This window comes from Ostrinia furnacalis, unplaced genomic scaffold, assembly GCF_004193835.3.
Source record: "Ostrinia furnacalis isolate ACB-3 unplaced genomic scaffold, ASM419383v2 OfSCF1409, whole genome shotgun sequence".
Classification (NCBI taxonomy): domain Eukaryota; kingdom Metazoa; phylum Arthropoda; class Insecta; order Lepidoptera; family Crambidae; genus Ostrinia; species Ostrinia furnacalis.
The window spans coordinates 175,651-245,989 of record NW_021131648.1 but is presented as its reverse complement, the minus strand read 5'-3'; the positions used below and the strand labels follow the sequence as shown (position 1 = coordinate 245,989).

Genomic DNA, 70,339 nt, shown 5'->3' with positions numbered 1-70,339 from the left:
TTGATATTCTGCTCCTATATTGGTCGAAGCGTGATAGTATACGAGTATAGCCTTCCTTGATAAATGAGTTATCCAATTCAAAAACATTTTCCAAAGATTAGCATGTTCCACCAAACAAACGAACAAACTCTTCAGCTCTCTAATATTTACTCGTAGTATATTGATAGCGTATTAAATTAATTATATTATTAACAGTCCATTTTCCATTCTTTCATTTAGAGATTTGGATTGTAAGGCAAGTCAAGGTATTGGGATAAATTAATGAGAAGTTTAGTTTTTTATCAATTTTGACGGCCAGTCCAGGAAATGAGTTTTGAAACTAATTTTCTTCAAACATACTTATTCCTTTCATCTTTTAAAGGTATTTAATTTTAAAGCAAAATAATTAGCTGTCTTGTTACGTTTTGTTTATCACTTTATGCACAAGGCTGTCTCGGGCTACATTCTCACTGCTCATCATTTCAGCCACAGGACGTCCACTGCTAAACATAGGCCTTCCCCTATGATTTCCATATCGCGCGGTTGGTAGCGGCCTGCATCCAGCACCTTCCTGATACCCTTATGAGGTCGTCGGTCCACGTTGTGGGTGTACGTCCCTAGCACGCTGCGTTTTCTCACTGTTCGAAATATAAGTATGTTTGAGGAGAATAACTCAAGCTAAATAATATGGCATCTTATAAAGCTGGGTTGCACCATCTTTCATCAACTTTGACAAACGTCAAAAATCTGTCAAATTTCACACAATAAACACCGGTTATCGTTAAAGTTACGGTCAAAGTTGGGCGATGCAACTCAGCCTAAGTAAAGTGCTAATTTGTGTTAATCACTAATCAAGCGACAAAAATATACTAATTACATGAATCAAAAGTAAACTTTCTTCGTAAGAGATACAAAAAACACCGAAGAACCGTATCTCATAAGAAAGTTGCTAATGTATTTATCCCGTATTTCCCGAGGGGTCCCCCATTGATGAAATTACGTAAACACCTAGGATATTGGCCCGTGATTAGGTATGTAGGTGTCGATAATTTGTTGCTATCGATAAATCTAATATCGATGCCATTTTGAGGTGTTAAGTCGAAATGACAACAGACTGATGTTGTTTTTTGCAAATAGCCTGTATAGCCTGACCAGGAACATAAAAANTTTTCTTTTTTACATACAAAGGTTCTAATTTGGCGTCAACTGAGCTCATAACTTTCAGAGTTGCAGCCACAAGCGTTTGGAATGGTTTAATCGAGAGGCTGAGTTGCACCACCTAACTTTGACCGTAACTATAACCAGTGTTTAGTGTATGGAGGTTGACAGATTTTTGACGTTTGTCAAAGTTAAAGTAAGATGGTGCAACCCACCTTTATTGTTAATGGCGTTAGGTTCGTTCTATTTTTCGTGTGGACTTTGATAGTGCCGGCACATGATAGAAGCCTACGTGCCTCTGTCCTATGTGGTCTTAAAATTTAAGGGACACTATCTTGATATAGCTCTCTTTTGTCCAGTTCCCTTTCATTTGCTTTCAATACATTTGTGTAAGCTACTCGGAATTTGAAATTTACTTTTCCCAGTAATATATTAATTAAACGTTCTGTTGTTTTCGTAACTATTAAATAATTAAACTATCGATATTCATTACAATCAACACATCTCTATCTCGACAGAGGGGACGAAGTAAACAATAGTTTCATGGAACTTCTGAAATGTTATTCAGATTTGTTACGTAAATAACCACTTTCTATGTTTATTTTTGAAATGGCTACCAAGAAATGTCAAGAATCATCTTCAGTAGCTTTAAATGTCATTTTTTCTTGAGGTTGCTGTAATCTGACCACTAAATGTTCAACTTTTAGCAGAAGAAATAAGGCTCACAATCAATAAAACAGTCAGAAACGATGATACGCAAAAGTCGGCCATTGCGGGTCTATCTAATTGAATCGAGTCCAAATCAGTAGATTGAGTTTCATAGCCCTCAGATCGACAGAATGGCGTTTATGCCAAGAATGGTAAAGAAATTGATTTATTNCGCTAGTTATTATTATAGTCATTGAAGAGAGTGCAAAATAAATATTTCTTGTTTATAGGCATACCTACGTTACGAGTAGTATTAATTTTCATGACTTTTAAATAAGGGACATGGCAATTAGATATTATAAGAAGTGATTTCGTGCTGAAAACGTCTGTCAACTCAGTCTAGACTCATATGTAAGCAGATGTAGAAGGTAGGTGCTATTAAACAACAGAAAGAAGTTTGATGTTCTTCAACTGTATATTATTTCCTAGCTTTGATTTATATTGAGTAAATCACACAAATATAGATACCTAAATCATTGAAATGTTCAAGAGCAGTACGATTTTCTTAACACCACCTGTCTGTTCTATGTCATCATGTAACAAAAGTAACAACACTATCGCGGCAATTTAGTTAAAGCCCCAACTGAGAAATTCGAACGCAGTCATTGTCCGAAGCGACTAGAACCACAGACATACCCACCCAAACCCCGTGATATTTCATTCAATAACAATGACAAAACAATCAGTTAGGTGTCCGGATAATAAATATGCATAAGGGAGCCAACAAATACAACGCAACATTTTGTAGCGCCCCGAGTTGATTAATGTATCCCGTGATGACTCCCTCTTGAATATGCACGATTTATTTTGGCACTTGTTTGGCTTTTTAGTCCAGTCAATAAAGCATTATAGATGGAAATCCATGGAACACAATTTTTGACTTCGGGACTTTATTTAGACTAGTTAGGAGGTGAACATAGCAAAAGTCCCCGCCCTTAGCCCTTGAGCCGGCGGGGAGAGGGGGGTTTAAAGGTACCACTTTTCGGTTTTTCGCTTAATCCTCGAAAACTATGCGTCCTAGTGACATGACTACTATGAACCAAAAAAAGCTTATTTAATTTGCTACAGGTGAGATAGTCAAGTTTTTCTATATCTTGTATAGTTTTCGCGGCATCTGCTCTAGAAGGTCTGTAATATTGGAAATTTTATTTTTGTCTTACATGTTTCCATTAGAAGAAAATCGACTAAATCAACATTGAGCTAATATTCTAGACATGCGGGAGCATTTTAAGCCTAGTTCCAGGGAGGGGACTGCACCGTGCGTATATTTAGACGAACCAATTGAAGCCACTTTTGACTCCTCATCACTCAAAAAGTACTGTGCATTAAGACTTCAAATTTGGTTCATGTGTTGAGACTTGCAAGATAAACATCAGCTTCAAATTTCATAAATATACCTCAAACGGTTCTTTAGGTATTGACGTCAAAGATCCTATCCATATAGTGGATCAAGTGCTTGGGTGAGAAGGACCTATATTCTTCTGGTGTCGGATAAGCCGACCCCAGGAGACCCATTCTAGTTCTAGCTAGCGCGTCACATTCGCAGAGTAGGTGTTTCATGGACTCCGCATGTTCTCCACATGCTCGACAGCTGTCATCCGTAGTTAGGCCCATTTTGTGGAGCATGTGGTTTGTAGTGTAGTGTCCTGTTAGCGCACCCGTGATCACTCGGGCTTGCCTTCTGTTTCCATTGAGTATGAGCTTTTCCCATGATCTTGTGTTTTCAGCTTTGCTTCGCACATGATTATAGCATAGGTTTCAGCTTGAAACACTGTTGCAAACCTCCCTAAGCTTTCACTGTGCTCAGATTGTTTGGAGTAGACGCCCGCTCCTGTTCCTGAGTTCATCTTGGAGCCGTCAGTATACCAGATCAGGCTGTCTTGTTGACGTTTTAGTCCTCTTTTCCAGTCTTCCCTTGTTGGTATAGACACTTTGAAATCCTTGCTAAACATGTACCTAGGCTGCATTGTATCACAACCCATGTCCATTATTGCATCTAATTGAGGATCGCTCCCCATCCTTGTGTGCTTGGTGCAAGGTTTGGATGTACTCCAAAGTCCCGCCCCCTTCAGTCTGTGCAGCGCCTTCCTTGCATCTACTTCTAGCGCCAAGTGCAGTGGGGGCAATCCCAGAATAATCTCCAATGCTGCAGTTGGCGTAGTTCTAAACGCACTCGTTATTGCTAGGCATGCAGTTCTTTGCAATTTGCCCAGTGCCGTTCTGCACGTCTGTAACCTAATTCTAGGCCACCAGACAATGCTGCCATAAAGTATTATTGGTCTCACCATAGTTATATAGATCCACCTCATCACTCTGGGACTAAGTCCCCATGTCTTCCCGTATGCACCACGACACATTAGGAATGAGCGTTAGGAATAAATTTGAATCGAAATAAAATTGTCGCCGTTGTTCAAACATTTCGTTTGCGAATAAAAACAAATATCTCGACAACACAACCCCGAACACAACATTTCGCCGCTAAAGCGCCGCGCGAGCTGCCCGCTTGTTTCGAGAACGGGTCTGCGTTGCCCGCCCCGCTCCAGCGCCGCCGCCGCTCCCGCCCCGCTGCCCGCTAAACTCGAGGCTGAGGCCTTAAGGTAGCAGGAAGGCGCTGGACGCAGGCCGCTACTGCCGCTACCAACCGGGCAACATGGAAAGCATTGGGGTAGCCTATGTTCAGCAGTGGACGTCCTATGGTTGAGATGATGATGATGATGATGAAAGATCTAGGAATTTATTAAAGTTATTTAAAATGCCATAAAATTAAGTTAAAGTACCGTCGCGTCGTCTGCCCAATTTATCCCTAAATTGTCATTCTCTTTAACTTTTTTATTGCGCTATTTTAAAGAATATAAAATTTTTCATTACTAGATTATAGGGTAAACCAGAGAGTGATTGCCCACTGGTAGTGATTGCCCGCTTTAAGAATAATATTGTCAGGTGCTGACTTTGAATCACTCTAGNTGCTCTTGTGCTTTTTTGACGCAACACAAGTAAATCTATGGCAACTGTCGGGATTTGAACCATCGCTCGGCCTTCGGCCTCGCCTTTCTGTCTGTCACTGGGCTCTAGTCCTTTTTTGACGCATCAAAAATTAATCTATGGCGACTCTCGGGCTTGTAACTATCGCTCGGCCTTCGGCCTCGCCTTTTTCTACGTTAGCTAAGCCCCCCTGCATACAATTTGTATGGATAATTTAGTCCCTTTACGAAAACGGGTGAACGCTTGGCGGCCATCTTGGATTTCCAAAATTTTGCATTTTTGCCTTAATCTGGACCATTTTCCGCGCCGAACCCCATTTTTACTTTTTTTCTCACATACAGGTTACAACACTGATGTGTCAGAGATAAACACAATAATTTTAAACGTCAAGTCAATTTGACAAATCTCACAAATGTTTTTTTTGTTCATGTTCATCGTCCGTCGTTCAGTTTTTGACGTATTTTGTTTGTAAATTACTGAAGTTCATTTATTAGAACCGTTTGAAGATGGATGAAACCGATAGTAATGTTTCGGATTGCTCAGAATCGGAAAAAACCATACCCAAAAAGAAAACTAAAGTAGTAAAACATCGCATCACTAAATATAATACAAATTGGCAGAATGATTATAATTGGTTGTGTATTGTGACATCGGATGAGAATAAAGCTTACTGTAAACTGTGTAAAAAAGAGTTTAGTATTTCTCATGGTGGTTTAAACGACGTAGTGAAGCATTCAAAAACAAGTAGTCACTCGAAGATCGAAGCAATAAAAACCACCGGTTATAGGGGCATTTTTTGGAGAAATTTATAAAATAACCAAAAAAACACGAATTTTTAAGCAGATTTTTTTCAAAAAGTATCATTTTTTATTATTTTTTGGCATTTTTTGTGTATTTTATGTATTTTTTTAGTATCGCCTGTTATTTAGCATTATTACTGTTTTTATTTTATCAGGATATACCGCTTAGTTTAAAAGTTATTACGTTTTCTTTACAATAAGTAATTTGAAGAAAAAAAAATCTATACAAAATTTTAAAAAAATCTCAAAAATTTTTTGACCTCTTTTTTCTCGATAAAAATAGGTCTAGTTTCATCTATTTTCATATGTACACTTTAACGTGACTCACACTGTATAGTTATGGTCAGACAATGATATCTCGTCCGAAACATACCAGTTAGTGATTTTCCGGACTGCCTTCTTACATGCAAGGTCAATCACCTCTGCCCTCCGGGCATTGAAGAATATAGGTTTGTTACCCTTGTTAATAATATGTGTTTCAACACTCACCAGAAAATCCAGTAACCTCTCCNAGGCAGTCTTCAAGGCATTGGTAATTCGATCAGCGTCAAACTCTATTTCAAGCACAGAGTTGAGTTTGCATTTTGGTTCACTAAGTTCCGTCCTTAGGTCCCGTTTGAAGTCTTCCCAATCAGTGTTCCTGGGATTCCTTCTTTTAATTGCGTCTTTTCTTATAGGAGCATTATACTTAAAGCATATATAGTTATGGTCAGACAATGATATCTCGTCCGAAACATACCAGTTAGTGATTTTCCGGACTGCCTTCTTACATGCAAGCGTCAGGTCAATCACCTCTGCCCTCCGGGCATTGAAGAATGTAGGTTTGTTACCCTTGTTAATAACATGTGTTTCAGAACTCACCAGAAAATCCAGTAACCTCTCTCCTCTGGCGTTGTTGTTTGAGCTGCCCCACACAACATGATGAGCATTCGCATCGCAGCCAATGATGGTTTCCAGATCTTCTTGGTTGCCGTGTTGTATCAGATCCTGCATTTGCCTTGACACAGGATCTGCCTTTTCATATGGGAGATATGCCGATGCCACTATCACTCCTCGCAAATCCCCCTCCCTTTGGATCTTCACTGCTGTGAGATCCCTGTAAGAAAACCTGGATAGAGGAATCGCACTTATCCCATTTCTGACATAAATGCAAGTCCTCGTATCATTAGTAGAACAATTATATATTAACATTCCACCTGTGCCGCCGAGTCCTTTCACCTCACCTTTGTACAGGTAGGGCTCTTGGATTAAGGCGATATCATATCTTTTGACCTTGAGCTCTCGTGCCATGATGGCAGTCGCCGCTTTGCAGTGATGCAGATTAATTTGAACGCACCTTAAACCCCCGAAGAGAGCTGCAGACGTCAAATTCTGTCCCCGAGCTCGGTCTCCTCATCCGCGGAGATATCATACTCCAGCGGCGAGGACCGTCCCAGGTCCAGGTCAGCTATGGCTTCCAGCGAGCCTATGGATGCGGGAGACGGAGCGGCAGCAGGTTCATCTACCACCAGCTCCTCCTCCCCACCCCCAGTCCCTCCGGATAGCCCTTCACCCGCACTAGGTCCCGCTATCGGTTCCAAGGCCACCACCAATTGGTAGGTACTTAAACATACCTACTTACCTACTTGAAAGAAACAAAACAAAATTGATTAAAATATTTTGGGATTTTACTAATTTGTATTTCAATCCGTTCACGTGACATTATCACCTAAAATAAATTAAAAATGCATTAATATGTCATTATAAATCAATAAATAAATATTGTTTGAGATATAGAGAAGGCTTTGGGATTAATTATCTTATTTTATTGTCTGATGTTGATGTCAATTTATGTCTAAATTATTTCACTGGATTTGTTATTTCCTAATTATTTTTATTTTCTAACGATATTGACCGGCAATATCCTGGTTTCAACAATGAATTTTATTAAATTTTACGACGCACTATTTTTCAATTAACACGAGTGTAATAAAATGTGTTAATTAATTAATTTTTCGTTATCTTTTCAGGTAATGAGAGCTGATCATTCCAGTGCGATGGTTCTGGTAATCAACGGTAGTGAAACGTATTAGTGAGTCACGCGATAATTTAAACAATAGTTCTTTTCCTATGCAATAATCGTTCTACGAGGTATAGAAATAACTTCAAAATATATTTTTGGTACGTCTTTGGAGTTTTCTAAGAACAATAGGATATACATTTTATAGATAAACCATTTGAATGTTTTTTTAAATTTTAATTTTAGTAGGTGGTCAGGCCTTCATTATAGAGGCTCTATTTTTTTATAAAACTCTTTTTATTTGTTTAAAATTTCGTTTTAAATGCGACTCTAACTGCTAAATATTTTATTTCTAATAAAGTATGTTTTTTAAAGAGCATTGAATTCTTAGGGATAACTAAAATATAACGTTTACACTATAATACGGGATTTTTCAGCATAAACGTTTACGAATTAGTTTTAAAGGTTAAATAACCAAAGCAGGAGGTTTCCAAGGTTACAATTGACTCGTTACATACAGAAATCAACATCCGCCATTTTTGTATATTTTTTTATTATTTAAACACTAATCATCTAAAATGACCTCGATAACCAAAGTTCAATGCGAACTCACGTGACCTGAAAATGGAAACTAAATCGTTATATAATTGAAAACATAATATGCGCATATAATACATAAATATATGCTCGATTTGGCTCATTAAATGCTTTAATAAGCTATAGGTATTGTTTATGTATGATCCTAAACATACTTCTTATAACTGGTTCTTACCAGTTATAAATAAATAATCTTAGTGGATTAAATTATTTAATGAGTTTATAATAATAATTAGATGACCCTTTAATAAGCGTTAGCTACAGAGCCGTAACTAGAGTTAAATGTAATAGGGCAGCGTTAATCATTTAGAATAAGTAGCAAAAAGGTGTGTCGATATTAGTTATTAAGGTAGCTGTACCTTATATGCTGATATAGTCTCATTATTACTTCTTCCTTACTATGCACTGGCATAAAATATTAAAATTATCCTGTAGGTTAAAGAAACTTAGGGGCCATTCATTTATTACGTAAGACGATTTAGAAATTAGAGATTTCGAGGTATTTTCGCTTTGAATCATTCTGCAATTTGGCGTCGAAACAAAACCTCTCCTTCAGAATGTCGAGAGCACAATAGACTTCACACTTTTGCAAAATAGCACTAATTACAAGTAAATAGGTGTCACAGTTTTTCGTTTCATGAGCTATCGTCTGTAAAAACACATAATGTAGGATTGTAGTTATATTTTTTTCTTAGCTATGATTCACAATGATACCGATATTCTCTTTCATAATCATTGTAAGCTTGTGCTCAAAAATGTGCATACCTTTCTGTAGTACTGCGTACTATGTTAAGCAGTCCAATAGGACTCTATTCAAAATAGGCTGTCACTTGGTGTCGTGTAGCTCAATCAATCATCGTGATAAATTATCACTAATATTGCTATTGTTCGATAGTATCCCTGAGTCACCTTGAAGGTATTAAAAGTATTATACGTTTAAAAGTAAAGGTTAATGCAATATGAAAAGTAATAGTGTTTTCAACTAAAAAGTGCTTACTTTAAAAGTAATATATTATTTCTTTTTGATAAGTGTTTACAAGTATGACGTAGGATCAAAGTTCAAGTCTTAAGTATGTTTTATTCAATACCTTTGTATGTTTAACCTTCAAATATAAATATTATTTATCTTGAAACTTGATTTCAAATGATCTTCTTAATCTTTTTACAAGATTCTTGCCATTTACAACATACTAATTAGATTATATTACACACTTATTGAATCGATTTCTCTTTTTATAACTCGTTAGGTTATAAATGTAGGCATTCATTGTATTAAAACACACGTATATTGAACATTATTTCTAGTCTTGACTCACTTTGACTAGAATCACTTGATTAATGAATTGAATGGATTGACTGTCTAGCAAGATAGACAGCAGTAAAACAAGTAATTCACACCTACATAAATTGTTGGTAGTAATAAATATAAAAGGCTTTGAAGAAAGATTGACACTTGAGATTGTCGTTAAAAAATAAAAATTGCATTTTATCGGTTAATGACATTCTGCTGCTGTTTATAACTAATTACAAATCGCCTAGATCTGGCATTCATTCTACATTGGACTTATGCCCGTATTCACAAACTATGAGGTCTCACAGTGCGCGTGGACGCACAGGGTGACACACGAACCAATAACAGAGCTCTGTTCAACGTTCGTTCGATTTGCTGCTTCACTTAAGCAAGCATCGTTTGTGAATACGGACGTTAGTCCCATACAATCATCATCATCATCATCTCAGCCACGGTATCAGCCATAGGACGTCCACTGCTGAACATAGGCCTCCCCATGTTACCCGGTTCTACCAACCGGGTAACATGGGGAGGCCTATGTTCAATCATCATCTCAGCCACGGTCTCAGCCATAGGACGTCCACTTCGAACATAGGCCTCCCCATGTTACCCGGTTGGTAGAACCGGGTAACATGGGGAGGCCTATGTTACNTTCACTCGCACTAGGTCCCGCTATTGGTTCCAAGGCCTGCTCCTCTGTCCGCGGGCAGTCTTCCGGGACCGCCACCGCATCCCCACGCTGTTCAGCCGATAAGATAAGATAATGAAAATGTATAGTATGGTACTCTTGTCATTTATGGAATGAATGAATATTCCCTGAGGGCTGAGTGTGAGTGTAAGCGCGTTTAAAAATGTGTTGGAAATTTAGTTCTTGAAAGTTTACGTTAGGGGCGCTGTACAATCTGTCATACATTTATTGAAATTTTTATCTACACTAATATTATAAAGAGGAAAACTTTGTTTGTTTGGTTGTAATGAATAGGCTCAAAAACTACTGGACCGTTTTTAAAAATTCTTTCACCATTCGAAAGCTACATTATCCACGAGTAACATAGGCTAAATTTTATTTTGGAAAAACATAGGGTACAGGGGTCCACGCGCGCGAAGCCGCTGGCGGAAAGCTAGTTTTATACATATAAACTCACACTCAGCCCTCAGAACTTACAGTCCAGTGACTAAATTGGTTGCAGTGGTCACTTTGAAGTAACTTTAAATCCGCATTAGGTATTTGGAGCAAGGGATGGAAATAAAAAGTTAAACTCATTTAAATTCATTTAACATTTTTTATTTGTGCTAGTTTTGACCTAATTTCTGCTGGGAATTTGTCTACAAAATTACTTGCGCAATTCAAACAGTATGTTTTTAAATAAAATAAACTGCATTCTTTACTTATACAGACAGCATTATTGCATATGGCACAGTCTGCACCTAGAACCAGAATTTCTCCTTTGCCATTTGGACTGAATGGGTCTTTCATTACATAACCGGGGTATTTGAGCACAATATTCCGGGAGAATGGTGGGCTTGTCCCCTTGTAATGTACCTTCTCTTCAAGATTGCATGATGCACATTTAAAATCATAAATTAACTGTACAGCCTCTTCTTTGGATTTTGGTTCTTCCATTTTTACTGAAAAAGAAAAAATATATGTAAGTAATCTTAATTTCAATTCCTAGAATCTTAGATTTTTTGTAGCTAAGTTACATTAATATTATTGAATTTCATTGTCTTTGATTGTATACAATGTTTACTATTTACCTATGTGAATAAAAAATCTCACAGGTTTTATTCTTGTTCAACTTTAGTGGCAACTTTTTCTCTAGGAGCTTCAATAGGCCACCAAGAAGGCTTAAAAACTTCAGCTGTATATTTGCCAATATTGAGTGTTTTAGCATCAAGCACCTCTTTGATTCTAACTAAGCCTATACCATAATCATGTACAAAACCTCTCAGTTTCCCTAAATTAGATTTTGGATTACTGCTACTAGAGACAGTGCTATCTTTAGTCAAGTCATTTTCTACTTTCTGACTAAATTTTAGAGGCATTATCCTTTTTCGAACAACACCTGTGTGGTGGACTCGAGCTGTTAACTCTTGACCAATGTAACAACCCTTATGAAAGCTGACTCCGTGCAGGTAATCACAATTTACTTCAAGGGGAAAACATGTACCAGGAGGGAGATCGGTTGATCCTTCACTGACGCCCAATTTATATCTTAAATATTGATACTCAGTGTCAGTGTTTTCAACAGCAATGTCCTTGGATAGTTTTCCAGCTATTTGGGCACCATCCATGTCAGTAGTTGATAACACTCTAAATCCAAGGTCGGCTAGTCGAGGGTCTTTATATACGTTTATGTTACTCTCAGTGTTAATATTTGTATCAATTACATCATCACTCTTTGTGATCAAGGCCCATAATCTGAGTTTCTGATTAATATCTTCAATGTCGACCTTTCTCTTCAACTTGAAGATTTTTAAATGCTTCTGTAGCATAGGAAGGACTTCTTCATCGCATTCTATCAGAAATGACTCTGCGCCCTCCCATTTGTGTATCAGAGTGTCGTATAGAACCCTACCTTTGTTATTCAAGAACATGGCATACATTGATTTAGATCCCTCTTCAAAATGCCGCATATCGTTGGTAATAAGTCCTTGCAGAAAAACAGGTGCATCATTGCCCTGGATTTTCAACAATTTTCTATTCTTCAACGGGAATAATCTCGCCGAAGGCAGATCACTGTGAGAGTGGCGCAACAGCTGATACACGACATTTCGCTTTAATAAAAGATTTACCTGGCGATAAGATATCATAGCTAGGACTTCCACGCACACGAAGGTTAATTTTGCTTATTATGGCAATTTTTATTAAAATATTTCATCAACAGAAATTCATCATCACCAACCAAACCAAATGTTTTGACATTGGCTGTCAGTGTCAGTTCAGTCAGCTGTCAGTTTTTTCTTCAAAGTTCGATCCTGGTTTGGAATTACGTGTATTGGCCGTACATTTTTAAGTTTTTAGACTGGACGATCACGTTGTTCATTTCCAAAGGCATGAAACTTTTATTTGCCTATGGGCGCGGGTAGTGTGGTTGGGTTGGGCTTATGTCGGCGACACTAAGCGGAAATCATAAGCTATGCTATACCTATTAAAGTAATTTTATCTATTTTAAAATCTAACTATGGATTTCCGCAAAGTAACGCTTGATATTAATTATGATAAAGGTAGCATATAAATTATTAAATTAATTACCTACTTCTTAAGTACAGTCGCAGAATGAAAAGGTTCGTCACCTTAGTGTCGGTTTTCGCTTGCACTATAGTCNCAGCCACGGTCTCAGCCATAGGACGTCCACTTCGAACATAGGCCTCCCCATGTTACCCGGTTGGTAGAACCGGGTAACATGGGGAGGCCTATGTTACGGCCTGAGTCCAGCGCTTTCCTGCTACCTTAATGATGTCGTCGGTCCACCTTGTGGGTGGTAGTCCCATACAAACGAGAGATCGTTATTGACTGGAAGATTGTCTTATAAAATGATACACATATTACGAACTTTGCTTATAAGCATGAGCCTATAGGTGTATGATCAATCAATCAATGTGTCGTAATAACAAATCAGCTTTTAGGCTAACACGGGAACACCATTTGCGTGCTCTGTGATCGATCTTCAGTAGAAGTTTCATTAAGTTTGGAGAAGATAATAGAACCTTTGTTAACTTGACGTTGAGATTGTTTAAAGATGTTCATATGAACTTTACGATGTTTATTTAAACTAACTTCAGCCCGTGATTTGCTTTTCATTTCATAAAAATACATATTTAGAAAGAAAGCTTTTCGTGAGCTTTCGTAGCCTTTAGGATAAGAAAGTTTTATTTTCTACAATAGTTAATGTAGTTGTTGTCATTTGTCTCTATTGGAATTCGAACAGACTACTTTAAGAACAATACCGGTACATACCACTCAGGATTGCAAGGACTTGAAAAAAAGCATAACATTGTGAACAAAATCTATGACACTGGCTGTATGGCTTTGCCTTTTTCTGCAAAAAGAAAAAAAAAACAAACAAATCATGACCAAAATTTACTCGGCCCAAACCGTGGGCAGTACCAGTTAAAAAAGTTTAGATAGCAAACAATCCCTACAATATTCGGATACATTTGCTGACTGCGCAAAAAACACTTTTATCATAATTTTTCAGGAACTCAAAAGAACATCTCATTACCGTTGTAAAAAGTACTTTGGAACAAAACAATACCGCCTTTTTAGGGGCGAAGGTGCGAACCCGGTTTTAACTGAAAAAATAAATTACTCTTGCAAAGTTTCAAATGTGCATTGTCAGCCAGTATAAAGGAGGGTAGAACAGTAACCCTTTCAGTGCGCGAGAGATGTTTTGTAAAACGATTGTAATATAAAAAGCAGATGTGGTTTGTGCCCTTTGACCTAAGGTCTTGAAAAGTTTTGGTTATTGAATTATCGAATTGTTTGTTCGTTTGTTTAAGTTTCTGAAGTTAAAGCTTTTTTGAATCACGGATCTATTATTTTACCCGGTTTCTTATAACAAACCTGAGGCAGTAAATTTTTGAATTTACCAATTTTGCATTAAACTGCTGCAATACCAGATAGGGATGTGAATAGGCACTTTCAGGGCTGGTATGTACCATCCTAGACTGCATCTGACAGTCATCCTGACTGTTCGCCATTGATACAAAAGGCGAACTTAATGCCATAAGGTTTACCAGACTACTAAAACCTTATGGCATTAAGTACCAATTTAAATGGCATTAAAGTTTAAATAAATAAATAAACCTACTGACTTCACCTGCCCCGTGGCAACGAACAATGCGAACTTACCGTAACGGGAAAATTTCGGGTAAAGGGCAATTACGATGTTAATTAAACGAAATTATTCAAGTGTAAATAAATAAATTAGACAGGATTTGTTTGGGAAGCCTTTCTGCTGGCAGACAGATTCCTGCTCGAGCTCAAAGGAGCACGAGGTAATTGCCGTGTGATTTAGCAAAAGGAGTCCGTATAGAAATTTGAATTTCGGAACCAGAAGTAACAAACGTTGTGGTGGAGAAGTAAATTAACCCAAAAAGTTACACTTACCTAGGTTATAGGCACTTACAGGGCAGATATGTACCATTCTAGACTGCATCTCAAATAACATCAGTACCTTTAAACCCCCCTCCCCCCGCCTGCTCAAGGGCTAAGGGCGGGGACTTTTGCTATGTTCACCTCCTAACTAGGATAAATAAAGTCCCGAAGTCAGAAATTATGTTCCACGGATTTCTCTCTACACCGTCGTTAAGGCGTTCATTGACTGGACTAATAAGAAAACAAATTCATTTGGTTTTTATAAAAATCACTGCTTTTTTAAACTTGGAATGAAGTAGAACAGAGCTGTATAAAACAAATGCCTACCAATCGTTGACGCAATCGAACAAAAATGGTTGCGGTTGAGTAACGTTAGTTAACAGATGTATCAATAGTTGTAATGCGCGTGCGACACACCGACCGAATGGAACACTTTCTTTGCTACTGCTTGGGTTGTGGCTCAAGTTACAGGAATTAGCGATTTGTTAGACCTAGATAAAAGTCAAACATAAACATATTTGTCTGTGTTTTTCCAGAACAAATGAAAAAGTAACTAACTTATTTTCGATAGAGACAGATTTTTAAAAATGCGCAAAAAGTTGCTCTACCAGATTTTTGGACACTTTTTCATGTTCGAACTTCTCGTTTAATTCACCTCACGAGTAAAAGTCCATTGTAAATGGTCCATTACAAAAAAGTGCAAAAGGTAAGTACACGTAAAATGTTAAATTTTACTGTTTCGGGGTACTTTGTGCCAGTGTGAGAAAAAATAGAGCAAAAATCTCCCTCAAAAGGTTGCAGTAAGTAAGGATGCAAGCTCGGAAATTTTGTAATTCAGTTTTCTTTTTTAACATTATAAATGTAATTTTTTCCTGCTTACTCATAGAGTATGTAAAACAATTTCTTTGTTATTAATTAAGTCCGATTTCAAAAAGCATTTCACTTCCATCTTGCACCACACTCCTCGGTCATTATCTGGCTAGCGCCGCACGATCGAGTTGCACAAGGTGAAAGAAGATAGTTTGAACGCTACGGACGTACAAACGACCAGTTTTTATATATCCAAGGTGTAATTGATGCCTTTGGTAGTTAATGCAGAGGTTTGGAGTCTGGTAGATTAGAAAATTAGAGTTTTGATTTGACAAGTTGTTTGGATGACGTGCGAGTTAACATTTTGAAATAGGCACCGTTATTTTGTTTTTTGACTTTACTAAATAGGTGCAGTCAACGTCAAATAGTTCGTGACACCCAAAGTGGCCAAATAGTTGACAACCACCTTATTCCAATTGTTACAAAGACGTGGTGCGAACTTTTTGGCGAGGTAGCTATTGATTTTCTTGCTTAGCTATTTTCAAGCATATTTGCACAATTTTTGGGATACTTTTTCTTGACTTCAAGAAACACTGTGTGATCTCTAGCATAGTCTAGTTTTCAGTGACGCTAAAAAAAGACACCTATTTTTCAATCGTAAATAATTAAAAAAAGACATATTATTATTGTCATTGTTGTGACTTGTGTGTGTCTGTGCAATACACAGAAAATATGTCAGCAACACGGAAAAGTTGTCCGGGATACTGCAAAAATTACGATTACATACATTTCACGCTCACACAACAGACAGTATTCAGGAAACAGTATATCATACACTGATCATTACTACTCCATCCATTCATCAAATACCTATTTCCTTATAATGAAGGAACGATTTCCCACTGCAATTTAGCATCTGTACACATGAATACAAGGTTGCATTTCAATTGGAGGGTAGCTGTTCAATTTCGCGTAGCAGTTCAACGTTGAAACCATCAATCGTACGCACGTTGAGATTGTAGACTAATGAAAGCTTGTTGCTTTGTTTGACTTATTTCACGTACAATAATAAATATTCAGTCTTTATCTTACATGGACAAAAGTTGGTAAAGCCTGGACAATCTGTCAAACTTTAAGTATTGAAATTGGACTGGAAAATGTAAGCGTTTTTAAACTTTGACAGAAAACACTGTCTGTGACGTCACATACGAGTAACACACGTGCTCATTATGACACTGCGTTTTGATTCGATAATATGACGTCACAAATCAATAATGAATTTATACGTATTTTCGGTGATATTGAAAAAAATACTTATTAATACTCATAAATACCGCAAATTTAACACGGATCTAAACGCGACATTTTTTATGAAGAAAATACATAGTTCTTACTGCTTGACATTTCGGCAAGTACGTTAGCTGTTTTGTTACAGCCGTGGTCACAAAAAAATCGTATTGAATCTCTATTTTATTAATTAATGCAAGTGTAGTGATGCGCGCATATTGAAATTGACAAGTAGTAGCGCTCCACTTTTCACTGTCACCGGCGGAATCCACTTTTTATATCCATAGCGACCGTGTTAGTCGCTAATAAATATGCAACGGGCAAGGCGAATCGCCATGCAACGCATTTCGGGTTGGTTAATTTAATGCTCATGCCATTTTTATATAACAGACGTCACGTTTGCGTTACGTTTGCATGTAATTTTGAGGCTTCCGGCGACTGGGACCGCAATTAACTGGGACCGCGGTCCCAGTCGCCGGATCCGTAAAAATTAAATAATATTCTTCCGGCAACTGGGACCACTCATAGATAACTTAGAAAAATATAATATTCAGGCCAAAATCGGTACAGTCATACGAAAAAAAATTCTAAATTATTTATATGAATATCATTGACTCATTCTAGATATGATTTTATACTATGCGCTTAGCAATAAGTAGATTAAGTTAGGCCATTTTTACATACATTAATAGAAATATTAATATTGGACTGAATACTGTAAAGCATTTTCTACCAGTAAATTATTATTTACTGAATTTCATTTATGTACTACAACATATTTTAATGCTTATTATTTTTCCCCTTAGAATCTACTATAAATCCACTATAAATCTACTATAAGTACATAAATCAAACGACTGAATTTTTATTAAATCAGTATAACCAAGCTATGGCGTATAATCGTCAATTTAAAGGTCAGGTAGCTGTTTTTCGATAAAAATTTTATATTAATATTAAAGGATTTTTCTTCAATTATTACACCTAAAAAATGTTCGTTTGACTGTACATGTTTTGATTTCAGTTATCATTTACGAGTGGTCCCAGTTGCCGGAAGAATATTATTTAATTTTACGGATCCGGCGACTGGGACCGCGGTCCCAGTTAATTGCGGTCCCAGTCGCCGGAAGCCTCTTTGATTATTAGCTAGTTTGTTACCATAAACTATTCATTATGGGCTTTTAAATTGGTTGTAAAGACAATAAAACCAATTGTAGGTACTAAGAACAATAAAGTAAATATCAATGCTCTATTATACGTAAAAGTAAAAGTGCGTGGATTATTATTAGATTTCTTCTAGTATAATCAGCGTCAAATAGTTCATGACATCCAGAGTAGCCAAAATGTTCGCGACACTTCTTTGTGTTGTCAACTTTTTGGCCACTTTGGGTGTCACAAACTATTTGACTCTGAATGTACTACCTCACTAATGTTAATGTATTACCTCACACCTGCTTGACACCTCACAAGAAACACCCTGTATAAAAAACAACTTCCCGTGATTCATAGCTACTACATTTTTACTTTAAAAGCTAAGTATGGAACTAGTCGCAGTGTTGAATTAGTTGAGTAATCTACATATGCGCTCTATTACGTCAGCGCGCATTTACCTACGCGCGTAAACGTAATAGTTAGTTAGGTTTGCGACTGAGTTTTTATTTCTTGTTTATGCAAATCGTTTATGCGACAAATGATTTGCTTATCTTTAGGATTTATCGGAAAAAATGTAGGGTGGGAAAATGTAGGGATGGTTGACAAATTGCTGATTTATGTTTTGTTGTTATTAATGTCAAGTCCATAGACATCGACCCTTCCTGGGTTCTGTCATGGTAAATTAAAGTAAAAGTAGTTTACATGGGTTTTTCTAATCAATTAAGAATTTGCTTGAATTTTCCATTGTTGGATGTTTGGGGATATCTTTCTCTTCCATTATGTTTTGAAAATGATGGTGATTATCCTGCTTTCGCCTCCGAGATTTAATTTACCATGTAGTACCCCTGTACGACAACCCAATCCGCACACAATATTCAGCGCAGTAGTAGTAAAAAACAAAAGNGCGTCACTTTCGTGGCATCGAAAAATTCAAAACGTTAAAGTTTCCAAACGAGACTCACTATTTGACTGATTTACTGAGAATACACTCTTCACATCAAGCGCTACAATTTTTGTTTACAAAAAGTTGAAATAAGTTAAAAATAAAATTTGCCACGAAGGTGACGGTGAGAACCGTGGCGATGAGAAATACCCTTTTACAAAAGTCTACATTCAAAATGTTGTTCAAAGCTCAGTTAAGGAATAATACAACTACAGTACTTAATTACTATTTAAATTTACTTCGGGTGAGTTTATTTATAAAACAATAAAATCTTATTTGTATTAAACACAATGTTGAAAGTTGTTTCTCATCAACTTACATGATATCATGTGAATATTATAGTGGTTGGGTTGGGCGCTGAGTAATTTAAATCGCGTCTGAGTTCGGACCTGCCTATGTAGGGCACGGGGGCCAGGGACGAGGGGCGGGAGCCAGCGCGAGAGTGCGCGATTGAGACGGCTTCGTGCCCAGTGCAGTGAGAGGCGCGCGAAGAGTAGCACGAGAAGAGTAGAGCCATGGCGCGCTACGCGCGCCATGGCTCTGCGCGCTTTGTTTATCGTGTCGGCGCTTATCGCCGCCGGCGACGCCGTGTACAACCGCGAGCGCGACCGCCTCCGCGCCGACCCGCGCTTGCTGGACCGCGCCTGCGAGCTCANCAGTGGGATGGGACGACACAACGCCCGCCAACAATGTACAGGACGCGCCGGGGCAGACGCAAGCCACCAAGCGGTTCATGCTGTCTTCCAACGTCGACGTGAGTTGAACTCGCTTCAGTCCCACTCGAGACAGGTCTCGAGTCGCAGCCCAGNTCTAGCGAGAGGAAAAAACCACTGAAGAACATTGATGATAAGGGGGCGTCCATAAATTACGTGAGACAATTTTGGCCATTTTTCAACCCCCCCGCCCCCCTTGGTGAGATTTGGTGAGATTTTGCCTGAGCCCCTCCCCCACCCCCCTAATCTCACGTGATATTTAATAAAATGCCTATTTTGCAATGTCTATGCCTCGAGTCTATTAGATTTATATGAAAAAATCAGTAACCCAGTGTCGTGCCACGCGCAGTGCAGGGTTCCGTAGCTTCCCGTCGTTTAGTAAGACAAGCAATTGCTTCAACCTAGGACCAGTTTTTTGATTCATAGTTAAAATAACTAATTGTTAAATTTTGCTATAATGGTTAAATATTAATCCTTCAAGGCCCGCGAATCTAGACACAATAGATAATCAATTGTTATGACATCCATTAATGCCGTCTGGGACTCAAGCGGTTAATAAAATGTAAACTAATAGTTAAAAAATGTACTAAAAGTCAAGTTAAACATTGTTATAATTTTTTTTTCTTCTGTTATTTAACCACTTGTCATTTGACATTGTCAAATTTGACTATTGGTTACTTTAACTACGAATTCATAATATTTTCATACGTATGTAATATCATTTTTTAGGGTTCCGTAGTCCTGACAAGGAACCCTTATAGATTCGATATGTCTGTCCATCTGTCCGAGGTTTCGCTTGAAAACTATTGGCACTGGGGAGCTGTTTTGTGAAGGTATATTAATAACGCCGACAAAATGGTAAAAAAAGCTCCCCTGCATGTAAAGTGGGGATGATTTTTTTCAAGGAAAACTAACGGTTAAGATACATTACTTAGTTTAAGAGTAATAGTCATTATAATAATAATAAAATAATAATAAATCATTTATTTGCTCAGAAACATGGTAACAAAATGGTCGATAGAAAATGTCAAGTCCAACATGTTTTGTCCAGGGTAGGCATGCAAATTTTACAAAATTAGAATCTACATAATATTAATTGCAAATTTTACAAAATTAGAATCTACATAATATTAATAACAATAATAAATTAATTAAAAAATTGAAGTCATTATAGGTACACAAATCAATCACTCAGAAATTCTTTGACAGTATAAAAACATTTATCAACTAACCATTCATAAAGACATTTTTTAAATTTTGACATTTGACTCATGTATTATACAATTTCTTAACCAGTAAAAATTCCTTACAAGAAAATATGAAAATTGACTTTAGATGATGTAATTGCTTGCTTCTGAAATATATTGTGGTAACGACAGACAACTACGGAACCCTACACTGCGCGTGGCACGACACGCACTTGGCCAATTTTTTACGCAATAGCGATGCCGATAACGTTTTTTTTTTAATTTCGAATTTTCTTAATTTCGACATTTCTGCATCTATAGAGTTCACAAATGCATGAGGCATTTTTAGTTTAATTTGATAAGACGGTTTAGAATAAATTGTCATTATCATCATTAAAAAATCATTTTTCTTTTTACTTCAATAACCCAGTTTTCTGGCAATTTTACTCTATTTCTTGCGGGAAAAATCACGTGATATTTTCCGAGACCCCCCCTCTCCCCCACGTGAGATTAAGTGAGGTTTTCGTGGACCCCCTCCCCCCCCTAAAAGTCTCACGTAATTTATGGACGCCCCCTAATGACTACGACTTAGGTTGTACACCCTTGACATGAATTTTAAATTTTACTGTCTTTAAATTTAAATCATAATTGTCATTTTTATGAATAAAGATATGAAGAAAAATTGGGTGCATTTTTTTATATCATTTTTTCGAAAACTTATCGATACATCTATGTGAACCGTATGAAACATACCCATCACTAGTCACATTCGTTTGACAGCCGTCATTCTAATCAAGCTATATTTAGAGATGGGTTTCCACCCGGGTAAAAACCCACATGAGGGTAAAAACCCAATAAAAACCCGTTTCATTCCACCCGTGGGTGTTTACACCGGGTGAAAACAAATAATTTTATAATTATTTCAATTGGTATCTTTTCTTTATTTTTATTGAATTTTTCTCATTTAAGTTTATTGATTAATAAGTAATAAATCAAATTTAACACTAATATGCATTTATATCGTGGCCAAATCGTAAAATTGATCACGTTATGATGATGTGACCAATTATTTTATAAAATGGTGTTATTTCAAGAATCGTTGAACCGATTTAGAAGAAATTTAGTAGTAACACAATAATTTGTGATCATGGCAAGGACATGGAGGGGGGGAGGGGGGGGGGATGCCAAAGATGCCAAACTCTCTCTTTGATGACATTACGGTATAAAGTTACAAATAACAACACCAACTACAAAGTACTTCTGCTTAAAAACTTGAAATCGAACCGCCCTTCCGCCACTGTAACGCATTGTAACGTTTTTCAAGACCTCCTCACCCCCCAGATTGCATTACATAACACTAGAACGCCCCCTTAGCAACAAATACCACTTCTCACTTTAAAAAAACGCTATTTTTGTTTTCACCCACCAGAATGGGTGATAATGGGTAAAAACCGGGTTTTTACCCAAATCACCCAGTTTAAACCCAATCGGGTGAAATGGGTTTTTACCCACTACCCATCTCTAGCTATATTGGATAGACTATAGGTATTGTAAGAGTCAAACCTGCCAACATAACAGTGCAAGAAACAGTGCTGCTAACATTTAAATAAATATGACGTTTGCTAACAAATAAGGTTTTGCTTGTTTATTTTTCTATCCCATCAGTGCAATGCAATGATGACATTGACCAATTGACAATAGTTTTTTTTATTTAATAGAAATAATAATGGCAGGTTGAACCAACAAGAAGGTTTTAGTTTATCAATCATAATCTTCTTGACAAGATAAATAGTCAAACAATTTTGATCTGAATAATTTTGAACTTTACTGACGAACAGTTAAAGATTATTTTCTCTAACTCGAGATTATTCTGTAACATAGTTTCAAAAGGTAATATTATGTGCTCGCGATTCGTTGAAGGAATCAATTTGAAAACTGACGAACCTTTTCATTCCGTGACTGTACATGAGTTTATTTACACCAAAGGTAAATAAAGTGTGCCGCATTAAGTATAACGTCATCATAATTATTGTTCAATACTGTAACTTAGGTATTGAAAATGGACTCCACTCTAATCCAGTGCGAATGAATCGTATGTTAACCTTTCGTAAATTCAGTGGATTCTGGCATAATAAAACTCTTATAAGTTAGAAAAGACATTTAATGCGCACTAAACATGCTAAAACAATACTTAAAAATAATGATCATCAACGATGCATGATTAATATACTTAAGCTTTAAGCTTAGATTAATAAAACCTAGATAGATAGTCAGTGCACGAAAGGTGAGGCAGCTTTTAGTAAGCCAGAATGGCTTACCCGTAAACGTCACATGAACTGTCAAAGTGAAAAATTGGTAAACACGTCCGACGAATTTTAATTAAATAAGACGGTTTGGGCTGTGAAAGGGTGTCTAAATACATCAGAAAAAGGAAAGAAAGTGACCAGTGTTACATTTCATAAGTAAGTACTACAATTCGACGCGTATTTTGCTTGAATTTGGCTTTCAAAAATTAAATACGGGAATGATACCAGTAACAAGAAAATTTATTTCCCAATTGTTCGCCCTACAAATACACTTCCTTTTTTTATGAAATCGAGACTTTTAAGTCGATTTATCTTATTGTAATTAAGTAGGTTCTTTGAATTCAATAAATAAGTAAGTACATGATGCGTTTTGTTTTTGTTAATTATAAAATAATTAAAAACGTATTAAAAATTTCCCTACTTTCGGGAAAATCGCCTTCACTGTCTACACTCCCCAACAAAATTGACACTAATGACATAAGATTTTTGCCTCACTCTTGACGAAGCGTTTGTATGAAGACTATCCATCTAGGTTTTATTAATCTAAGCTTAAGCTAAATCTTTTTCAAATTAATTCCCACCAAATTCGACTCAATCAAGATATTAATACAAAACTTATTTGAAAAGCTAGTAGATACTATCTAGCTACATAAGTAAGTATAATTGAGTAATTTCACAACAGGCGCACAAACGCGCTTGTGATCATCAGTGTGCAGTCTCTGCCTAAGAACTGTTCTTTCTCAACAGCTATCATCGGCTCAATAATCCTATTGCTGTCCTTTGAGCTCTGACAGCCTTTTTTGTTCTTTTATGAATTTTTGTCCTTTAAACATATTGAGCATTTGCATTAACACACTGAAATCTGAGCTAGAGAACCGACGAATTCTCAATTTTATGTCTTATTTTACGTACCCAGCGTTAAAAATGTAATTATAGCTCCTTTCATCTTCTTTCACGATTAACGTGATTTACTATTGATACATATGACATGTTTGCTAGATTTTTGGTACAGTAAATGCTCTGCAAGAATAATTATTGCACAGTCCAAAAGCTATTGAAGTATTTCGCGTCGCTCTTGAGGTGCGTAGGTCATTTCGATTAAGTCGTGGTTGTCATGGGCTCGGCCTTTCCTGACCGGGGTGACCATGAGCGAGGTTGGGGCGGAGTCCTGGCCCGGCCCAACGGAGGCGGTGGCCAGTTCGGTGGTGGCTGTTGGCTCGGAGTATACGGAGACGTTGTCACGTACACCGGGCGAGCTGGGCGCACTACGTTGGGACTGTCGGGAGCGGCGACCTTTCTTCAGGTGAGGTGTTAATTTCTGGAAATTGCAATGTGGTAGGTAGTTAAGTATAAGAAATATGTTAGATTGCATGACATATTTTATGGAAATACTGCTTCAGCTAGTCAGCCATGAATACCTACACTCAGTAGGTACTATACGTCATTAATTCGATACTGTTCTACTAAGTTAACGAATTTTAAAAGTCAAGTAGGTACCTACCTACTAATCTGAGTGTTGTATTGTTAAATCTTTATAGGCGTCACCTTTGAGTAAGTAGTACCATGTTGTACTGAAGAAACTCCTGGTTTTAAGATTACAAATCAATTAATTTAAATGGCATTATTTAATTAATTTGAAGAAAATATTACTCAGAGCGCCGTAAATCACACCACTAACGCCAATTTATTTAAAAAAATGTGACTATCTTACTCCTTGAGGATCCTTCAGGTACGCCCCAGTGCGGCGCACGACGAAGTCCGGCGCGGCCAGACAGCGCGCTAGCATCAGCGCCGCTGCGCACGCCCAAGCGGCCCATGCGCCCGCGCTCGCTGCCCGCGTCGCCGCCGCGCGCCCGCCGAAGCCCCACGAGGTCGACCAGCTCAGCTTCAGAAATGGGTCCACTGATGAGCAACTGCGCAAGTAAAAGTTATTTCATTTTCACCATAATATAGTACGTAATCACTACACTTGAAGTTTAGCATGTGATCTAGGTTTTGTTCTAGGTTGGATTGCAATTTTTATCGCCATATCAAGAAGAACGGATCACAATAGACAGTACGAGTATTAATAGCAGTATTTTTTTATACAAATGTAGGTACGGTAAGTACCTAGTACTACTATTATCCGATTAAATTGCATTATGAACTAAGATATTCTTTGAAATAAATAAGTAGGCAATGCACATAGAATTATTGAACATGAAAATTGAAAAGAAAAATAAAAAAAAAATTTGACCCTTTCAATGGCCCCATACAAAAGACATCAACGATTTTTTTTATTGAATTTTTATTTTTCATTCGTTCTTCTCATATGCGTGAATAATTCGATAATGTAGAACTAGTACAATAAACCACTATTCGTCCAAGATGTAGGAGCGTTTTCGGCGAGCAAGGTTTTTCAATGTATCTGGGGGATACTGAATAAAAGGACCTTATCTTCTATAGCTAGACCTACGTTTGTCTAGAAACAATCAGACCATAGCTAAACGTATACTGACGTAGTGGAGTTGGTGAGGTTGGCGAACGCTCCGCAGAAGGCGTGTAGGCCGCCGTTGGTACGCGCGAAGCTGTGGCCCGTGAGGCCCACCATCACCAGCGCGAACAGCAGCGCCGGCGTCAGGATGCGCCACGGCTGCTGTAGCCTGGGAATCATCAAATCAAATCAAAATTATCTTTATTTGTTTAGACTAATTAAATTAGTACTTACAAATCGTCAAATGCTCTTAAGGAGCCTAATACATGTCTTATTCTCGCGCTTCGAGACAAACATTTGGCAAGTGCAGAGAAGAAGCGCCGCAACAAACTCAGTCATCACTGTCTGCTGGTTTAAAAATATAAAAAAAATCAGGTCAATTACTCCTCCCCATTGGCGTATCTAGGGTTATTTTTAGGGGGGGGGGGGGATACCATGTCAATGCTTGGCCTTGAGGTCCAACCCCGGTGGGAACATGTGTGATGATGTTATTTCAAATGGATGCTTAAAGTATAATGGAGAAACTACTTAATTATGGTGTATTATCTGTCGCTAGTGTAAACTTTGAGTTTGGGACAAGTAATTTTGGTGAGATAGTTGGAGGAACGATTGACAGCATATGAGTAAGTAGTTAGCACGTGAATACTTGTATAATATCAGCTACTTAGTAATTCGTCAAACAACAAAAAATACATGTGGGAATATTTTTGTGCTAGAGAGAGGCCGTGGGAGTTACAATGGTAATATTGTTCACCACTGTCGGAAATCAAAGATTAATTCTATAATCACCAAATGATTCTATAGAATTTTCAATTAGTTAACTATTTTTTGATTAAAAAAAATTTTCGTTAAGTGTGATTCGCGAAAACTATATTTGGGACGTGTATAAGTGCTCTGGAAAGGGTCTATGTACTGAATAAAATATTTTAATTTGATGGTAATAGAGTCAGTTGTAAAAGAAACCTTAATACAATCATTGATAAGAGCCATTTTACTTACCCAGATCTAGCGTGGCCGCCGCCAGGACACATGGTGAAGAGCGTGACCCAGACCAGAGCGCAGATGGTGGACATGACCGGCATGTACTCCGCAAACTGGCAGTCGCTGTCGAACGCGAACAGAGACCGGGTCAGATCCAGCACCAGCTGGTGAGTTACATTCCCTGTACGAGTTTTACATCAATTTATCAATAAATATTAATTATCTACAAAGATATTGCTTATGAGAGCAGTTCAAAATCTTTTAGTGTTTTGTTCCTATTGCTAGTTATTGAGGAATCACAGTAGCGGATCTATACTCTACATGCGCATATAAGTAACTCAACTCTTCTGGCCAACATGGGGAATGTAGGCCAAGTCCTCTATATTTCCCTCCGATAAATTAGAGAGCGTGGTGCTTCTGAAATAGACTAATAAATGTCTATTTGATATCTGTGAAGCACAGCGCATATAGTGGACATGACCGGCATGTACTCCGCGAACTGGCAGTCGCTGTCCAACGCGAACAGAGACCGGGTCAGATCCAGCACCAACTGGTGAGTTACATTCCCTGTACGAGTTTTACATCAATTTATCAATCAATATTAATTATCTTAAGATATTGCTTATGAGAGCAGTTCAAAATCTTTTAGTGTTTTGTTCTTATTGCTAGTTATTTAGGAATCACAGTAGCGGATCTATACTCTACATGCGCATATAAGTAACTCAACTCTTCTGGCCAACATGGGGAATGTAGGCCAAGTCCTCTATATTTCACTCCGATAAATTAGAGAGCGTGGTGCTTCTGAAATAGACTAATAAATGTCTATTTGATATCTGTGAAGCACAGCGCATATGGTGGACATGACCGGCATGTACTCCGCGAACTGGCAGTCGCTGTCCAACGCGAACAGAGACCGGGACAGATCCAGCACCAACTGGTGAGTTACATTCCCTGTACGAGTTTTACGTCAATTTATCAATAAATCTCTCTGGACATCGCTTGTCACTTTTTGGGACACCCTGTATTTAGTCTTATGTAAACTCGTCGAAAATGATTTTAAGCCAGATAATGCAGGTTACAGTATAAATTTGGAAAAGCGTTAGTAAAAAAATCCAATCAACGATACTTTAGTAGGTCAAAAACATCGAAATCACACGAAAAGAATTAAAACAAACTTCTTTTCTTTCTAATTTTGGTGGTCCTTTTCTGATACGGTAATAGTCTAACAGTGAAACTGGTGACTGAAGAGTTGCCAGGAAAGTATCGTACATGTCCTAGAGGAAAAAAAATAATTAATTTAGTCGCGTAGTTCCAATAAGAGGCATATTTTTATATACAAGATGAGTACATCGAAGAGCATAGATTTTGGTTTTGAAATTTCATACAGACGTATAATTTTGATTCAGGTTGTTTTCAGTATTTTGGGATAAAAATGATTCAGGTTTCGTTATTAAAAAATGGATTTTGTGTACATTTAGTCATTTCCTTTACCGACGAAGTTCTATCAAATAGTGTGTGCTTACTCGGTGATAACGCTTGTAGCAGCGGCTTTATGGCAACTTACCGGTTACGACAGTCACGTTCATGGCATCCATTGTTGTTTCCAAACTATCCATTGTTTCGTTATCAGGAATTTCTCTTTTTGTTACACTTTTCTCCATCGACTTTCCATCGGTTGAGGTAACATCCTCTTCTAAACCGTTTTGCACCTCATCAACCATTGTGTAGTTGACATTGGTTTCCACTTCATCCGTGTAGTTTGACCGGGGTACGACGTGAAATTCTAGCTTCCTCGGGTACAATACGCAGTGGCCATTCACTAGTTCCATGGTCTTATGCAGGAGTATGTAGTTGGTTGCTCCAAATATGGCAGCCAGGACGTAAAGTATTATGTGCCATGCTGAAAACAATGTTATACAATATTAAAAATTATTCTTAAATTAAGTACGTTGTCGTACTAGACGATTTTATTACAGGTCTCAAAGTAAAAATATCAGTTTCAAAGTAAGGTCTCATTCTACCAAGATCCTATATTATAAAATTTCAATAGTATCCCTTTGTCAGATCTAATTCCAAGCCAAAAGTCACAAGGTCTTGCAACTTTAAAACGGTTATGACTTTGGTAAGAAAGTACATTTTCATTTGTTTATTCTCAAATTACTGTAAACTGAAATCTTTTTTTAGGAAATGAAGCCCTAAATCGTAATGCTGAAATCAGTCATCGCGGTTTACGCAAACCATCGCTTAATCTTCGGTTATAAATAATGTTTTCACAAGTTTCGGCTGGTTGCCCCCATTCCGCGGAAGTGTGTCGTCATCACACCAAAGAATGAACCAATATTTTTAGCTCCATGATGAATCCTGAATCTCTGATGCAAAGATAGTCAGGCAGTTTTTCTTACTAATAAAATATAAGGAAGTACTCCATACACGATAGGTAAATATTATATATATTTACAAAATGGCATTCATTGTTTTATGTAGGTATCTACAAACCTAATCGGAAATCAATCATGATACTTAGATTGTTATCAACAAAACTATCGCAGCTGGCCAGACTCATTAGCTTACTAAATAAGTAGTTTATAGCGTTCAATAATTTATACATTATAATGTGTACATTTACAGTCAGCATAAAATGATTTACTCAAATCATCAATTATTCAGTCCCAAAGTAAGTTTGATAAATGACTGTTGGCTGACTGACAACAATACTCGTAGTTTCTATCTATCGGCTATCCTATCAGCTTGACACAGTCTAAAAATTCCTACGTGTTTTGCCTTGGAACTCGTCATCAGGTCATAAAATTTCAACTCTGTCTACACTATGAATGCGTTTACAGTAGTCGATAGGTATTTTCAATCAATAACATTATTTGCGATTCGACTTGGCCGTTTTTTATCACAAACGAATTGTTAACCAACGATGCGAGTGCGCACCGGCTCTGTTATCATTCGCAGGATGCATGAGGTCACTATCGTACACCTAGTGCTGATAACACAGCGTATGTTAAACAAGAGTTTCAGCAAAAAAAAATATCTGTTTGTCTCTAATCAATATCAATAGTCGATGAAGCACACGATGTCGTGCCCTGCGTGCCCAAATATATAACTGCACGCAGGAAGATTATGAAGGCTACTGACAACGCCACTCTTGTGGCGGAGTTTTGGGCTGACGCTGTGTAGGTTTGTTGTCGACACGACCAAGAAGAAGAAGAAGATCAATAGTGCATCACACCTATTGATATACCGGAAATCATCCAATTCCTCGTATACATTCACTCATAAACCCACAAACACGGTCCTACGGTAAGGACCTATTTCTTTATCATTTTGTGTGCTCACTCTATTTAAAAGAGAACCTACGATTATTTACACTTATTCATCAAGCTTCCTAATCGTCTAGTCACTTAACTCTTCTAACTTTCAGGACCATTTTTCTCTACCATTTTTGTAGAAATCTCTATATCCTGGCTATACAGGAGTTGCAGTAGTGGGAAATGTATGGCGGGATTAGTTTCTTTAACTCTACCATTTTAGAATCACCATAACGGGCAATGTTATCGTATTATAAATAGTTATCAAATCTACAAATCATACAGCTACACGTGTGAAAAGATATATTTACATTTCGCTGCTTAGCCAGATGCTAATTGCGTTTGAACAGTTTCAAATATGTCACACACGTAAGTCTCTTGAGAATGCTAATATAATTAGTGGGTAATCCCGAGAGATTGTCTCATTCACTGTAGTTAATACGCATGATCTTGATCCTTAGATCATGAAAAGATATTTTTAGGCGAACCTATATCAGTAATAGTTCTAGGAAAAATGACATTAACTTATTTTCAGTGAAAATCGGGAAATACAGGAAAACCTTTTCCTTTTTCAGACTCTTGTGTTTGTTTAGGTCTTAACGGGTTTCCTAATAAACTTGATGCAAATAAAAAGGACCATCAGTATCAAGAGCTAGTAGTAGTACCTACTACCTACTTAAGGATGTACGTACTTTTCCAGGTTCTGAGATGCCTGGCCGCCCGCTCTTCCAGCTCGCAGTAGTCGTAAAGAAGCACCGTCATGATTCACTCCATTTTCCCCTGAAACAAATCAATCAGTTTGGAACATACCAATGCTTATGGGATATAAACCTCACGAAAGTTAAGCGACGTTAATAAATAACTAAATTCGATCGATAAAGAATATGAAATAGCTTCAAATACATAATTTAACCGACGGAATTCAGCAGTCAAGTCACTAGGCAAATGAAAGGTTTGGATCTAACTCAGACATTAGCCTTTTTAATGAAATGCGCCTAATAACATCATTTCGATCAAATGAAATAGCAATAGATTAACGTAGTAACCATAATATCTATGATGATTAGATAGATCAATTAATGATGAGTTTGCTACCATTTCCTTTAGTAATTAGTAAGCTACGCAGCTACGGCCACAGGTAAAATAGGCAAAAAAATTGTGCATGGGTAGTCATTAGACATCTATAAGACTCATACCTCCTGTTATCTACATGCAGTGTTGAAAAATGTTTTGATTAATGTAATAGTAGTGTGACGCGCCCCGCGACGCATCGACAACCCTAGCACCGAGCGCAGAGANCAGCCCAGCAGTGGGATGGGACGACACAACGCCCGCCAACAATGTGCAAGACGCGCCGGTACAGACGCAAGCCACCAAGCGGTTCATGCTGTCTTCCAACGTCGACGTGAGTTGAACTCGCTTCAGTCCCACTCGAGACAGGTCTCGAGTCGCAGCCCAGCAGTGGGATGGGACGACACAACGCCCGCCAACAATGTGCAAGACGCGCCGGTACAGACGCAAGCCACCAAGCGGTTCATGCTGTCTTCCAACGTCGACGTGAGTTGAACTCGCTTCAGTCCCACTACGTTCTATCGTTGATAGCCAACCGGTTCTCGTCCTTACCGAGTAGTGCATGAGATACTCATCCCGAACCTGCGGTAGCAATCCTGCTGCCACCCTTCCTAAACTTCACACCCCCTCACCTCGTAGGTCCAACGCCTTTCCCTAGTGGTCGTACTCACTATCGAGGCTTCGGTCTCTGGCTTGAGCTAACGAACCACATCCTGCCCCCCTAGTTATAAGTATCCAGACTAACACTCGATAAACCTCGCACAGGGCGCCGCCCCTCTCGCGGATACGAAAGCTAGCTAACGGGACGCGAACCGGGCGCGTCATTATTCCTCTTGTTGTAATTAGTAAATTGTGATACAACTTGTAAGGTACTCGTAAACTTGCTCATTATTAAACGATAGCGATTTAGAGTCAGTGAAACTAGAATAAGTGAACCATTGTGGAACCTGAATTATAAGTGCCATTGTGTTATTGATTGTGCGTTTCCTTGGTCAAATATCCCTGTAGGCATCCTGGATAGGTACACATCCCTCATCGCAGAAGGCGAACTGGGACTTAGTACTAAACAGCGGGGTGTCAGACTGAGCTAGCTTAGACGCCCCGTTGCAGTAGTAGTAATAATTATTTTTGTAAGTTAAAAGCAATTAACGATAAGAATAATGTCACTTTAAGTGAATCTGTTTTTATCTTAAATAAATAAAATCCATATTTGTTTTAGCACCAGGGGTAAAGTCTTTACTTGTGAATTGTCTTTCTAGAGTAGGCAGAAGTACCTACCTACTTTGCATTCGTGTGGCCGCTTCCTAACCATCATAAATTACTATCCATTGGGGGCTAGGCTGATTGGCATTGGTAGATGAAATATATTTATTACAGAAATAACAATACCACGAAACTGGGGCAAGTACAGGAAGGTCGTTCACAGGAGTCTCTCGATATTGATTACCGACAAGTGCGTGGCTGAATGCCCAAGAGGCTCTGAATAATTCGGATAATGCGTACGCACATTAATCGTTAAACTTGGGGTGCTATTTATACACCCTTTTACATCAAAATAACTCAGTTCCACTGTCGAGAATGTTAACTACGTGCGAAACCCAAACCGTTAGGTAGGTGTTTTATGAATCAACTAAGCGTTTAATTTAAAGTCATGCTTCGAGGCCTTGGATTAATTCAGAAAACTTATGGAATTAAAAAAGCAAAGACCAAATTATAATACATTTTATGGTTTTTAAATATTTCATGCATTCACAAAAGTATAGGTACTTACTGACTGACTCTATCAATGTGGTGCCGCGTATCCTTTTCAGATTTAGGATGAATATTAGTTACATACCTACTTTAGTTTTTTTAACTAAAAAATGCAAATGGACGATGCGACGTAACTACAAGTATGAATGAGAGTTCCGCTCAATTGGAACTTTAACATCACATAATACGGAATAGAACGGCAACAAACTATTTGACGACCGTTTCTGAAAATGACATCATAGCACTGATGTAATTATGTACCTATTTATTGACATCATTTACGATTGCGACAAATGACGGCCTGTGAGGACGAGCCTACATCTTTGAAGGCCATGAGTGTAATATTTTTTGTCTAGTGTCAAGATATGTTGTCCTGAAGCAAGAGCTAAATTATTCTCAAAGCAGGAAAATTTGGATATTTTTTGTTTTATGAGGGTCTCTTTTAAGAATGAAGTTCTGAAAGTGTTAAAGATATTAGCAGTTACAGGTGTAGTAAACGTCCTCTTTGCGTGTTCCGATTTGTGAATATTTGATTTACATTAGCTTGGATCCTGGCTGACTGCCAAAAATCTAATTTTATATGCCTTCACTTTTACCTAAGCAACCACCACCACCACTATTAGCCCTAATTTTGAATACTCAGATATACAGGGTGATTTCGGGACCTTTGTCTAGCTAAGCAGTGGACGTAATTTGGCTGAAACGAACGAAGTAACTAACTACCTGAGAATATTTGAAAAATATATTACAAATACGTTTCTGATAGCTAACTTTTACCTTTTAAATAACTGTTCTCGAGGTTGTCTGGAAGAGATCGCTTTATTTTGATAAGACCGCCTAAACTGTGCTGTTTTTTGTGTAATTTATTCGTTTTCTTTAGTGTGCACTTACAGTAAAGTGTGTATCATCTAACAAACCAAAAGCAATGCAGTGATACTTTACTGTTGACATATTCTACACTGTTATCACATTTCGATAGCAATCACCAAAGATAAGGCACTGCATCAGACATGAAAATGAATTCTTGTGTTATTGTTACTATCAAAACTATCAATGCATTTATTTATCATCGGATAGAGACGGGTCGATTAGCTACTTGTATCATGAGACGTAATCTCGTTAGCGATGACGTAAGGCGCTCATTTTATATTCGCTTTTTATAGTCGAACGCGACCGCGTGTTGAATAAATCCTACTTGTGTATGCATTGTTTAGCAGTCGGTTCTGGTTGCATTGAAGCATGTATTTTGTACTTTGAACACGTTAACAATGATTTCGGGATTCCACTTTTAACAGTGAGTTGTTTTACGTTTAACTATGCGACATCTATGTAAATCACAAGTTAAGATAGCTTGATTGCCATGCTTTTTAATCGTGGTCCATTATGACTGAATTTATTATTTTTTATACCACCATAGGTCCCGCTTATTAAAAATCGTCCCCTAGAGTACCTAGAGATAAAACGTATCATTAATTATTACGACATGAGTAAATTACAACAGGAAAATAACATTTAACATACAGGATAAAAGTTATGTTATTAGTCACAACAATGTTAAAAAATATATAGTAGTCACGGGAAGTCTTTCCATGGTTCGGCATTTAATTTTAATATTTAAAAAAATATCCCTAGTACTTATTACTAGCAATATTTTTATGAACTCTTCAGTTTGCATTTTCCATAACTTTTTATAATGAAAAGTTGGAAAGTCCTGAAAAGTTCAGACGAACCCAGAGAAATCATGTAATCTACGATGACCAACACAGCCAAAGTGCTTTTGACTTTTATCTAGTAAGTAATCATTTATTACGTAAAAAGCGAGGACTGTATGATAGAGGTAGACTTTTAAAGACATATACTTGCATTAGTTACAGATGGTAATAAATCGGCAGGCAAGGAAGGTCAAGCGGCGCCCGCAGAGGCGGCGATCCGAGGTCGAGAGGATATCGAACCAAGGACGAACAGCCTGGCCACAAAATAAACCAGGCAGCAAGATAAAATTTATAGCTGATTGATCATTTATTTAGTCAAAATATGTCTAACTTCGACGTTCAATCAGCTACTGTGATTAGGTATACCTAGGCTGATTGAACGACGAAGTAACTAAAGTTATTACGAGGTCATTACATTTTTGTGGAAGAAATATACCGAAATCCCACGTAATGGATTTACCTTTTGAAAATACCTGGTCTATCCCTAGCACTATCGCCACTGCGCTCTCTCTATTTGGACTATTTCGAACAAGTAGTTGTAAGTCTCTATTTCATTCTATAGGATGTTCTTTACAAAGTAAACTTGAAAAGAGGTCAACATTTCAGCATGCGTATGTCAAAGGTTTTGCTGGCTGGAAAAACGCCAAGCCAGGAGCCGTCGCGACGGGTCAACATTTTAAGGATTCGCAGGAGTGTTAGTTAATACTGCGTATTATTTCATTATAAGTCTACTAGCTTTCCGCGCGTGAATTTTTTTCTGTCAAGAACTGGGATAAAGATTGTCATACTTATGTCCCTTTCATAATTATCCAAAATTTCATCAAAATAGGTTCGGTGTGAAAGCGACACAGGGATGAAACGCAATAATTATAATAACAAAAATAAATAATAGCCACAGCACAGACTCTAAGTACCTGCACCTACTTCCTAAAAATATCTGTCTGTAGCCAATTACAACCAATTGAATTAACTTCCTCATATAAAATAGTTTTGCCCGCGTCTTTAGACCTCATGTTGAAATACTTAGTTTTTGAACAATTTTCAGCATTTTTACTGCCTGGAACATCCTGCGTAAATTAATCTATTCTTCTCCTTCTTCTTATGTCGTGTGAGCTGCAACTCACCTACCTTAGTAGCTTACCAAACTCTACATTTCAAATAGCTGGTGGCCTTAGACCTAAACATCGATTTGTAGAGAACATTGAAGCTCAAAAATGCTTATTGTATTTTGTAGGATGCTGATTTTTAAGACGCAATAAAAAATAACCGGAATTTACGTTAAGTAGGTACATGTAACATAATTAGACGTACCTTTTATATAACAAATTAGTATCCAGTTGAATATCGTGGCATAGATATCGCCTAACTACTGGTAACCATTCACATTTTCATTGATAACATTCAATTTTTTGCTGTACACACAAGGAAAGTAATGTTTGATAACACCGCACGTCTATTCCACAACGCTTGTCGCGATGACTGATCCACCTCGGATACAATTTCGGTCCGCGCATTTTAATTCGGACTCTGTGCGGTAGGAAAATTGGCGTGCTAGAATGAGACAGAAGGAAAACACGCTATAATTCCATAGAAAGAACAAAGATGGGTATAGAGTAGAGCCGTCTCTATCGCAGCTTTGAGCTTTCCGCGGTTTTGTTTACGTGACGTAACCGCATGATGTCATGGTAACGCCGCCGCCATCTTGCTATTTCCATTTGGTTTTAGCGGGCTTTCGATTTCATGGCGTAGAAAATATTTAGCTACTATAAACGCAAAAAGAACACGTATGTAGAGATAGATTATAATATAAGTTTTAAACTCTGATACATATTTTAATTTTGAAGGAACCACTCGGAGCTTTTATAAGCATCTCTCTCTATCAACTTTACTACGAGCTTTACGAAACTTACAAAAGGACAGTGAAGACAGATTTTTTTATATTATACTAACTTCTAGTTTGGCCCGGTTACTAAGCTTCGTGGTTTTTAGATTTAGGTATTACAGATCCAGGAGCACTGAGGAACGCTTAGAAGGGACTACGCCTGAAGCACCCTGAAGGGAGAGATGGCGCTGATGGAAGCGGTAATTTAGCTTACTAAAAATAGAATAGAAATAGAAACGTTTTTAATTTCATATAATAAACCCGCAATACTGCAGTGAATAAGTGATACAATTTCAAAATAAAAACGTAATTTTTAAATAAAAATGAATTTTATTTTCATATAAAATTACACATAATATTTGGACCCAGTGAAAATGTGGGTGGATTAAAAGTTATTACAGCCATGTTTTATTACGGAGTAAAAACCTAGTAGGTTTATATTATTTCATAATATGAACAAAGGCAGAACAAATAACATTATGTTTATAATCTATATCTATGCTATCATATAATGTTTTAGCTCAAAATAACATAATAAAATATCCATGATAGGCCAAAACTTACTTTCACAGTAGGTAATTATTTGATTTCCAAATTAGATACATATTTTAACAATAATAAATCTTTTAATATTATTTCGAAAATATTATCTAGTGTTAACATTATCACAAAACGGTTGCTGTTCTGTGAATCCACTCAGCCTTTTAGATAAAGCATGATCTACAACGAATACATTGACGACAAGCGAATGTAATTAAAAAAACGTCAATTAACTCATATAATAATACTACATACTTACTTAGTAACCTAACTTTTAATACTAAATTAGTATCTTATTATGTAAGAGTAGGTATTCCACTAAATTCAAATTCACAGTCCACAATATCTCGTTCGCTCGAAAGATGGTTCGGAATACGTCTCAGAATACCTGCAAAGCAGCCCTTAGAAGCAGTCTTATCCGTTTAAAGTGGAGCCGTCGATCAGCAGAATACGTAAGGCCTGACGCAGATGGGGCATCTGTCGGAGGCGGCCAGGCACCTCCTCAGGCAGTCGGCGTGGAAGAAGTGCGCGCAGGGAGTGACGCGTGCCGATTGCATGCCGGCCAGGCACACGGCGCACACGTCTTCCAGCGTGGCCAGCTCCTCCTGCGTCGCGCGACGGAACCGCGCCAGCGAGCCGCGTGCCTCGCTCAACTTCACCAGCGCTTCCCCCAGCCGGTGTCTCCCGTGCACGAACACGCAGAAGTACATCACTAGCGCGGCCAGTCGCCAGCGCTCGCACCACGCCAGCGCCGGCACCAGCGGCACCGCTAACGCTGTAGTTATCCCCCGCGCCCACACCCCGAAGTACATCACCTCCATGCCTTCTAATCTCTCAAACTTCATAGCGGTGAGCCCAATCGGCCACAGCTCGAGGAACGTCCTCTCCGAAAGCAGGTAGTATATTCCCGTGATTGCGGTGTACAAGAAGGTGGGGCTGTAGTGCTCGAGGCCCTGTTCCAAGCCGAGGGTGAGCAGAATGAAGGTGATGGTGACGATGAAGGTGACCGCTTTGGTCCATTCCAGCACGATCTTGGTGGCGGACATGGCGAGGTGCTTGACGCGAGAGTGGCGCGTGACGTTGACGTACGGCGACCAGTCCTCCTTGGTGCAGATCTCGCGCACGTAACTCACGGAGTACGTGATGACGTTGTAGAACATGAGAGAGTAGAGGGAGGTGAGTTTGCCCTTGGAAACGAACAGCCTGTCGCATGCTGTGAAGATCAGCAACTGTAATAAAAGAGTTAGTGAACTTTCGTTGCTATACTTTTATATATTCTAGCTCTTCATTTGTACAAAAATAAATAATTATACCTGACAAACCATAGTAGAGAGGTTGTTCATCTGCAGAAACACGCGCTCTGCGCGCTCGAGCGGCGCGTACACAGTTTTCAGCACACCGAGGACGCACGCAAAGGGCGCTCGGAGCCTCCTCGCGGTCTCTGAAAGAAAACCAAGACGCTTTAAGTAGTTGAATATTACTTAAAAACACAACCACAGAGTACTTTATTAAAACAACTATGATGATTTTGATTTCAAATGTTGGTTGAAAAGTGCTTTAAGCATAAAATAAAATAAGACCATCATACATAGTGGAGTCAAAGCATACGTTTGTAACTTATATGTCATCTTAGAATTAGGTAGCATTAAGATATATTACGTACGTAGTAGGTACGTCTATATTAAAAATCTGATTTCTATCACTAATTGCAGACTTAGTTACATTCTCTTGTTTATGTTTTGCACTATTGTATTATTTAATTTGTTCCAAATGATAAAATAAAACCTATAGAAGATAAAATAATAGAATGGTTAAATGTTTTAAGAGTTTCCATCAATTTGCTCTACAATTTAGGGATAGCAACATAAATTCAGACTGTGATGGTCAAGGGGTTGTCACATCTTGTTGTCCACTTGGTTTCATTTTCCGATTCACAGACTTATCTCATTTGCATAGTATATTTTTTATATTTCAAGTGAAAATGACATGGATGGTTCTTCCATAAAGTAGCCAGTAAAACAAGCCTCCTCGTATTAAGTTAATCTTATTAATGTCGTTAAAAAACTCATAAAACTCATTTATTTTTGCAAATAAGTAGGCTTTTAAAAAGCACTTTTACACGTCCCAATATTAACCCTACCACTGCTTCGGGACAATAAATGGGCCAGTGCTGAGAAGAAGCAGCGCAAGAAACTCAGTCACTATTCGTTCGTTCGTTAGTTAATAATCATTCCCCAATTTTGTCCATAACGTCGCTTGCCTCTCTAACTGACGTAACTGACATTATCGATCGATCGATTCGTCTTGTAAAATTGATTAAGATGGTGTAGATAACTCAGTTTCGAAAAAAAATTCAGATACGTCAGTTAGAGAGGCAAGCGACGATATATTAGTGCCAGAGTTTATCCTACTAATATTATAAAGATGAGAGTTTGTGTGGATGTTTGTTACTCTTTAACGCAAAAACTACTTAACGGATTTAGTTAAAACTTTACAGTATTATTATTTGTAACCCAGATTAACATATAGGCTAGAATTAATAATAAAAAGATGATGCAAAATTGTCGAGAATGTAACATATTCATGGCCGTTTTTAAAATAATAAAACCCGACAATTTTTAAATACAATTACCTATTGACCATGCAGACAACAGACCTACAGCTGCTGCAAATGTAAAAAAAAAACATGAAAACAGAGATTATACATTTTACTGTTTTAGTTAAATAACTTTATTGGTTCTACATTGGATAGCCCTGGTCATCTTCGCTTAGCTGTCAAAGCCTAGACAATTTTTGTTCTAAGAAATGTAGTATAAAAAGGCCACCCTGCTCAAAGGGTAGTCAGTTCAGCACTCACCAGCCACCAGAAGACATTATCTGGCTCTACCCAAGTAAGTATACTCATCTAGTTATCAATATTATTCAGTAAAACTTGTTATTCCTAGTACCTATGTTAATGTACCTAATAAAATAAGAATAAGAACACTTTATTCAGCATATTATAAAGAATACACTACTTAAAGCATTATAAAAATTTAGAAGCTATGCTTAAGAGGCGCCCGCTCTGCAATAATCGCGATAATATAACACAAACGTCATGTCGAGAAGCTGGTTTTCAATGGGAACCACTTAAATTATTGTGAATTATTACAGTTCAGAAACTGTATTTTAACCATGGGTGTGTATATCTTAAGATTATAAACTGCGTAAGCTTTTATTACAGTCCGAGCTTGCAGCAAATCAGTTCTAAAATCAACAAACGACTGTACGCAGTATTTTTGCTTCGAAAATAACTGGAAAAGCTTTTGCTTTCGTCATTATGGTCTTTATGGTGTCGATGTGTTGATTTCAGTACATCGTAAACAAACATTAATGCGCAGAAAGCATTATTTTTATCCACACCAATAAAGTCAGTAAAGACTCTAGATGGGCGGTAGGTAATATTTTTTCGGAGGATAAACATTTTCTTTATACAAACATCGTAAAATCAAATGATTTATCGAAGTTCGTATTATAATTACTAAAATGTATGAAACGCTTAGTCAGAATCAAATCAGAGGTATCTATTAATGTACCTAGTTTGGTAATTAACACCTTTGCTGCGGCAGTAACTTTCTAATACTTTCCATTCCTTCGGTACAAGGTCAGTAAACCTGGTATTAAAACTTACATTGTGGCGGCACAAGGCTTAAAGACCTTGTAATATTTAAGATATATTAATTTTATTTTTGGCTTCATGTTAATAGATATAGTGTTTTTTTTCTTTGAATATTAATAATAATGAATTTATTGACATACACCTGAAGGCGTTCGTGAATAACTTGTTTAGTATAAAAATTATAGCTATATTCAAAATACAAGGCTTATGCACCCTGTGCCGCACTGAAGTAGGGAAGTCTGGTGGGTATTCTAGGGATGTGAAATACAAATATCGATAGTTTAAATTAAGTTTTAATAAAAATTTAAAAAAGTAACAAACAAAGATGTTTTAATAATTTAGTCTAAATATTTTACAAATAAGACATACGTGCATAAATACTTAAATAAGCTATATTTAAAGAAAACATATTATTTAATAACATTTAGTTACAACTTCAAATGTTTGTCACGAAAAACATTATTTAAATTAGCAATAAATCGTGTAGCAAATTAAATTATAATCAATTTGCAATTTTATTTTGTTTGTTTCTCTTGACGCCATGTCGACATGTGCGTTTCTTACGAATGCGAGGCAACACTGGCTGCACGAAGCTAGCGTGGGGTGCGGTACCAGGTGCGCAGGGTACAAGGTGCTTCGACCTGGTTTCGCATTGTGAAGACATTTTATTACTTCCGTGCGGTACCAGGTCTAAAAACCTGGTATTAAGGTAGGTACATCATTGGATTCTATTTTAAGAATACATCATAGATATATATTCATCATTTTCCTACACCGGACCCAATTGAAGTTATGCCTTTCGCACGACAAGGAAGACTATAATTTTCTTAGCCGCACGGTAAGCGAGACGTACACAAGGTCTATAGACCTGGTTTCGCACTCAACGTGTTAATAAAAATGTAGAGATCAAGAGTGATCCACTTGCTGAAAGTACAAAAATAGCATATTGCACACTCTTTGAATCAGATCTAATATTATGATCTATTCGGTCGTAGTGTTCGTGTGTTGTTTTTCAAGAAATTGTTGATCGACAACAAAACAAAAATACCCTGGAGGTGTGAGATCCCATGTGTTGGTCAGACGCAGAAAAGAAAGTGTTTGACGCACGCGCGCTGGCTGCGGGCCAGCTTCCGGCGGAGCCCATTCAGCTCCGCTTCGACAATGACCTGACTTCCATACAACCATAATATAGGTAGTTATTTTAAGATAAACAAAGTACGGTCGGTAGCCACGCGCCAACCTCGGACTCGTATGATTTTCATACAAAACTATGCGCGACTATCGTCTTTCTAAATAAGTTCTAACTATATTCAGTGCTAACGCAAAAACAATCGCGGTAAATAAATCCAAAAAACTTTAAGACATATGTTTTCAAACGCCTGGATACATTTTTATTAAAGATTCTTTAAAATATCTGGCTCGAAGGACCACAGTTGGACATGAAAATATTATCAACAACTTTTTCAAACATACGTTAAATAATTATACTTACTGAAAGTTGAAGATAAGACAAGTTTAACAATGTTCAATAAATTTTCCTTGTTACAAGTTTTGGCTTTCAATAGGATACCGTGTTAATGACTTTTAATTATTTTTGTGTAGTTATCACAATCGCTTTTGTAGAGAGGGGATTGTTGATTGCTTGCTATACATTGTTTGTTTAGTTAGTTATGTTACCTATGACGGAATAGAAAAATCTTTTCTAACGCGTAGGCGGAGCATAGGTCGGGGAGTTGGCACACCCCAATGTTTATGCCAAATGTTCCTGAGACCAGAGTCTGTTTTCATCGGTTCAAAGCGAGCCTATTATTAAAAATTTACCAACAACAAGCATAGCATGACGCTTAAATATTTCAGATTCAAACATTGTGCAATAATTTCCGCTTTGTTGTACTGTGTACATTACTAAAAACTTCGCCACTTGTTCTTTCCTATCTACGAGTAATATTATAATACCTAAAGTATGAATGGCAATCATTAATTTTTCAGCGAAAATACATTTTCATACTGAAAGCTAAAACCTACGGTTGAGCACAACTATCGTTCTTGTATCCTGAACTTTTAGCTTGAACTTATTCCATTAGCCCATGGGTAATCACCAATAGAGACTTCAGGACTCTTATTAACTAAAATTGTTATTAGACGCACCAGAAACAAGATCGTCTCTCTATGTTTTGTGACTTTACTCGTAGTTAAAGTTTCATTGAGTTAAAGTTAAGTTAGTTACCTTGCGCGAACTTAACGACAGCCGGGTACCACCTCGCGGGGTACTTGTAGTTGGCAGAGATGAGCACAGGTACCACGAGGCAGGTGTAGGCTGCCATCAGCCAAGCGCCGCCCAGCGCCACGAAAAGCCCCCGCGGCGCCCAATATGGCAGCAACAGCACCAGAGATAGGAGCCATACTGAAAACGAGCTTATGGTTATTACGGATAGAATTTGAATTTTCTTTGGGGCTGAATGAGGCCAAATGCCGTGCTGGGATCGAATGCTAGAGGCTGACTCATAAGGCTCATGGAGGACACCGTCAGGTTTTTAGTGGGTAGCCCTAGCACTTTTGGCAGGGCGAGCCCCAACATATGACCCATAGCGGCTGATGGGTATTCAACTTTATGCATTGAAAAACATATTTTATAAGATTAAGGACTCTGTCAATAGGAAAGCTAGTGAGAAAGAGACTATGGTCTCTGACTCTACGTTTTGGTTACAAATTGAATTCGCACTTTGAGCTTGAAAAGCTTAAACTGACTAAGTATTGTAAGTTTACATTTATATAAGAGGCAATAATATTATCATTTATGAACTTCAAAATAAGTTGATCTGTTTTATTTAGTCTCTTCAATGTTTTCAATAAAAACACTATTAGGAGAGCTAAAGTAAAATATCTAACTCTAAAATACCTATGCGTGTTTTCTTACACGTAATCTCCTTGAATATGCTATTTATTTTAAGACTCTATTTCTCTGCCCTTGATCTCATTTTGCTTTGTTGATGCGATGATATTGGATGATATGAATTCCTAAAGCATTTGCCGCCAATGAAAGCTATGAAAAAATTGTTGCCAAGATATTTTTTCGAATAATCTCTCCAAACTTAATAATATTATGAATCTATTTACACTCGGTAGAGAAATGGCGCATAATCTAATCATTTGATAAACAAACCATATCAAAACAATAATAACGCGCAAATAAAATACAAAAATAAACTTTTTATTACAATGTTAAAGCGTAAAGAGTAGAGTTTATTAAAACAAACATTAATTATTAACATTTAAAGTTAGAATAAATTCCTATAAAACTGTTGATATTCACATACCAATATTTGCGATTTTATCCTCCGATTTCATAGGCGGAATCTTCGAGAAAGAATCACTCCTGATACGACCGCGCACTCTTGAAATCATACCCATTTTAAAATTTTAGCAAAAATTTAATGTTCCAGCAAAACGTGAAAAACACACTAAAGCACTTTCAAAATATTTTGTAACTAAAAACCGAAGAAGTTTCAGTGGGAACACCTCCGAGTTTCATGAAGCGTTTGACATGAATGCGCGCCCGCCCGCGGGCGTCTGGGCGGGCGGCGCGTACGCAAACACAATGCTACCATGATTCAGTTCATACGCGCACAAATTCATTTATTTCAGCATACAATGATGCTTACGATAGATCTCGGAATTAGCGTGCCAAAAAATTGCAGCAATGATTAGCGAATAAAGAGATAAATACAACACAGTGAGAGTTCCACCTTCAGCCCACATAGCATTGACGCATTATTTTTAAATTCAATTCCATGTCAGTGACTCGTGGGATGGACACTTATTTATTTAATTATGATTCAGTGCGCACAAAATGCCCAGTCTACGTAAACATTAAAGGCTGATAATAAAAACAAAAAACAAAGAATATTGATGTATTTTGAGGAATACAATTTCGTTTAGTTCATTTGAACAAATCATAGTAATTTAACAAATATTTTTATTTCATTTACCTACTTTACCTTCCTTACCGTTGAAAAGTCTTTCATTTCACAGAGTGGATTGGTTTTCCTGCTTCCTCTTCAAGGCGAGTGGGTAGGAATTAGAGAATACCTAACTACGTGACTTTTTTAAACGAGTCTCCACTCGTGACAACATCACGTGAGGCCGTTTCATTCATAGATCGACCACGCTGAACAAACATAGCTTTTAACGGCTAATCAACACAATCTCACTGAAGAAAATGATGAAAATGAGCGTTCATTCATTACCGATTTACTAACCTGTAGGTATAGGTAGAGCAACATAAATCGGTAAATGGTCATGGACGTTCACTGATAAGGTTTAAAGTGGATTTGGATACGGACAAGATTCTAGCATTAGGCATATGTATGTTTAAAACATTATTGATTTATAATTATGGTCATGATGCGAATTATTTTTAGCATCACCACGATACATAAATGTGTTTCCCACGAAAATTTTCAGTTACTCGGTTTCTGAGTCACTGCTTACAAAAACATTAATGTAACTCTGATCTCGATTCATTTCGTCCTATTTTTAGATATTTATTAATAGAATACGAAAAATAATTCATAGAATACGAAAAAAATGTAGAGTTACTATTTTTCAGGATAATTTTCAATATTTATGAAGAGGCAAACAGCCTAGATGTACGATCACCATTGCGCACCTGCCTTTTATTATGAAAGTTGTACGCTTTTTTCGGTAGGAAACTCATAATAGTTAGGTAAATAGGTATCCATACCTTGTTGTGACTCCGTAGCGTAGTTTATATAAATCTTAACAGTAGCATGATCACCGGCCATCTATAATCATCATCATCATCTCAGCCATAGGACGTCCACTGCTGCATAGGCCTCCCCCAATGCTTTTCATGCTGCCCGGTTGGTAGCGGCCTACGTCCAGCACCTACCTGTTACCTTTATGATTGCTGAAGCTGATCTAAAATGGTGAGAAAGAAGTTCTCTTTCATAAGTCATACTTTTAACTTGCAGCACTCCGCCAATATGCACACCTTGGTTTTCTTCGTTCTGGCCACGAGCACTTGTCTGGCGTACTACGGTGGGTACGACTCTCGGAATCTAATCGTTAGAGAAGAACCACAAGATGAAATGGGCGGGTAAGTCATAGGAGAAGTACAAAACTTCCCCGGAATGTTTTGAAAAAGTATTGATATGAAGATAATAAAGTAGATAAGTTTCTGCTCTATTATCGGTGATTTCTCTTTATCATGTAAGTAATTAGGGACTTTCTACAGTTCACCGGCTCTAGCTATCTCAACACCTTACTACTTACCTATTCCATTACAAAACTATAGGTAGTAGGTTAGATACAAAACAATGCCATAAAAGCTTGTGAAAAATCCTTGGGCACACATTTCAGGAATTACTTAACTTCAAAGTTAACTTACCTACTACTTCTTTTGTGCTAGTTAGGTACACCGGATAAGCCTTTATTTTTTATGTTTTGGCAGTGAGCTAGTGGAATGTCCCGTGTGCTTGGGAGCAAGAAATGGCGAGTGGCTGCCTAGCAACGAGGTGTGCCCCATCATGAGAGGCAACAAGAGGTACAAGAGGTGCCCACGAGGCACCTACGTCAATGAAGTGTGCGACAACCGACTTGACTGCTACAGGGTAAGAAGTGCTAAAATTAAGTTTTGTAATCGGTAATTTTGAAGCCACGATAGCCGAAGTCCGAACTTTGGGTTGGACTGGCCGACTCGACATCCGAGGAACGCGGGTTCGAACCCCGCCACGTCGCTCGACTATTGTGGTAGAGCTCACTCGTAACAGAAGCATATTTAGCTTAGTACCTACGAGGGGCTAATGGGACTATTAGTAATTTGTGCAGTAAAAAAAATAAGAACCCAAATTTTCTGATTATCAGGGACCCCGGGAACAGTGTACCGAAAAGATGGACTTCGATGTCTACGGACAGAAGTGCGCCCCCGGATACTACTGCAACAAATACCTCGGCGTATGCACTGGACTGGAATACAACGTGGACAGCAAAACCCAGTGGCTACTCAACCCAAACAGGCGGTACCCGCTGCGAGCACGGCGCGCTGCGTAAATCCGTTAACACTAGACTTTTTAAAAATCGATTCGCATTAACACGTTGACAAAGACCATGGCCGCGACTGAATACTTGGTCTCATTAGATTTATTTTTACATCCAAGATTTACATGTATTGAATTATTTTCTTGCTTAGGCTTTAATAGTTATACAAATAATAATAGTTGCTTACTTCCTTTGTTAGATAAGTTATTGCTGTGATATTATTAGATTCTTAAGTTGCGTTGATCTCATTTTAATGTTTATTTTACCTACCATTCCTCAGAATAACAATTAATTTATTAGTAATTATTTAGAATTAAATATTTATTTACATACGTATTTGATAAGTAATAAGCCTGTAAATTTTATTTATTCTTAAATAACATTAAAATTTTATTGATCTCAAGTAGGTCCCTACCTAGTACTACGAGTGTAGGTAGATAAGTAAAAACCAAGAGTGATTTATAAGAAATATGAATAAATGCATTTAAACCTTTTGTTACTTATTTATTTCCTATATTAATCTACTTCCTTTTCTGAGACACAACACAAGATCCTTAACGCTATTGGAGAATTAATAAAGTAAATAAGTTCAATCGTAGTATTTTTAGAGTAGAAACTATGGTAAAACTTATGAAAGTGATGAATCTATTATTTAATATTAGTTTAGGTAACTTTTATATGCTCAAATGAACAAATTCATCATCAGAATCTTAGAAATATTGAAAGATACAACTACGCTAGCGCCACCTTTTCCTTTGTCTGTAATCACTGTGTCCCTAAGCCATGAAATCACAGAGCAAATACAGAACAAATAAAAATTGTTTATGTTTGGGATTTTTTTTCCATTTACTTTGCAAATGTTGCGGAACATAAATTAGTAGATTTTCAATTTAAAACTCACTTAGAAATGGACCTTGAAGTGAAAAGCAGTTTATCTCTTTGTGTTCTGTAAAATATTTTTTCTTAACTCGTCACTCGTCGACCCTCAAAAAAGTCGTTGCCTTGCCTAACTTGTCTGTCAAATCAGCAGTTTGTCAGTAACTTTTGAAGTTGATACCTGTTGAAACGAAAACCTTATCAACAGCCGAGGCCGGACGGACAAAGAAACCCACTTTGTTACTGGAATATTAATTACAAGTAAGAATATTATTACTATGTAAATATGTATACCTTCCTACTTTGTTATCTACTTTGTTTTAATCTACTGTGCAAGAGTGCCTCAGAGACTTGGGCAATTACAAGTGTTTTTATTGCATTTTAAAAATCCTCAAAAAGTTGATGACTCAAAAAATTTTATCTGTAAATGTTAATGTGCCTCGTACTCGTATTATCTAGATTTAATGCTAGCTATTTAGATCATTAATTCTAAAAATAAATTAGTATTTGTGAGCATGATGTTAATTGATGGTTGGTTTTTGTTACTAAAATGGCTAACATCATTATTGATGTAAAATGATACCTAAAATGTGGCTGACTCAAGCAAAAACCGCATCCTGTTTAGCTCAGCTTTTAATCACATGTTTTAGTATACAATGCACTAACTGTCTAAATTATTTGTAATCTTATTAAAATAAAAGTGTATTATAGTAGCCCGTACAATTTTTTTACAGAATCAAAATGTTTTGTGAAGTATGTGGCAATGTGGATGAACATTATGATGAAAATGCTGAAGTGTTCCATACAGACACGCCGAAGCATTTGTGCAACTTGATACTGGCTAATTACAATAACAATAAGTAAGTATTTCTTTGCTCTGTTTTAAATGTTTAGTTATAGCACTTAGCTTTATGTTTTGATAAAATAAAGGCCTGTTTATAAAAATAACATGCAGGCCGTAGTACAACAATAATGCCATTCCCGGAGTAAAGTAAGATAAGCTAGATACCACCTAGCAAGGGTTAACGATATGCTCTACAAAAAACCTTAACGAAATAAGAACTCTAAAAGGGATAACATATTCAATTTTGTAAAATTTCTATATTGGGTAGTAGATTATTGGTATCTTAATTCTTACGCCCTAAATTATAATCTTCTGACAGTACTAATACATATTATTTATTTACACAACATAATAAATAGCCTAATGATAAATTAGGATCCAATACAAATATTAATATTCATTTCAAATAATATTTTTTATTCTAGGCGGTCCTTCAGTAAAAACAAAGAAGGTGTAGTTATTCTGGGTAAAGCGGTTTCTGAGGAAACCAATGAACACAAAAGTGTTACGGTTGATTACACTGACCATCATAAAATCCGGATTGATGTAAGTAAAATACCATACATGTTTTTTGAGATACATTCAAATGTACAAAAATTTACTGACAGAATACCTATTCAATAAAGATGTAAAACATTAACTTGTTCTTTGAATATCTCTTTTTAACCGACTTCAACAAAAGGAGGAGGTTCTCAATTCGGTATGTTTTTTTTATATGAGAACATTTTATGCTTTCACTATTTTTATTTTACTAAACATTCTTAACTTCATTGAGACTTATTACTCATGTGCTTGAGAAGTGATAAACTGGGTACAAGTTAGAACCTGCATACAGAATAGCCAGTTATCAGCAGATAGGAATGAATCTTGAGCATGATAAACATAAAACTTACTCGAAAACAATGTTTTGTACTTATTTATCTTATCTCTCATAACATCATTAGATGCAATTGAAGCATATTGATTTCTTTTGTTTTTTCAGGTAAAACCTCAGCAAAATGTGAAATTCATATTTAGTATCAGCAATGAAACGAGAAATGATGATTTTCTTGTAGTTGGATTTCAACTAGGCCATCCACAGCCGCAATTCAAAATGAACGACCATCCTTATGTTTTTGGAGAAGACCCTCACATCTTAGATAAAAGTATAATCTTTTATTTTACTTTTATAGTATGATTGGTCAACTTTTTGAATTTCAAACAGTACATCTACCTTCCCTAAAATGTGTTTCTCAATTGTTTTCAAAATTCGTAATTCACTGGATAAAATTTGACCATTTTGTAGTATGTATACCTGCTGGGGAGTACAAATTATTGCAATACTACATTTAATTAAATCATTAGATATCAACAACTTAGAAGTATTACTAAACGATTTTATGTTTTTCAGAATCATCAATTAAAGAAGAAATCTCCATCTCCTTTCAAGCTATTGATATTGGACAATATGAAATGCCTATAATGTTTACATTCCTTAGAACTAGGGATGGTAAAAACCTAATTTTCGTAAGGGAAATGGTATGTACCACTGTCATATTTTTTTTTTGTGAGGATTGATACCAGATTGTACTAAAACCCAGAATTTTTACCCAAAGTGTAAATAGGTTCTCATATGTTTAACTTGAAAACTGTTACATTCCCCTGAATACTTATTAGGATGTCACTATTCATTGTTTGGTACCCATAGCACTTGCTTTTCTAAGTTATATTTATATTTTATTTATGTACTTTCAGGTCGTGATGGTACAGGAGAGGCCTATGACTTACAAAAAGTCTAAAAGCCCTTACACTAATGAAGAGTTTAAAAAAACAACATTGATAAAGTCGATTAGTCATGTGTAAGTAAATTTTAATTATTTTTACTTTATAAAATAGACTTTAGTGTGCTTTTTAAAGGTGCTTTCTTCAGTAAAGTAATTTATCATAAAGTAACTAAAATCATTCAGGAGGAAGCGCAAGCAGCCGCTCTAAGACTTAAAGGAAACGGCCTATGGAGGCAAAACAAGGAGACAGGACACTCTGCGATCCTGCAGAAAACCATAAAAGAAATACCTCTCACTGAGGCACTCATCGACAGGATACCCTGTGAACACATTTTCGACCGAAGATATAATATCCAACTTACAGCGGAGACGCGAGATTACTCTGGAATCAATGAAGTTAGGATATACACGGACGGCTCCAAAACTCAAACGGGTACAGGAGCTGGTGTCTTCTCGAATGATCTTAATATAAGAATATCAACAACATTAGATAAACACAATACAATTTTCCAAGCAGAATGCATTGGAATTACCAAAGCAGCACAGGCAGTAACAGCCAGAGACATCCGAGGTCTAAACATAAGAATTATCTCGGATAGTGCATCTGTACTGCAAGCGCTAAAAAGCAACACAATAACAACGGCCCTTATATTGGAATGCCATGAAGCGCTCCAAGACATTGCAGCTGTAAATGGAGTTACCCTGCAATGGATCAAAGGGCACAGTAACTCTTTAGGCAACGACGCAGCGGATGAACTGGCAAAAAGAGGTTCGGACACAACAGTATTTGGCCCGGAACCAATACTGCCGATACCACAAGCACAGATCAGGAACTGGCTGCGTTCCAAAACAGAAGAAAAACACCACACAGAATGGAAAAATAGCGAAGGATGCAGGCAAACAAAAGATGCGGTTCCGGACGTATCGAAAAAGTTCTCCCGCAGCCTCATCAGACTAAACAGGGACAGCATCCGCAAGGTCTTAAGTGTCATAACCGGACACTGTATGCTAAACAAGCACCTATACAATATAGGTGTCACAGACAGCCCACTATGCAGGGGGTGCATGGAGGCGGAGGAAACACCGCAGCATGTGCTCATGGAGTGCAGTAGCGTGGAAGAACAACGGGCTCAATTTCTTCGATCACCGTCGTCGCTACAGGAAGCCTGCAGCAGCCTGGACGGGCTGCTCGCCTTCTGGGGGGATCTGGGGTGGTTGGAGTAGGAAGATAAACCACAAATCGCGCACAATGGCCCTATCATGAGGCTAAGTGCGGTATTCGATTGCCCTGCAAAACTAACTAACTAAGTAACTAAAATCTATTGTGTAGCAGACGTAAATACAGTAAAAAAAAACATTTTATACATAACTAGCGACCCGCGCCGACTTTGCACGGGTACAAATTTAACATAAACCTTCCTCTTGAATCACTCTTTATCAATTAAAAAACCGCATCAAAATCCGTTGCGTACTTTTAAAGATATCTAAGCATACATAGGGACAGACAGCGGAAAGCTACTTTGTTTTATACTATGTTGTGAAGTATATTTTACACATGTAAATGATTAATTATTTCCAGGCCATACGAGACTACGTATAAAATACCTAAGCTTTTGAAGATACTACTCCCACGCGGTCTCGAAGATAGGGCGTTAGAAGGGCTTCAAGTGCCTCGCGAAATGCTGGAGCAATTGCGCCTTGTTCTTATTAGCACCAGGTAAATATGTTTAAGGTTCTACGTTTATTTCTCACTTTGAGTTGCTTCCGTAAAATTTACGTAACTTTTGACTGTTACGTAACAAGGAGTTTTTAGAACTATAAATAAACAACTTGATAAAATCAAACTGCCTAAGGCAAGTTGTTTATTTATTTGTCTGTACCTTTCAATGTAGGGCGAGGGTAGTAACAAATACAACTGATAAATATTTTTAAGTACATAGTTCAGATAACCATAATGTGTTTTTATTTACAGAGCTATTTTTGATGAAGGAATTACAAAAGACAATTACATGATCTATTTTCGTCATCTTTTGTGGTGGGAAGAGATTATTTCTAAAATTAACTTGAGGGTAAGTTGATCATTTTTAGAAGCTTTCAATCTTTTAGATCGGAAGGGGTATAATTTGATAAAGTGCATTGAATTTTAGGAACGCAGCGTTTTCATTGCTAATCAAAACAGTGTTGTCGAATTATCGATAAGAAATGTATTTAAATTGACTTTAGAAATATCAGTATAAATGTACTATCCGTTCGCGATAAGTTTGCCGCTGGCGATATGACGTCACTCGAAGGAATGCGTCTATAACTTTAGCAAACTATATTGAAAATATTATTTATTTATTAATATTGAAGAAAATTGTGTATTTGCGTAAAATAAAACACTTAATTGCGTTAAATCACTAACAAATTGCGTTTAATCGCGGTTGGAGGAGGGGACGCACATTCCACGGACCGGCAAACTTAGCGCGAACGGGTAGTAGCATAACAATTAAACCTTTTTCTCCTTAGAAATACAACATGTCTAGCGTGAAACTTCAAAAAGAGCACAAGGGTTATTACCTTCAAGTGCCGGGGCTGGCGGAAAAGCGGCCTTCTTTGTTGCGTGGTAAGTGCTTTCATTTCATAACTTGACAATAATGTTGAGAACTATCGACATAGGATATCTTGGACTATATTCAAGGTATCGTAATTACCTACTGTCGATAGACGACAGCACATTAGACTTAAACAAGACAAAACAAAAAAACCTTTTAATTACATTGTCACCCATTTTCAGGTGACAGAGTGTTTATCACCCCAAAAGAGTGTGATTACACGTTCGAAAGTACGATCAAAGATATGGATGACGATAGGGTCTTACTGGGAGATTTCGACGAAAAGTAAGTATTTTTCCAGTTATTTATTTTTTCTACAATAGGACTGGAGGAGGTTGATACTTAACTTCGGACTCCTATGTTCTTCTGATTAATACGTGGGTCGAATCACGAAAAGGCGTATCTAACAAAATATCGATATTGAGTTAAACGCACCATGTTATTAAAAAAAATGTATTTTATAACTTCACACAAGATCGTAACTGAATTCTTTTGTCAGGAAGCCAGTGTTGACAGTTAAAAAGGGTCTGAAATGCATTTTTCCATAGTTCAATTTTTTTTTTAAATTTCGCTCCTGTAAAATTGATAAAAATCAGTTACGCCTTTTCGTGATTCGACCCACGAATTTTGTCCAATGATTGTTAAACTTCCCTCCGGGACCAACTTTGTCTTCACTGATGGGTTTTTATTGGCGGTCAAGTTGTAGATCCTGGTTACACAGGAATTGTAGTTATGGGAACGGGAGGTAGGAATAGTCCCGTAAACCAGTACCATTGGACTTATATCCGTTGTCTGGTACGCATAGTACAAGCTTTACATAGTTAATCCGATTAAATTCAAATTCAATTTTTTTATTGCAAATAACTGCGCACCTCGCTGGAAAGCCATTCTTTAACTCGACCGGCTTGTTAGATCAAGATGCAGTGTAAAATGTCCTCGGATTATTATATTTTTTTCTATTTTTCCAGTTTCAGCAACTATTACAGTGAGACATGCGAGTTCGACGTACGCTTCTTGATGTCCCGGACGCCCATGGAGCGAATGCACGAAGCCATCTCCGGTATCTTTACCTCTAAGCAGACCTGCAGAGCCTTCCCGGTTCCTATTAAGAAGAAAGTCGCCGTTTATCCCATTTATAAGTAAGTACGCTTTATTGTGCGGTAAGCTTGTTAGTAGTTTCGGACATAGTTTTTTTCGTGGGTAAAAAAATTATACTTAGGCCTGGTTCAGATACGCGCAATGAGCGGGCGATTTTGGGCAGTTCTCGTACATTTACATTAAAGTTTATTAAACCGTAACCGTATGGTTACTGCCTCATTGCCTCGCCTATGAGAACTAACCCAGATACCGCGCGGCTGTTGTGCCGAATAGTGCGTGTCTGAACTAGGCCTTAGTTGTGTGCTTAGTCTACACTGTCTTAATTTCTATTCACATAAGCTCGCTTTAGGTACTCACATAATTTAACTGACATTTCATCGTTTTGACTTTGAATTGAAAACGCTCAATCGGACTGATGATTTAATTTCGATGCTTTGTGCCAGAATCATAGTTCTTTATCTTATTCTCTAGGTTCTACAATAAGCTGATCAGGGATAATCCTGAACAGAGGTCGGCAGTCGAGCACATAGTGTCGGGCACGTCTGGGAAGGCTCCGTACATTGTATTCGGGCCTCCTGGCACCGGCAAGACTATGACAATTGTTGAGGCCATTATACAGGTAAATTGACAATATATCTTTTTTACTATCTAAAGTTCTTTATTATAGGTCGTGCAAAGAGAGTTGAGGCAATCAACACAAGCAAAGATTTGTATTTGTCTGCGCTTACGCCTTGCGTAGTCGGACCGATAATTGCTTTCTGTCTCATTTGCAGACATTTAACAAGAGCGAGGCAGCTAGTGTATTCGATATTTGACTTGTGTTGTTTGTGTTCTGTATTCAAATATTACATCAGTGTGTGTACGTGTTCGCCTCAACTTTCTTTGCGAAACCAATATTAAAGTCTGAGGTGCACCATCTAATACTTATCAGTAACTTAAACCATAACCAGTGTTTTTGTATGGAGTTTGACAGACTTTTTTTGAAAGTAACATGGTGTAATCCAACTTTAAATTATTTCGTCCGCATAGATTTAATTAAAATATAACACATTATCTTTTATGCTTCTAATGATCATGTCATTTTCAGCTAGTGGTAAGAAACTCGAGAAACAGAGTGTTGGTTTGCACAGATTCTAACATGGCCGCCGACCATATCGCCCTAATGCTTATGCGGTACAATAAAGTTCTAAATATTAACAACTTCTTGCTGCGTGCTAATTCCCGTTCCAGGGAGTGGTGAGTTGAACAACTTTATTTTATTTCTTTAGTGTAACTGATTCAAAATATTAAATAATAAATAAAAGTGTTGCTAGCACATAACTCTTCACCCTGCCATAGATTACTAATAAGTTACTCTAACCTGCCTTTTTAACCGACTTAAAAACGGAGGAGGTTTTCAATTCGACTGTATTAACTTTAACGCGTATCGTTCATATCCATAAAAACCTATCTAAAACTATGTCTAAATTAATTCTGGGTTTATTTGTTACTACTTTCGGGGGACTTTATGTACGAAATATGTTTCAATTTGGAACTGAATCAAAATTGTGAATGAAAAGTTCTAGGGCAGGGGTTCCCTTACTTATTTGAGACGCGCCCCCTTGCGACCATACAAAAATTTCTCTCAGCGGTCGCAGATTTTTTATACTTAATGGCCCGCGCTCCCCTTTAAAGGTTTTTGCGCCTCCTCTGGGGGGCGCGCCCCCCACTTTGGGAACCAATGACCTAGAATCTAGGGCTTATATCAATCTATAATTGCCCCGAAAGATCGACGGGACGTTTTCAAGTGCCTTAAAAAGGTATCAATAAATAGTTGAAACTGTTGCAATTCAGGACAGTGATGCCGGCGGAGCTAGCGCCCGTGTCCAACGGGACAAACTACGAGAACTTCTTCTCCGTCAGCAACCTGCAGATGTCCACCTACCGCGTCGTCGTCACCACCTTGTCGCACGCCGCTAAATATGCTTCGTAAGTATTAGATTTAGCAAGTACGGTAGTCGTAATAAATTGCAAGATTACTTCAAACTTTGTACCTATTCATTTAATTTTCGCTCCATATGCCAATCTAGTAGTACTCATTTACATAATTCTTATGGCGCAAGTATCTACACTATGAGGGAAATTGGCCGAAACATAATAGTGTGAACACTATCTCGGTTACTGTCTCTTACCTCCACCCGTGCGTCGCCCATACTTCGGTGTACGATCTAGCGCTTCGTCTCGGTAAATTTTTGGCATAGTGTACTTGCGTCATTAAGCTAAGAACTCATGGAGCGATTTTCTTCCGCGGCAGTGGCTGCTATAGGTAGCATTTAACGAGGCGGTTTACGCCCGCGGCGTGCGTTGTTGTTTGGGCTCCCGTTGCACTAGCGGACAGCCGCAGCCTCGGCAGATTGCTCCCACGCGCTTTGCGGTCGGTTGGCGGTCAACTGTGATTTTTGTGTGACCAATCGCCCGTCTTCTGTCACTAAGCAGCGATATCGTGACTTATGGAATAAATACAGCAGCTGTTGTTCCGCAACCGCGGTGGGCGCGGGTGAAACCCATTTCTTGAGTTCTTAGCCTTATGTCCTTTTTTACCATCAATCCGTAATTTTTAAGTGACTTGTTAAGAGCGTTTACGCCGTTTGGCGCAAAAACAGTACTTTTTCAACTCGTTACAATCATTAACCAGTAATACTACAAATATGTTATAGGCATAAATAGTTAGGCAATTTCGTCGTCTAAATAGTTAATTGAGAAAATATTGCAATTAGTTTAGCATTTAAGAATTATATCAAGATAAGTCCACACAGGTTTTGTAAATTTCCACTTTAGCGTCAGTTTACAAGCTGATTTGTTTATAAAAATACTGTGAAAACGATTTAACAAACATTTATATCCTATAGCATAGATCCTTGGGCAAATAGTTATCTGAGAAAATTTTTAGATTTAAGCATTTTACAAATTCAATAGAAGGGTGGGGTTGCTAAGCTAGGAAGTTTTGCGTGTCGGGGAGGTGCAGGAGACTTCGTACCAGAAGTTTCGGGGGGAGAGCCACGCGTGGGCAATTCAAAGAAGGGTGGGGTTGCTAAAGTAGGAGGTTTTGCGTGTTGGGGAGGTGCAGGAGACATCGTACCAGAAGTTTCAGGTGAGGCTAGGGGTGGGGGGCAGGTGGTGGGAGTGTGGGGTTGCAAGTAAGTGCTGGAACGGTAGGGGAAGTGGACTGATATCCTCCTACGGGAGGTCGGAAGACTGCACCGGAAGTTTCAGCGAGGCAAGGGGGCGGAGGGCACTCTAGGTTACCTTATATTTATCTAGGTATGACCTGTCATAGAATTGTAGCCTAAAACCAAACATCTAATACTAGAATTCAATGTTATAGCATTGTTTTCGATAGAACATTTAAGAAGTTAATCAAGTTAATCAAATTAATGATTATTGATTAATGATTAACAAATTAATCATGATTAATGATTATTTTTTTAATCATGATTATTTTAATCAGGATTAATTTAATCATGATTAAAATTAATCAAATTAATTAATTGATTAAAAAATTAATTGATTAGTGCCAACACTGCCACGTGAGAATCAAACAAATCTAATCATAGCTATTGTCCCACTAATCACCCTTATCACTAGTAATAGAATACAGCTGATAACCGCTGCCGCACACTAAGCCACAAGTTAGCCACCAAGGCGCTAAAGGTAGCCTTTCGAACTAAGCGTCACAGACGCAGCGTCTTTAGCTTTGGTCTAAAGGTAGCCTTTCGAAGCGAGTAAGTGACGCGGCGTTGTTGGCACAAGACCAAAGTTATAGACGCTGCGTCTGTGACGCTTACTTTGAAAGGCTACCTTTAAGGAGCATATTGGACCACCAGTGGCTGCCAGCGGTGCCACTAATTTGCGGACACAATTTTCGGAGATTTGCTTGTAATTTGGGTGGATATGACAATAGAAACTGATAATTTTGCACACAAAAATTGCCATTGTCTAGGTTCTTAATGATCCGTATTAAAGTACTTATCATAAGATCGCAAAGTAAAATAATCTTGAGATCAATGAGACGTGTAAGTAATTCTTTATTTTGGTAGATTGATAAGATTGTTTTGACAATTATTTTATGTGCAAGATTTTCAAAGTATTGGTGATGTTTTGTAAACCATTTTGTCAGTTTCTTAGTTCTGAACTTCTGTCACTAGAGTAAAGAAACTCATGTGGTTCAGTGGAGTTTGCAAAAGCGACTGCGAGTAATATGTATAGTAATTCCCAAGTGTGCGGCAAAGCTGAAGGAATGCAATAAATAAACATAATAAAGTATTGGTCTAATTCCTAGCCATCTGATAAGTGCTCTGGATATATTATAGATATTATAGCAAGGGCAGTGATAATTTACATGGGTGTGCTGTTTTCTTAAAGATAACCTGGTTTTATTATATTGGCGGTAATTTGAAAGACCGAGTTCTTCAAGAACTAATTTTATAGTTGGGACTCTTTTGTAAAGAAGACAAAGTTGTAAGTTAAATAAATTAACAATAATATTGTGGCGCGTAAAAAAATGTGCCTTTAAGTTTCATTTATACATGCCAGTTAGGCATGTAAAATCTTTGGAAAAATAAATGAAGTTTTTTCATTCTTTAGCAGTTTTTAGGTTTCAATAAAAACGAAGACAATACACAAATATTCTATTGTTATGAATGGAAATAACTCGCATTTACATTAAAGCAAATATTGCTGAAAAATAACAATTGAGGAGACCAAAACGTAATTCAATAACCTTACGTCACCTTTATTAGCGTCGGAAAAATACCTAAAAAGAAAGCTTTGTATGTTTACAGGGCTTAAATAGAACTTGCTTTTTAGGTAAATACGCAATATGCAATGATCACCCAAGGCTTTATTTATTTAGCACGGGACTATTCCCACNACACTACCCTCAAAAGGGCAGAACACTGATTTTCAGCTTTTGCTAGAGAACGCATGAAGCGTACAGGTACGGAATGAACCCGCTCGCTTTCGGAAACAATATCTACATTAGTATAAAATATATGATGAGACAAATAATCTTATGGTATAGTGTGCTTACTTTCTGTGAAAGTGTTCTTTCACAGAAAGAAGCAGTGGAAAGGGGGAGCGAGAGGCCTCAGCCGACACTCCGGTTATCCGCCGCCGACACCCTGGGCGCAAGAGGACAGCTTATGGTCTCCAACTGTCCCTTCCTAACAGGCCTCGGTCACTAGACATGGAGGTGTCTGGTGGCGGCTAAGGACGAATGCTACAGGCAACAGCCAATGGCGATGTCCCGAGCTCCCTCATATCACTCATATGGATCATGGAAGAAACAGTCAGGTTTTTAGTGGGTGTAGGGGCTACCCACCTTCTGGTAGGAAGAACCCCACATAACCCACTAGCTGCCCCCGCAGCTGGTGGGTATGAAATGTTATGCATTTTCCGGATAAAAAAAGAATAGTAAACAGGAAAAGTTTATTTTGAATAGAACCGATTTGAAAAAATCTCTCACCATTAAAATTCAATTTTTTTTCTGCTGAACATAGGCTGTATAAAATATTCTCAAAATAGTAAAAAACCTTCGATAATTTACTATTTGATAAAGAATTTGTTGGAAGATTTGAAGATTTTATAGTTTCCTTGAGCTGTCACTTGACAGCCTGGCACACTTTTACGATGGTGGATCAAAGTATTTTGGTTTGACTATAGAGCGTGAGAACACGCACACAGACATAATTATTTTAGTGTGAATAAAACTAGCATCGAAATTACCTAAACTTGACATGCCACGCTAGACGTAAACGCTCTTAAGCTAAATCAGGCATTTTGTTATCATAGGGGTCATTTAAAAATAAGGGATTGATGGTGAAAACGGGCATCAATCTATGATTCCGCCGTATCCTTTACTCGTCCTGTACATCTCTATGCAGTATTTTAGCATAAAAATAAAGCGTTATCTCTATCCGTCCCCTCCAGGAGCAGAAGCCAAAGCTTGCACAAGCTGCAGATGTCGCACTTATTCATCGACGAGGCGGCGCAGGCGTCGGAGCCGGCCACGCTCATCCCCACGGCCGGGCTGCTGGCGCCCGCCGGCCAGCTCGTGCTCGCCGGCGACCCGCGCCAGCTCGGGCCCGTCTGCATCTCGCACGAGGCCAGCAAGCGCGGCCTGGGTGAGTACCGGCGCCGGCCACGCTCGTCACGTGAGCGTGATGACCAGTGTTGCCAACAGCTCCAAAGGCTCGTAGCTAGGAATTTAACAGAAAGTTGCTAGATTGAGTATTTTTTTCTCCCTAAAAAGTAGCTAGAAGTAACTGAATTGCGAAGTAAATAAAATACTAAAGAAATAAAACATTGCAGTTAATAATTCAGCTATAAACTGTAATCAACTTAACTTTAATACTGTGACTACTTAATCTATATATATAAAAGAAAGTCGTGTTAGTTACTTCGCTTATAACTTAAGAACGGCTGAACCGATTTAGCTGAAAATTGTCAGGGAGGTAGTTTAGAGCCAGGAGAAGGACATAGGATACTTTTTATCCCGTTCGAAATTAAAAAAAAAGTCTGCTTATTTATTGCCATTAAGGCGGAACAAAGTTCGCCGGGTCAGCTAGTTAACAAATAAAAGAAGACAATATTAGGCCAAAACCAGTCAAACGAGGGAATCCCCAAAGTTATTCCGCACCGATTAAGTGAGTCGTATCGTATATTGCTAATACTAATTTTGTTTGTCGGGGATGCCGCTACCTTAACTTTGTAAAAATATATCATAATGGTTGCTAGAAAAAGTAGCTAAAAAGTTTAGCTACAAGTTAAAAAAAATTGTAGCTGCCTGACATCAAAAACTTGCTAAATCTAGCTAAGTTGGCAACACTGGACCCGCGCCAGCTCGGGCCCGTCTGCATCTCGCACGAGGCCAGCAAGCGCGGCCTGGGTGAGTACCGGCGCCGGCCACTCTCGTCACGTGAGCGTGATGACCCCACGGCCGGGCTGCTTCAGAACCCACTATAGTCTGGTCTGCGAGCACGTAGAATTTTGTCCAATGACCCCAAGCTACCCATCCTTATCGCGCGCGCGTAATTATGTTGCTGTCGCGCTCGCACACTCACTGCGGGCGCCCGTCGCACAGTCGCGACAGCAATACGCGCGAGCGATAAGGATGGGTAGCTTGGGGTCAGTGGACAACATTCTACGTGCTCACAGACCGGGCTTTAGACACAACGGGAATATTCTCACCGCTATTGTGAGTTTATATCAATCGTATTCGATATCCACTGCGTAAAAAATGACTTTAAATGTATGACCGATTGTGCAGCGTCCCTAGCGACTTTCAAAAACTAAAATCCTCATAGACTTTTGACGCACTCTATATCGAATACGTTTGATATAAACTCACACTGAGCCCCCTGTTCCGTCCGGGCGGGCACGCGGAGCCAGGCTTCTTCAAAACTCACTGGACACAACGGGAATATTCCCATCTCTCGTTGCCGCTCCAATTCACGTGTAGCCAGAATCTACAACTTGACCGCCAATAAAAACCAAACTAGTGAAGGCCAAGTTCGTCATAGGGAAAAGCAAAATTAATCAAAATAAAATAGGAATCCCATGTTAAGAATGACTTATCTTATTGACTATCATGGCCTTCATCTGACCTTTTAGCTACTTACTAATCCGCGCATATCTCCGATCCCAGTGCAGTTGTGGCTCTGGATAGTCGGAGTACATGTCATGTTTTTTGAATAAAAAATACTATTATTTATTCAGGTCAATCTCTCCTGGAGCGTCTGCGAACCACCTACGAAAACCTCTACACCGACGATTCTGACTACATCACCATGCTCGTCAAGAACTTCCGCTCCGACCCTGACATCCTGCAGATACCAAACACATTGTTCTATGAAGATAATTTGCAAGTAAGTTTGTTAAAATTGCTAAGAAAAAATTTTTTTCGTCTTCGTCACTTGCGATTTTGGTTTAAGTACCTAATAATGTGCTCACAGTTGATTGAACTTCGGAAGTTCTGAGCTGAAACTGCAGTCTGCTAATGTATACAGTAGCAAACGTGAAATGAGAAAGATCCAACAATACAGAGCTTACATGCTATGTTAGAGATAGGCTAACTTCAGTTGTAAAACGCCGGCCAATCTGAGTAAGCCTCTCAGAACCATTTTTCTTTAAAGGCGATAATAGCCGGCACTGTTAGGCCCATCGCCAACGGCGACTTTTTGTAGCGATACAGTAGTGATTCTGTCGCGGGTTCGCACCGATACAGTCGCAATTCGGTCGTTAGCTGTGTGCCCTCGCCCACAGAAATACGATCACGATTCAGTCGTAATGCAAACGCGATACTGTCGCGATTCAAACGTGATTAAGTAAACCTCCCTCCGTTCTCTCACCGATTTCATCCGACACGGCCGCGCGTTTGCATCCATAAAGCGCACTTCTGTATCGCGATCCAAATGTAACTAACGCGCGTTAGTAGCGTTGCTATCGTTCGTTTACGAAACGTGCGACAGCATCGTTACAAAAAGTCGCCGTGGTCGAGGGTCCTTAAAGTCACATACTACTAAAGGATTGTCATGTTCCAGGCTCTAGCGAAACCAGACCCGCTAAGTCAAGTGAGCATCCTGGGGCTGCCGGGCGGGAACCGCGCGGTCGTGTTCCACGCCGTACACTCTAGGGAGCAGCGCATGGGCAACGCGCCAAGGTAAAGTAGTCTTTATTTATTGTTTTAAACTTTCATGGTCATAATTATTATTACTGACGGGATTGCTACATTACCGATATGTCTGCCCATAAAATCTTACCCGCAAGTTTCCTCAGTTACTCCGTGACCATGGCATGGCTTACAACAGTGCCGAAATATCGGAAACTCAAAATTAAGATACATGGTAGCATTCCCGTCAGTAATAATAAATTAGTCTTTATTTCTTACACTAACCACCAGCCAGTGAGTCAATAGGGAATATGCATCGATTTTAAAAGTTAATAAATTATGTATAAATAAACACTTTACTTAAATCATACAATTTCTGAATAGAAAAACTAGTATTGAAATCGGACTGGAAACAAAAAAGCTACATGTGTTTAAATTTAGTATGGAAATAGCTGAGCGTGACGTCAAATGTCACCCGCCCATAGTAACTTGTATGGGACTGCGTGTCGTTCTAACATGACCAATGACGTCATGAGATCTCTAACGTCTATACTCTTTATTATTAAGAATATTCAATTGTTATTATCCCTTCAAGCCCGGGGAATCGAAACACTAGATAGTCAATTGTTACGCGTTCATATGCGATCGCTTGGGGATTGACGGGTTAATCGAAGACTAATGAGGGTGTACTTTTCTTCTATTCAACATCACGACACTGCTGATTTATCTTCTTTATATATTTATCTATATTTCCAGCTATTTCAACGAGAGGGAACTGGATATGTTGAAAAGATACATCAAAGCGTTGATCCTGACTCACGGTGTTTTGCCGGAGGATATCGGTGTGATTGCGCCTTACATACGTCAGGTTTGTTCCAATACTACCTCAAATTAGACATGATACTAAATCATACTAAATACTTTTTTATTGACTTCTTACAAAATTAGAGGTTAATCTAGAAATTCGCTACGAACCTTTAATTTAACGTTCCTATGTTTAATCTTGTTGACCATTTCGCAGGTATACAAAATGAAGGCCTGGCTAAAAGAAGAGAATTACGAAAAAATCGAAGTGGGCACTGTAGAGTCGTTCCAAGGCAAAGAAAAACGTGTGATACTTGTTTCCACCGTCCGAGCCAACTGTAGGCTGTTGGACTACGACGCAAAATACGGGCTTGGATTCTTGGTCGACGACAAGGTAAGTGCGACAAAATAACTTTCGCGACAGTTTGAATTTCGAAATCGCTTCAATAAGCCTTTTTTCTACTTACTAACTACGCTGGGTGAAGCGATCGCGAAATATCTGATGTTCTGGTGATGTTTGTTACTTTGTACCCAATAAAATCTTGCTTGATGTCAAACATACTGATTGTTTGAAAAATCTTTCGAGATCATGTTCAGTCTGTAAAAGATTAATCTAAAGGATACTGCTAAAATATTTCATGATTGTATCTAATGCATATTTAATTTATTTTCAGAGATTCAACGTAGCCATAACTAGAGCCAAAGCCAAAATCATAATCATAGGCAATCCAACTTGCCTAACCAGAGACAGAAAATGGCGCACCTACATGGACCTTTGTAAAGAATTCGACTGCTTCTTCGGAATGGACACCCAACAGATCGAACGGGACTCCAAACTTCTCATAGAAATCGCTAAGACTCGCTTCGAGAAGTGTCGCCTGTCTGAAGCTTTGCCGAAGCCGAAAGAAGAGTCGATTAAAAAGAAGAAAAAGTAACTACATACATTATGTACCGTTATGTCATAAGCTATGGCTTGTGGCAATGTATTTTTAGTACATATTTCTAGATGATATGTGATATTAATATTCCATTTTGCCGCCGGTGGCCAGCAACAGTTAATTATCTTCGTTGGTAGATAAATTACATAAAACGAACCGTATTACTGCAGTTCCAGCTGACATTTCCGTTTTTTCTTTCGATCTCATCAATACAATTATTCTTTGCGATAGAATGAGACGACATGACCGGAATGAGTAGCTGGAATTGTGACCCACTGTTAGGGTTGCCAACTCTTGAAAGGACCAACCCGGGAGAATTGTGGGGGGGGGGGGGGCTTGCTCCATAGTTGCTCCATCACGCTGAATGGAAAGAACAAACGTGACCATTTTTTTTTATCCAGGACAGGGATTTCTGTTTTTCGATTTCGTAAAGAAGTCAACCCAGCGTAAACCCACTCGACTTTCTTCAATAAGATGTGGTTGCACCTCACACAAAAGTCCAACCTCATCGTACAATTTGTCACTATCTATGTCAATATTTAATAATTCCTGGAGTTTAGTAATGCTGGTCCATGTGATTGGTTCTTTTAAAGATAAAATTTATAAACAAGTACGAGCAGCAATGGATGCATTTAATTTTTAGAAATACCGGAGAAAATATTGCTCTCCGGGAGGTCGGGAGGTTAACCATTATTTCCGGAGTCTCCCGGGCAATCCGGGAGGGTTGGGAACCCTACCCACTGTACCTAACCTTTGTAACCGATCCCTATCGGTTACCAATCTGCAATTGATAACTTCATCCTCATTGGACTTTATCTTCTGTAAGATAAGGATCAAAATCAATCGAGGAATTGTTCAAGTTTTGTCTGATTTGGCGACTGTAACATGTGATTTTGTTGTGACCAAAATACTTTTCTTGTCGCAAAATGTTGAGTATTTGATATAACACGTACTTTACTTTTTATACTTATTTTGTTTTGACCATGTGTAACTAAGTTAGTAAGTTACTTCCGCTTATTATAAAGCGGGTCGATAGTGATACTTGTACCTACGTTTTTAGTTAAGATTAGTCAGTAAGATTTCAATTACCATTAAAAGTGTTGTTTTCAGCTTTTTACTTTTTAAGAAACAGAGATTTTTGTGCTATTGAATGACTGAAAGTTAGTTGTTATTCCCAGGATACTGTCATACGCATCATACTACTGATAAAAACTGTTCACAAAACTTTACAATCCCAACTAATATTATAAATGCGAAAGTAACTCTGTCTGTCTGTCTGTCTGTCTGTCTGTCTGTCTGTCTGTCTGTCTGTCTGTCTGTTACGCTTTCCCGCTTAAACCTCGCAACCGATTTTGATGAAATTTGGCATAGAGATAGTTTGAGTCCCGGGAAAGAACATAGGATAGTTTTTATCCCGGTTTTTGAAACAGGGACGCGCGCGATAAAGTTTTTCTGTGACAGACAAAATTCCACGCGGGCGAAGCCGCGGGCGGAAAGCTAGTTTAAACATAATGAGAAATAACTGATCCTCCTGTTCTATCTCACGAAAGCGGGTGAGTCATACTTGTAAGTGTAAATGTACATGCACATTTTCTTTGTGTGCATAACGAGAACGCTCAGTTTAGGCAGCAGAGTCAGAGTTACGCACATAAGAGAGCAAGTGTGTGTCACGAACAACTACAAGGTATTGTACCTACGTACGGGATTGTATTTTAAAATGTATACTTACTGTTTTGATTCTATTCTATAGCTTTAAGAATAAAACTGTTAGTATTGTTATCATAATGTGATCTTTTTCATGCAGAAATCATAATTATGTACATATAGATCATTTCATCCACGAAGACGCGCCCCACCATTCTTCCGCTAATGTTTGAATGTTATCGGTACACGCTAAATTATCCATGAGTTCACACGCACATGCAATAATGACGCTCGGATTGCTCGAATCAAACCCCTCGATTCTCTCACCAAGCGCTTCCCTCGACCAAAAATTGGTGGGGCGCGTCTTCGTGGATGAAACCATCTATACCTACTTAGGTACACATTTGAGATTTACCGTTTATATTACGAGTTGAACTTGTTTACATAATATTCAATATTCTTAACCATATTGTTACTTTTTTGTTTAGAATTAGGAGAGTTTTGAGAGTACGATGTAGCCATATATTTTTGTATCGTTATTCATTATAATAAAACTATGGATGTCTAGAATAGTGTTTTTGTTTCACCGCGAGATCCTTACTCAGCCTTCGTGTTAATACCTGAATGAAACTGACTATAGGGAGCGTATGTAGTGTGAGTTTACGTCAAACGCATTCGATATTTTTTTAACGCGCTCGCTAGTGACCTTTGATGTAATCTCACACTAAGCCCTCTTATTAAGAGTATTTCCCTCCCATGGTATATTAAAAATTTCACCCTAAACTGCGTTTAAAAAACCGACCCTCAAAAACTTAGCCGCCACCAAAAAGTCCACTAAAAAGTATAAAAATAATTCGGCTTTTACTTGTGGTCCCCCCAACATGTCCCCCTGGTGGGTCCACGGGTAATTTTTTTTACCCGTTGTCCCACCGTTCTGAACAGTGTTTGCCAGTGGGTCTACGGGTAATTTATTTTAACCGGGGACATGTTGGGGGGACCACGGGTAAAAGCCGAAATAATTACGTTATTTATTTATTAGGACAAATACATGACCATGATTGATATTATTGGAGTCTGTGCTGGTATACTGAGCGGTTAGGTTCTTCCTAGATTACTGATCGGGAATCGAACCCGACTATGCCGAAAGCCAAAGGAAGAAAGGAAATGTTATCCGTAGTTAGATAATAAGATTAAAGCAGTCTGTATATAAATAGTGGGTACAGGTCAAGTGTAGGAAAACAAAAAGTTTTAATTAATTACATTTTATTTCGAAAGGAAATCTCACAACTTTGATGGTTCCTATAAAAGATGATGAATGTTGCAAGATGATTTTACCTGAAAAAGAAACAAGAGGTATAATTATTGGGGTAGGTATTTTTTAAATACAACATTAAAAAACGAATTCTGATGTAGGTAGGTATTTAATATTATTTTTTGAATCATTTTTTTTCTATGCTCTTCCCATGATTCGGGTGATTTCATAAAATTAAATAGTAGTCCCAGTCTCGCACGAATAGATGGTAGGTAGGTACATATATTTTTTTTAAATATAAAAATGATATAAATTATCTTTCCTCTTTATAGTTAAACTAGCTTTCCGCCCGCGGCTTCGCCCGCGTGGAATTTTGTCTGTCACAGAAAAACTTTATCGCGCGCGTCCCTGTTTCAAAAACCGGGATAAAAACTATCCTATGTTCTTTCCCGGGACTCAAACTATCTCTATGCCAAATTTCATCAAAATCGGTTGCGAGGTTTAAGCGGGAAAGCGTAACAGACAGACAGACAGAGTTACTTTCGCATTTATAATATTAGTTGGGAGTTGGGATGGAAACGTGGATCTTACCTATATGATTGTGCAATTTAATTGTATCTTCTTGAACTGCCTTCTTCATTGGGTTGATGTAGTGTTCTTGAATCCCTCCTCCTCCTCCTACTCCTCCCTCGCATATCTTCATCGTTACAGTATCTGTTTTGGGTTTATTCTATTAATTTATCTTTTTAATTATTCCAGTCTTGGTATTTCTTCTGAAACATCGCAGCATCACGCATTCTTCTTATGATCAATGTTTTGGATTTGTTTTTGTAGTTTATTCTTTTACATTTTTTTCTCTTCTCTTTCGTCATATTTGCAACATCATCTGGTCCTCTTCTTTTCCGTATTATTTTTCTTGGCAGCATTTCATCTCTTCTAGTAGCACCTGCTTCTCTTTTTATTCGACTTCAAGACAGGTAGTAGAATTTATCAAAAAGGAGAAAGTTCTAGTTCTCAATTCGCCTGTATATTTTCTCCAGATCTTCGTATTCTCAGGTTTTCTAGTTTCTTTCTTGAATTTCTTTTTCTTTATATTCGCTATGGGATCTGTTCTTCTTTCTTCATATTCGCAATGGGATGGTATCTTGTTTATTGTAGTTTTCTTTCTTCAGCTTTGCAATGGGTCCTGCTTTTCGTCTTCGCAATGGGATTTTCTCTTCTTTCTTGTAGGTTTCTTTCTTCATCTTCGCAATGGGATTTTTTCTTCTTTCTAGTAGATTTTTTCTTCGTAGTTGCAATGAGATTTTCTCTTCTTTCTTGTAGTTTTGTTTCTTCGTCTTCGCAATGGGATTTTTTCTTCTTTCTAGTATTTTATTCTTCGTCGTTACAATGAGATTTTCTCTTCTTTCATGTAGTTTTGTTTTCTTATTCGTCTTCGTATTGTTATTTTATCTTTCGCTTTCTTCATTTTCGCAATGGGATGGTATCTTCTTTCTCGTAGTTTTAATTTTTTAAATCTTTGCAATGGGACCGGTTTCTATTTCTAGTAGTTTGTTTACTTTCTTCATCTTCACAGCAGTACCTGCTCTTCTTTTCTTTTTCTTCTCTTTGCATGTTCTTGTCTTCTTTCTTCGTCTTCCAGTGTTCTCTCTTCGTTTTCCAGTTTCTCTCTTCGTTTTCCAGTTTTCTCTTCATCTTCCAGTCTTCTCTACGTCTTCCAGTCTTCTCTACGTTTTCCAGTCTTCTCTACGTTTTCCAGTCTTCTCTACGTCTTCCAGTCTTCTTTCTACGTCTTTCAGTCTTCTTTCTTCATCTTCTGGCGACACCTCTTCTTTCTTTATTTTTTTAGCAGCATTTGCTTATGTGTCTTAAGGTCTTGTTTCTTCATCTTTGTCTTCCAGTCTTCTCTCGTCATCTTCCAGCCTTCTCTCTTCATCTCCCAGTTTTCTTTCTTTATCTTCCAGTTTTCTCTACGTCTTCCTGTCTTCTCTCTACGTCTTCCCGGCGGCACCTCTTCTTTCTTCGTCTTCCGGCGGCACTTCTTCTGTCTTCATCTCCCGGCAGCACTTCTTCTTTCTTCATCGCCCGGCGGCACCTCTTCTTTCTGCATCTTCGTAGCAGCATCTGCTTTTGTGTCTAAGTCTTATTTCTTCATCTTTGTCTTCCAGTCTTCTCTTTACGTCTTCCAGTCTTCTTTCTTCATCTCCCGGCGGCACCTTTTCTTTCTTTGTCTTCGCAGCAGCGCCTTCTTTCTTTTCTTTACTTTGTGTCTTCGTCTTCTTTCTTCATCTCCCGGCAGCACCTTCTTTCTTCATCACCCGGCAGCACCTCTTCGTTCTTCATCTTCTAATCTTCTCTCTACGTCTTCGTCTTCTTTCTTCGTCTTCGTCTTCCAGTCTTCTGTCTTCATCTTCTTTCTTCGTCTTCCAGTCTTCTGTCTTCATCTTCTTAGCAGCACCTTCTTTCTTCATCTCCCGGCAGCACCTCTTCGTTCTTCATCTTCCAGTCTTCTCTCTACGTCTTCGTCTTCTTTCTTCGTCTTCGTCTTCTTTCTTCGTCTTCCAGTCTTCTGTCTTCATCTTCTTTCTTCGTCTTCGTCTTCTTTTTTCGTCTTCCAGTCTTCTGTCTTCATCTTCTTAGCAGTACCTGCTCTTGTCTCTTCCAATCTTCTTTCTTTATCTCCCGGCAGCACCTCTTCGTTCTTCATCTTCCAGTCTTCTCTCTACGTCTTCGTCTTCCAGTCTTCTGTCTTCATCTTCTTAGCAGCACCTTCTTTCTTCATCTCCCGGCAGCACCTATTCTTTCTTCATCTCCCGGCAGCACCTCTTCTTTCTTCATCTCCCGGCAGCACCTCTTCTTTCTTCATCTCCCGGCAGCACCTCTTCTTTCTTCATCTTCCGGCAGCACCTTCTTTCTTCATCTCCCGGCAGCACCTCTTCTTTCTTCATCTTCCGGCAGCACCTCTTCTTTCTTCATTTCCCGGCAGCACCTCTTATTTCTTCATCTCCCGGCAGCACCTCTTATTTCTTCACCTTCGTAGCAGCAGCTGCTCTGTGTGTGTGCCTTTCTATGGCATCTCTTTTTAGGTATTATAATTTTGCATTTTAATGAGGATTTAAACTAATTTCTTTTTCCTTCATCTTCCAGTATTCTTTCTCCATCTTCGTCTTCTTTCTTCATCTTCGTCTTCATTCTTCATCTTCCTTCTTCATCTTCGTCTTCTTTCTTCATCTTCATTCTCCATCTTCGTTTTCTTTCTTCATCTTCTTTCTCCATCTTCGTCTTCTTTCTTCATCTTCGTCTTCATTCTTCATCTTCCTTCTTCATCTTCGTCTTCTTTCTTCATCTTCGTCTTCATTCTTCATCTTCCTTCTTCATCTTCGTCTTCTTTCTTCATCTTCGTCTTCATTCTTCATCTTCCTT

At 38.0% G+C, this 70,339-nt stretch overlaps 6 protein-coding genes across 8 annotated transcripts; 2 read left to right on the top strand and 4 right to left on the bottom strand.

The window, feature by feature from the left end:
- Window positions 1-10,777: 10,777 nt before the first annotated feature.
- Window positions 10,778-12,429, bottom strand: LOC114352609 (putative transferase CAF17 homolog, mitochondrial). The gene is made up of 2 exons (XM_028304267.1): window positions 11,686-12,429; window positions 10,778-11,143 (listed from the first exon to the last, which is right to left on the bottom strand). The coding sequence occupies exons 1-2, from the start codon at window positions 12,326-12,328 to the stop codon at window positions 10,785-10,787; spliced, it is 1,002 nt and encodes a 333-aa protein (XP_028160068.1). The 5' UTR covers window positions 12,329-12,429; the 3' UTR covers window positions 10,778-10,784.
- An 11,407-nt stretch (window positions 12,430-23,836) lies between these two features.
- Window positions 23,837-35,810, bottom strand: LOC114352601 (uncharacterized). The gene is made up of 7 exons (XM_028304256.1): window positions 35,628-35,810; window positions 30,474-30,561; window positions 28,029-28,364; window positions 26,483-26,645; window positions 25,509-25,652; window positions 24,722-24,923; window positions 23,837-24,328 (listed from the first exon to the last, which is right to left on the bottom strand). Exons 2-7 carry the CDS (start codon window positions 30,541-30,543, stop codon window positions 24,062-24,064), a joined length of 1,182 nt encoding a protein of 393 aa, XP_028160057.1. The 5' UTR covers window positions 30,544-30,561; window positions 35,628-35,810; the 3' UTR covers window positions 23,837-24,061.
- A 718-nt stretch (window positions 35,811-36,528) lies between these two features.
- LOC114352599 (uncharacterized) lies at window positions 36,529-43,963 on the bottom strand. 2 transcript variants are annotated; one of them, XM_028304251.1, is made up of 4 exons: window positions 43,714-43,963; window positions 42,624-42,800; window positions 38,052-38,179; window positions 36,529-37,967 (listed from the first exon to the last, which is right to left on the bottom strand). In XM_028304251.1, the coding sequence occupies exons 1-4, from the start codon at window positions 43,805-43,807 to the stop codon at window positions 37,179-37,181; spliced, it is 1,188 nt and encodes a 395-aa protein (XP_028160052.1). In that variant the 5' UTR covers window positions 43,808-43,963; the 3' UTR covers window positions 36,529-37,178. The 2 variants fall into 2 exon arrangements, with proteins under 2 accessions (XP_028160052.1, XP_028160054.1); XM_028304253.1 differs by having other exon boundaries at window positions 36,547-37,967; window positions 38,061-38,179.
- LOC114352600 (uncharacterized) lies at window positions 39,603-46,715 on the top strand. 2 transcript variants are annotated; one of them, XM_028304255.1, is made up of 4 exons: window positions 39,603-39,629; window positions 45,391-45,515; window positions 45,870-46,029; window positions 46,283-46,715. In XM_028304255.1, exons 2-4 carry the CDS (start codon window positions 45,403-45,405, stop codon window positions 46,466-46,468), a joined length of 459 nt encoding a protein of 152 aa, XP_028160056.1. In that variant the 5' UTR covers window positions 39,603-39,629; window positions 45,391-45,402; the 3' UTR covers window positions 46,469-46,715. The 2 variants fall into 2 exon arrangements, with proteins under 2 accessions (XP_028160056.1, XP_028160055.1); XM_028304254.1 differs by lacking the exon at window positions 39,603-39,629 and having other exon boundaries at window positions 45,328-45,515.
- A 600-nt stretch (window positions 46,716-47,315) lies between these two features.
- On the top strand, window positions 47,316-65,234 carry LOC114352598 (putative helicase mov-10-B.1). The gene is made up of 20 exons (XM_028304250.1): window positions 47,316-47,593; window positions 48,067-48,192; window positions 48,602-48,722; window positions 49,159-49,321; window positions 49,567-49,694; window positions 49,911-50,014; window positions 51,519-51,656; window positions 51,912-52,008; window positions 52,448-52,544; window positions 52,716-52,818; window positions 53,502-53,672; window positions 54,103-54,250; window positions 54,719-54,867; window positions 55,465-55,599; window positions 59,599-59,792; window positions 61,387-61,535; window positions 62,211-62,329; window positions 63,035-63,146; window positions 63,300-63,476; window positions 63,757-65,234. Exons 2-20 carry the CDS (start codon window positions 48,074-48,076, stop codon window positions 64,015-64,017), a joined length of 2,685 nt encoding a protein of 894 aa, XP_028160051.1. The 5' UTR covers window positions 47,316-47,593; window positions 48,067-48,073; the 3' UTR covers window positions 64,018-65,234.
- A 2,289-nt stretch (window positions 65,235-67,523) lies between these two features.
- LOC114352618 (nucleolar protein 58-like) lies at window positions 67,524-69,864 on the bottom strand. The gene is made up of 3 exons (XM_028304280.1): window positions 69,796-69,864; window positions 69,387-69,485; window positions 67,524-68,662 (listed from the first exon to the last, which is right to left on the bottom strand). The coding sequence occupies exons 1-3, from the start codon at window positions 69,862-69,864 to the stop codon at window positions 68,420-68,422; spliced, it is 411 nt and encodes a 136-aa protein (XP_028160081.1). The 3' UTR covers window positions 67,524-68,419.
- Between the last annotated feature and the right edge of the window lie 475 nt (window positions 69,865-70,339).

Excerpts from the sequence above, each read along its gene's own strand:
- LOC114352600 (XM_028304254.1), top strand. The coding sequence starts at position 45,343 with ATGGTGAGAAAGAAGTTCTCTTTCATAAGTCATACTTTTAACTTGCAG. Across the intron at positions 45,516-45,869 it reads CCACAAGATGAAATGGGCGG|TGAGCTAGTGGAATGTCCCG; the intron begins GTAAGTCATAGG and ends ATGTTTTGGCAG. Across the intron at positions 46,030-46,282 it reads ACCGACTTGACTGCTACAGG|GGACCCCGGGAACAGTGTAC; the intron begins GTAAGAAGTGCT and ends TCTGATTATCAG.
- LOC114352609 (XM_028304267.1), bottom strand. The coding sequence starts at position 12,328 with ATGATATCTTATCGCCAGGTAAATCTTTTATTAAAGCGAAATGTCGTG. Across the intron at positions 11,144-11,685 it reads ATCAACCGATCTCCCTCCTG|TAAAAATGGAAGAACCAAAA; the intron begins GTACATGTTTTC and ends TTTCTTTTTCAG.
- LOC114352601 (XM_028304256.1), bottom strand. The coding sequence starts at position 30,543 with ATGACGGTGCTTCTTTACGACTACTGCGAGCTGGAAGAGCGGGCGGCC. Across the intron at positions 24,924-25,508 it reads AACCTCACCAACTCCACTAC|TTGCTCATCAGTGGACCCAT; the intron begins GTCAGTATACGT and ends TTACTTGCGCAG. Across the intron at positions 24,329-24,721 it reads ACCTGAAGGATCCTCAAGGA|AAATTAACACCTCACCTGAA; the intron begins GTAAGATAGTCA and ends TGCAATTTCCAG.
- LOC114352618 (XM_028304280.1), bottom strand. The coding sequence starts at position 69,864 with ATGAAGAAAGAAGAGGTGCTGCCGGGAGATGAAGAAAGAAGGTGCTGC. Across the intron at positions 69,486-69,795 it reads GGAAGATGAAGAAAGAAGAG|AAGACTGGAAGACGAAGAAA; the intron begins GTGCTGCCGGGA and ends AGATGAAGACAG. Across the intron at positions 68,663-69,386 it reads GAAGAGGTGCTGCCGGGAGA|AGAAGACTGGAAAACGTAGA; the intron begins TGAAGAAAGAAG and ends TGGAAAACGTAG.
- LOC114352598 (XM_028304250.1), top strand. The coding sequence starts at position 48,074 with ATGTTTTGTGAAGTATGTGGCAATGTGGATGAACATTATGATGAAAAT. Across the intron at positions 49,322-49,566 it reads CCCTCACATCTTAGATAAAA|AATCATCAATTAAAGAAGAA; the intron begins GTATAATCTTTT and ends TATGTTTTTCAG. Across the intron at positions 54,868-55,464 it reads AATTCCCGTTCCAGGGAGTG|GACAGTGATGCCGGCGGAGC; the intron begins GTGAGTTGAACA and ends GTTGCAATTCAG.
- LOC114352599 (XM_028304251.1), bottom strand. The coding sequence starts at position 43,807 with ATGGGTATGATTTCAAGAGTGCGCGGTCGTATCAGGAGTGATTCTTTC. Across the intron at positions 42,801-43,713 it reads GGATAAAATCGCAAATATTG|TATGGCTCCTATCTCTGGTG; the intron begins GTATGTGAATAT and ends GCTCGTTTTCAG. Across the intron at positions 37,968-38,051 it reads TCTCTACTATGGTTTGTCAG|TTGCTGATCTTCACAGCATG; the intron begins GTATAATTATTT and ends CTTTTATTACAG.